Consider the following 71,542-nt stretch of genomic DNA (forward strand, 5'->3'; position numbering starts at 1 on the left):
CCCCAGCATAGACTCATTTTTTCTTTTCTTTTTTCTTTTTTTAAAATAACTTTTCTTTTCAAAATACAAAGATCATTTCCAACTTTTCTCTTTGCAAAACTCTGTGCTCCAAATTTTTCTCCTCCTCCCACAACAATCAAGGCAATATATTAAATATGTGCAATTCTACATATTTTTTTTTGAGACTGGGTCTCTTTTTAAAAATTATTACTGTAGTTTTTTATTGACAGAACAATAGCCGGGGAATTTTTCAGCAGTGACCCTTGCAAAACCTTCTGTTTCAACTTTTCCCTTCCTTCCCCCACCCCTTCCCCCAGATGGCAGGTAGTTTCATACATGTTAAATATGTTAAATCCAATGTATCTACAAATCTTTTCAAGAAAATTCTACCTCCCCTCCCCCATCTCCCTCCACCCCAGCCAGCCCAGACTCGTCTCAGAAAGCCCACAGTGCGAGGAGTTAGATTAAGGAACCGACTGGACCCGCGGGGAGGCCGTTTTAAGGCGCCCACTACGTGTCAGGAGCCGCACTGAGCCCTTTGAATGCGGGGCTGGCTCCGCAGCGCTCGGAATTACCAAGGACTGGAACGGGAGCCCAGGAAGGAGGCCGATCAAGCCTGCAGGCCGCAGCGCCAAACCCACCCCGGGAGGGAGCAGTGACTCGGCGGACACGGGAGAGTCGGGACTCGAAAAGGCCTCCATGCGGGGCAGCCGCCGCCGCCCCAGAACTGAACCGCTCGGGGATGAATGGCGAGGCGGGCGTCGGGATCCGAAGCCCCAACACGGCGGGAGGTGCGGAGGGGGCCTTCATCCGCAGGAGCTCGCTGCTGATGGAAGGACAGGTGAGTCCCCAGGTGAGGGAGGGGAGGAGGGGCTGGGCAGCTGTGGGGGACGCTGGGTCCCTCGGGCCTCCGCAGGGCTCGGGTCAGTTCTGGCAATGTCTTGGGAAGGGCGCGGAGCAGCCGGAGGCTGTCAGGGAGGCGTGAACCTGACCCAGGGATGGTGGGGGCGCTGGTGGGGATGTGAGGGTGGATAAGACAGGGAGCACTGCGGCCGGAGGTAGCCAGCCCCCTGTCCCCGGAGTCTCTGGCAAAGGCCGGACGGCCACGCGAGCTTGCGGAAGAGCCAGGTCTTCGGGGCCTGCCCCGACCCTTCCTTCGGCAGCCGGGGGTCTCCTTTCCAGCCTCAGGGGAGTAGTAACGTGCTTAGGTGGGGGGGAGGGGAGTTCTTGAGCCCATGAGACTGCAGGTCCTAGGTCACTGCCTGCTGCCAGAATGTTGGGGGGCAGGAGGGAGGAGCCTGCGGAGGGAACGAGGGACTATGGCTCCCTAAGGGGGAAACAAGGGAAATAGACCCAAAGGCAGTGCGGGAACCGACAGGCACAGGATGAACTGGAGCCATCTTCTTGACAGCCATGGCCTGTCGATAACGTGCTCCCACAGGGAGCCTGTAGGCTGGGAGCCTTATGAAGTCCCTTCCTGCACTCAATGGCCTTGAAGGTCTCCGCCAGCTCCGAGCCTAGATCCTGGGAAGGCACCAGCTTCACCCGGCCCAAGCTCGACATCTTCTGGCTCGTCCTTCCCTCCCTTATCTGTAAAATGGGGGGGGCTGGCATTCTGGGGAGCAGTTGGGAACTACGCCCAATGGGCAGACCGTATGCTCCCTGACGCAGTGGTACCCAGGGGGTCTGTACTCCAGAGAGCGTGAAAAAGGGAAAAGGGCTGCCAGGTTCACTGTCCAGCAGCTGTCCGTGGGGTGGCGAAGAGCTGGAGACTGAGGGGCGCCCATGGCAATGGAAGGTTGGGGTGCGGAGGGGAAGGTGACTGTTCTGAAAGCCGTGAGCAGCAGGCAGACTCGAGGGAAGCCCGGAGAGACCGCCACGAACTGATGGCGAGAGAAGGGGGGAGAACCGGGAGCACGGGCCCACGGCCACCGTAATGCGATGATCACTGTTGATACTCTGCTCTTCTCAGCAAGGCAATGACCTAAAACGATTCCAAAGGCTCCTGATGGAAAAATGACATCCTCAGCCCAAGAAAGAACAGAGTGCGGATGGAAGCAGCGAGCCTCACTTTGTTGTTTCTTCTTTCTCTTCTTTTCTCTTTTGTTCTGATTCTTTCACTACAGGACTGATGTGGAAAGGTTTAATGTGATTGTACATGTACCATCTTTACCAGACTGACCGCTGCCTTGGGGAGGGTGAGGGGAAGGAGGGAGAAAATAAAAGACTTACAAAATATCAAAAAACAAATTTTATTTTTTAAAATGGAGTTGGTTGGATAACCTGAAGCCTCTTGCAACCCCTAAATCCCGTGAAAAGATGGAATTTTGCTATTAAATAGGTGCTTGACTTTTCCAGAACACACCCACAGATGATCCAACAAGGCAGAAGGGGCGAGCTCCGGGGCTTCGGGGATGAAGACCTGAGAGGGCAGCTGATGAAAGGATGGGACTGTCCCACCCGGATAGTCTGAGACACACACTGCTGCCCCGCAAGGGAAGGGCCCCCGTGCTCCGGTGCAAACAGAAGGCAGAGCCCGGGGAGGGAGGTCACCCCCATGTGGCACGGCAGCTCCAAGGTTGCCAAGCCAAGCTCCCGGCAGCCGGTCCCACGTGAGCGGCCCGGGTCAGCCGGGGCCACAGAGAAGTGGTGGCCCAGCCTGGGGCAGCCCAGCCGCGCCAAGGGTAGGATCGGAAAGCCGAGAGACACGGCAGGACCCTTTAGCTGCCTCCAGCCTGATGCTGCCTTCGGCATGGTAGCCCGCTGTGGTGTGGCCCAGGGCTCCTTAAACTTCCCTTTTTGCCTGAGAAATTTCTCCGTGACCCCAGATATGTAGGAATATAAACCAAACGTTTACTAATAAATCATCATATAAGGTCATGAAATCAGTGTAAGAAGCTGGGGACCACTCCTGGCACCCGATGGGAAAAGAGCACGAGTTCCCTGGTTTGGCCAAGTAAAACTGGATGGGCGAAAGGGTGCTGGGAGGCGGCAGGAAATCAGGCGGACCAGCTGGCCAGCAGCGGCGGCCAATCGGCCACGGCCTCGGCAATTTTCAGGAAACGGTGGCTCCTGGTTGGAAAAATCCAACAATTACCACAGTTTTAGCAGAGGGAGTGAGGGGATGGCGGATGGACCCCCACCCTCCAGCCAAAGTTCCCCTTACACACCTCCCAAACCCACAAAGCTATCTCAGAATGATGGGCGTCAAGGGGCAGGACAGGGAAGCGCACATGCCCAAATCTGCCTATCAAGCCCGGGCAATCCTTCAGCCTCCATCTGTGTGGATGGGGACAATGGATGGTGGGACCCCGAGTGCCCCCCTCCCCAGAGGGAGCCTGCTCAGCTGCTGCCCGGCCCTGCAAAGCACTCTTAGAAGAAACTACAAGGGTCCTCCAGCCTCCCAGGCCAGTGTCCACCCACACCCTCCATCCCCTTTACCCAGAAAGCCCCGTCTTGGTAAATCCCGGAATACTGACAACGAAACAGAAGGGAAGGGTGGGGAAGGCAGCCCCCCTCACTCCAAAGACGTATAAGTGCCCTGGATAAGGGCCGGACCTCGGGATCTCGCTCCAAATCTCCACCTTTCAGGGTCTTCACCTTTTTCTATCATATACACTAAACACTGGCCAGAATGTTTTCAGTTTTGAATTTATTAAAATGATTAACCTCAATACTGCAAGTCCATGTACAAAATTTCTTTTTGTAAAAAAGTGTTTTTTGTTTTGTTTTTTGCTTTTTTTTTTTTTCCAATGAATTGTAAAGAACTTACCTCAAATGCTGAAAAAGGCCTTTTGGCATTCATTCTTTCAGTACAAGGAATACAGAGTATCTCAAAAGTATTACAGCTCAGTCAAACAATTTCAACAGTCATTTGAAAAGTGATTTAAAATGGGATCTTTACAGAGATTGCTATGATCATCTCCTAAGCTTGCCAGCGTCTGAATCTTTCCCCATCATCGCATGAGCTCAAGCCAAGAGTTTCGTCCTGGTGCGCTAGGTCCCAAAGGAGCCCCCGGCCCGCCACTCGACCCCCACCCGCGGTTCTTCCCAGCAGCTCTGAACTTCCCATCTTAATGAGGGAAGATCAGCCCCTCGAGACGGCATCTCCAATGGCTTCCGAATGCTTGTGCGCACTAACCCCTGAGAGGCAGCAAGCTACGGCAGAGTCTTCCATCGGGAAGTCGATGGCCTGAGACCCAGGGGACAGAAATCTCGAGAGACTGACACAAAATAAATAAGGGAAAAAATAAATCTCAACTTAAAAAGCCAGAAAAATGAGAAATGTAATTAAAGATCTTTTATTACTTTACAACGAAAGCTAGAACCCATGGAAGGGTGGCCCCAAGTAGGCAAAGAACCAGCCAGGATATTCCTCTGCCTCCCTTCCCAACGCCCCCATCCCCAACGTGAAGAACTCTTGATTTAAAGGACGGGCCATGATTTTCAGCCTCGGGGCCTATGGCTTCCCCCTCTGGGATAATCCCGGCCGCCACGGGGGGCTGCTTCTCTCACGTGTGCTGTTGTAAGGACCAGAGGGCGTCCGGAGGAGCTGGAGCCCCTCGCGGACAGACTGCCAAGCTTGGGAGCGGCCCAGGGAATGCACGACCTCCCACGGGAGACGAGGCTGAGGCTTCCCTAGGGAGCGTGGTAGGGGCTGGCCCGCAGGCCTGAAGGAGAGAGCGGGGGGAGAAGGGGCCGCCTCCCGGGACCAGACACCGACCGGAACCGAGGGCGCCACGGGACCCGGGACCGCCGCCCGTCACCCCAGCCATTTGCTGGCCTCCAGGCTCCGAGCTCAAGGACTTACAGAGGAGTCGGCAGGAACCCCCCGCGGTCCGATGTCGGCCCTGGTCGGAATCGGAGCCGCTTGGTTTGTCATGGGCCCCGAGGCCCGGCGCGGCGCTCTTGGCTGGCAGCGACGGGGCGGGAGGTGGGAGCCGCCGGGGCGGCTGGGCCCCCTCGGTGGCCTATGGCATCGGCATGAACGTATGGAAACCTTCCTGGTAAGTTCTTTTAATGTCTCATGACAAAAGTTTCTCACAACACACAAATATTTACAACATGTACAGCGTTTTCAGTCCTTTACATTGAATCTTCAAGACAAACATTTGTATAGGGCACCACAGAACAAAAGCTGTGACTCAGGTTTTTATTTCATAAACTATTATAAGTTAAAGTGAATAGATTTCTTTATATTCCTTGTAGCATTTTACAAGTGCAACAGAAAACGATGAAGAACCGAATGAGGAGCTGTGGGTCGTGGGTAAATGTCGCCTGGGGTCACCACATTGTTTCACAGCAAAGTTTTGAAAAAATAAGCACCAATCATTCTTGCAAAGAACAATTTTATCTAAAAGTATTGAAAAGTGTTAAATACAAGGTGTTTAATTTACATAACAAGCAATAAATACACCATATCCAAACTTCCGTCCTGCACGCTGCCACCCGGTACATATAATGTACTAAAAAGGGAGCAAGCCGTCGACGCCTCTGTCATCGGACTAAAAAAATCAAGAAAGAAAGAAAGAAATCCATGTGACTTCCAACCAACAGTTTGCTACTAGGACCAAGGCCACGAACAGTCCATCGGGGACAGCGTACAGTGTGAAACGGACGAAACTCCGGGGGAAACAGCTACCGAGTAAATCAAAGAGCCACAGGTCATTGCTGGTGATAGTAACACGTACTCGAGAACGTTACTATGCTGCTACGGTGATTTTTTAAATTACGGTTTAGTCAGCTCCCAAAGAGCCGGCGGATGCTCTCCAGGTTAAAAATCAGTGTGTAGCCACGTCATTGCTCCCACTGTCCTCGGGAAGGCGGATCTCTCTGTACAATTGGATTCGAGCATTTATTTTACAAAAGGGCATCCCCTTGACCTCAGAATTGCACATAAGAAGGCTATTTAAAAAGTACGATCAGAAGGCGCGCCCGCGGGCGCCGCTGTCCACGCTCTGCCGGGCCGGGCCGATCCAGGAGTGACGGGCGGGGGCCGCGGGCGCTCAGGCGTTGAGCCGCAGCGACTGGTCTTCGCGCCGACGGGAGGAGATGTCGATATCGATGGAGTCCTTGCCGACGATCAGCCGCAGCCGCTTGGCGGGGGGGAGGGGGATGAAGTCGTCCTCGTAGTCGTCCTCGTAGTCGTCGTCCTCCTCGTCCTCTTCCTCCTCCTCCTCCTCCGAGGACACCTCCTCGGCGCTCTCCTCCGGGTACTGCCCGTAGCCGTCGCCATCCACGCGTGACTCCAGCAGGGAGAGCGTCTCCTGGCAGCAGAGGCCGTTCTCACGCAGCTCCTCGGCGTAGGGCCCGCGGCCCTCCTCGTCGCGCTTCAGCTGGATCTTCAGCTTGGTGGCGCTGCCGCCGCCGGCGCCGGCGCTGAAACCGTTGTTGAGCTTGGCCACGTAGAGGCTGCTGTCCTTGTCGTGGTCCTTGCTGAGCTTGATGCTGATCTTGGAGGCGCCGGCGCTCTCGGCGTCCTGCTCGTGCGCCTTACTGCTGCTGTCGTGGCGGCGCCGCAGAGTCAATTTGGGGATCCCGGAGCTGTTCTCCAGGATCAGCTGCGCATCGTACCTCGTGATGCGCCGTTTTTTTTTGCTTTTGGCAGTTCTAAAGTTGTCTTTCGTTCTGGTATGGTCGGGCGTCCCCATGGAACACCCGCCCGCAGCGGCGGGGGTGCAGTCCTGGCGGCCCATGGACCCCTCTGCTCTGTCCCTGGGCTCCCCGCGGTCGGGCTGTGAGCCGACGAGGGCGGGCGCCGCTTCGTCGCTTTCGGGGACGTCCAGGGCCGGCGTGGGCTCCTCCACTTTGGGAAATGGTTTCAGAAGCTTCCCTGGCCGTGATTTCTTTTTGGCCGTGATGGCGTCCTCCTTTGGAGACCTGCCCTCCCCCTTTGGGGATGCAGTGGACTCATAGGCCTTTTGCTGGTCGTGCACCGCGTGGGCGGTGGGCGGTTCTGTGGCGTCCGTGTCTGTGCCGGAGCCTGGGCCCGTCCAGGTGCCGGGAGGGCTGCCCGGCAGGCTCGGCTCGAGGGCGGGCTCAGAGGTCTCCTTCCACCCGGTTCTCGTCCTCACTGACCTCCGAGTGATGTAGGCGCAGGGGGACTCCCCGTCCTGCTCGGGAGCCCCGTTCAGGGGCCCCTGCCGGTGTTCCCGGGCCGCATGGCGGGTGAGGCAGCCACCAGCCGCGGCGGCACCCCCCGCTCCCTCCGACGCTCTGTCCTTTTTAATGGGCAAGTTTTTGTAGAGAACCACCTTGGGCTCCTTGAGGACCAGGTTCCCCACCTCCAGCTTTCTGGAGGAGCTCTTCTGCTCTGTCCGCCGGCACTGGTTTCTGAGCTTTATCTTGGAGAGCAAAGGCTTGATGACAGGCCTTTTCAGTTTCTTTGGTACCCTGGGATTGTGGAGAGGAGTGAGTTTCGATGAGGTAGAGTTGGAGGCCGCCGGGATCCGCGACACCGATGACGACGGGCGCGTCAGCGATCGGTTCTTGCTGCTCTTCTTTACGCCGACGGACGGTTTCCTGTTAGCAGCTGCAAGAAAAAACCGACAGAGAATGAGAGAGCGGCCTGGCCAGCCCAGGATCACTCAGACTAAAGGTGGAGGGACCTTTGAAGCCAAGCAAGGATGGGGGCGGGATGGCACATCTTTCCCCAAATTCGTTTCCAAATATTTTCATTAAGAGCCACCGATTACTATTTGAGGGTCTCCCAAAGGCCGCACCTTCTCTGAGTCATCAGGGCCCAAGAAGACAGAGAGGTTCCCCGACTCCCTTTTCTATCAATGACCCCAGAAGGCAACCTCCCCAACTGAAAAGAGCTTGGTGCTTATGCTACCAATGTGTCTGCTCTAGATCGAGTCCAGAATGGATGCTCTCCCATGCGTTCTTTTACCGCTATTCCAACAGAAAGAACAAACTGAGGGGAAGCGAGCTACAGTTTGCCGCCCACACCTCTCGGTTCCAATAGCAGCAGCGCCCCGTGAATCCTACGGGACAATGATCTCCACAAAGGGAATAAATGCTCCCAGGAAAAGGAAGAGATGCCGGCTGGCCCGGGGCAGGCCCTCGGCAGAGGCCATCCAGAACCCCAACAGCTACGCTCAAAGGCAACAGTTTTAAAAAATACAGAGAAGCCCATGGCATCTGGAGGGTGAAAAGAGGTCGCCGCCCTTCTGGCCCTGGCATCGGGGCACGAGCAGGCAGCCCACTCTCCTTAGGGGAGAGACCACATGGATGATTTGGCATAAAACATATGAATTAATGAGAGCCTGGATTAAACTCAGATACAAAGTGTTGGGAATACACAGTCCCTGCCCTCAAGGAACTCCCATTCCAAGGGGGGACGACCCCTCCAGGGGGCAGTCCTCACTTTCCATCAGATGGAGGAGTCCCACGGCCCTCAGGAAGCAGCAACCAAGAGGGTACCCGGCCAGATCCTGATGCCATTTCCCCTACAAAATCACCCCAGCTCCTGCTGCTATCAGATGGAGCCCAGGGCTTTGGGGGACACAGCTTTCCCTTCTGTGACCATAGCCCCTGAAGGAGCAGGTCCAAGCTGCACCCCCAGGGTGGGCCCAGGACATGGGCTGGAGGCAGTCCTCTTCTCCAGGCTCTTGGGTTCAGGGCCGGGCTGTCCCCATGGCAGTCTGCCTGATTCGTGCTGCTTCCCATTTCCCTGTGCCTGCGAGGGAGAAGGGGAGAGGGGCAGGGAGAAGCACGCCTGACGATGGCAGAAGGGAAGCAATGTAAGGTCGGGCCCTGCCGGCAACTTCTGAAGGCATCGGCTCAGCAAACAAGAGGAAGTTTCTCGAGAAGAGAAAGCCGGTGAGATCTAGAGGCGGACTCGGGAGAGGGAGACTGGCAGCCGTGCCGAAAAGAAACCTCTGCTTCTCATTTCCCCCAGCTCTTCCCTATAGGGGACAATCTATGCCTCCGTTGGCCATTACAGAAGCATCGAAATCTCTGTCTCTCTCTCTCTCTCTGGCTTTCTATCTCTTGTCTCTCTCTTGTCCCCCTCTTTCACACCCACAATTTATAACAAAAAGAAATGAAACATAAAAGAAATCATGAAAGAATCCCACTGATATTCAGACCATTCAGCGTTGTCTAGAAAACAGATAAACAGAACGCAGCTGCCCAGGAGACCCAGAAAACAAGGGGATCAAGAAGCCGGTTCTTTAAACTGGACGGCACTAGTCACAAGCCAAAATCTGCCGGGCAAACGGGAGAGCGGTCCGGCAGGAAGCAGGGGCAGAACCCCATCTGTGGCTCCTGGCGCAGACTTCAGGAAGGACACTCGGCCTTCTGACCACAGACGCTATCCATAAGGACAGCGCCCCCCTCACCCTCCGAGACAGGAGGACCCTCACCAGGAACAGACCTGATTCCAATGCCCCCCACATCCCAGCATGGCGGTCAGCTCTGCATCGTGGCGCCCCCTAGCGGTCCTCCACCACCCCTAAGTGGAGGAGAAGCCAATGGACTCCTCCCTTCAAAGCCAGAAATGGAAAAGGGGTGGATTCTTAACCCAAGAAAAGATGGAATGTTCAAGGCGACTGTGTGAAACTGAGGCTACTGCAGGCACAAGAGGGAGCCATCCATTGAATGGCAAATGCCTGTGCTCACAGCCCACCATCGAGGCTGGCACCCGGGCGCAGCCCAGGGTCTCCAGGGCCCTCATCCTCCGAAACAGAGGAAAGTCCATGAGCCAAAAATGCCAAGGGCAGCCCCAAGAACTTCACTGAGCATGGCTCACTCACACAAGGGCACCAAGCCGGACCAACAACGAGCCCAGCCCCCACAAAGCACTCAGTGTGGCGCCGTGGGCGATATGCCCAGCCCACTCTGTGGAGCTGCGGGGTCCCCTCAGACAGGGCTGTCTGGCGTGTTTTCCCAACTTTTGCAACATTACTCAAGCTTTGCTGGTTTTCTTCTCCCCTCACCCCCTTTTTTTTTTTTAAAGTGTTATATGATGGATGGGATGAAACTTTGAGAAGGAAAGGAAGTATGCTGGGAAAAATTCTGGTGACATAAAACACCACAAAATAGCAATACAAAGTATTTCAAAACCATGAAGAGTACAGTGAACTCTGGTCAGGGTGGGCTAAGGCCCTCGGGAAGCCCAGGGTTCTCTGCCAGGGTGCTTGGCCCGCTCCAGGCCTAACGATTTGGGGAAGAACAGAACAGTCAGCTGACCGGAACCCAGATTCAGTTTCCCATTACTGCAGCAAGCTGAGACCCCCTCAGTGCTCTGTGTTTAAGCCACGTCCCCATTAGGTCAAACCCTAGTTCTTCAGAGGGTGCTGAGGGCCAGGCCTATGATGGCTCACAGAGGTGGCCCCCATTTCCTGGCCCTGGATCAGCCTCCTCCCGCCCCCCCGCCCCGGACAGGGGCTCCAAAGGCCGCTGTGGCCCTGGACACACAGGGGTGCCCCCAGGCCTGGGAGGGGCCCTTCCCCGGTGCGTGGCGGCCGCCCCGACTCACCCGCGTCGGCTTTTTCCTGAGTGGTATCTGCGTCCGTGTTGGAGCTGACCGACTGGCTGTCCGAGTTCTTGCTGCCGTCACCCAGCTTCTTCAGCCGGTTTAAGCGCTTGTCGGTCTCTCTCAGCCCGTATTTACTGTTGATGACGGGAGCGGGCGTGGGCAGCCCCACTCTCGACTTAAAAGCACCAGTTCCCCGTCTGCAAGAGAGAAGACTGCGTGTGGCAACGGCGGGCTCCCACCCGGAGGAGCCCCACCTCGGACACTCCCCAGCTCTGAGGGCCACAGAACTTGGACACAAGGGAGAAGAGCCAGGGACGCAAGGGCCCCCGTCCCACTAGGAATGTGGTGCGGAGGCCGGGGAGGGGCCTTGGGGTAATGTGCTACCCCATCTTAAAAATGAGGAAGCTTAGGTGTACACAAAGGGGGGCTGGAGGCAGAGCCAGAGCCAGATGGTGAGGGCCCGAAATGCCACGGGAGAGATTGGTTTCTTATGCCCTAGGCCGGGAGTGAGGGGCACTTCTGACAGGCCTCCTGGGTCAGCAACCTCATCCCGAGCTTTGTGTTCTCAGGGTCTGGGGTGAGATCTGGTTGGGCCCAAATTCACAGGCCCGGGCGCCGGTTCCTGCCGATGCCCCCTGTGGGGCCTGTGACCCACACCCTCTTCCCCCAGCCCCTCATCCCACATTTGCTAGAGACAGAGGCGAGTGGAGGTTCTGACCGCTGTTCTTGGCCTAAGGGTCTCCCCTCTTTCCCTGCCCATTTTATGATGATTCTGGCAAGGGTCCACAGTGTGACCGCCCGGAGCCGGAGGAAGCTCTGTCCAGACTGAAGGCGTCACGTCATATGGCCACAAGTGGCCGGGGTTTCTAAGTCCATGGGTAGTCTTCCCCACCCCCAAGGTGGGGAGACCAGGATGGCGGGAGGGCAGAGACAGAGGTGGGGGGAGGGGGTGGTTCCCCAGGGGCCTTCCCAGACCCAGGACGCACCTTTCACAAGTGTAACACTCGCAGTACTCGTTGTTTTCTCCGAAAAACCCGTCTCCGTAATAACAGGAGATTTCCTCCCCGGGCTCGATGTCTCTCAAGGCCTTCACGCAGGCGGTGTCGCGACCCGTCGAGACAAACTGCAACGTAACAAGAAGCCGTCAGCGCGCGGCTCTGTCTGAAGCGGGCCCAGAGCGCAGGGACGGGACGCTTTGCCAGGCGATACCTACCTTACAGTTAGGTCTGCAATCTGAAAAATGTCCAAAAGATAAAGTCAATTAAGTGCTGACAAGATCTGAAACACGAACAATTACAGAAGCCTGAAATAAGCTTTCAGAGCCGCGCTGAAGCGGGCGCCAAGGGACAGCGACGGCCGTGGGTCCCCGGGGGAGTGGAGGAGCTTTCTACACAGGGACGTGGGGGTGATGGGAGCCTTCCCCCGGGGCCCGTCCCACCTCCCCCCCCAGTGATGGGAGCTGGCCTTCGGTCCCTAATGCCCCGGGGGACCGAGCAGGCCTGCCCAGTGTCTAGCTTGGGGCAGCCTTCCCAGACAGCAGAGGGCTGCGCCCCGCCCCCATCCATCTTACCATGGTTTATAAAGGCGGCGGGACCGAGCCAGAGCTGAGCACAGTTTTTCCTGGTGGAGTACATGACACTGAAGTCGTTCTCTCCATGTCGAAGAAGCATGTTCTCCTCTATTTCCGAGAGTTCAGCGATACACCCCACCAGCAACTCGATCTTGTCGTTCCGTTTCCTACGGAAAACACACAAAAAGGAAGCGATCGCGACTTGGGCAGCAGACAGGCTGCTCTGGGCCAGCGGCCTTCCCCTACCCCAACTATGCCCCCCCCTGTGGACCATCCCCTATCCCCTAACCATACCAGGGCTCTGACAGGTGCCTGTCCCCCGTGGGCCATTCCCCAACCCAGAACTTCCTCTCGAGGGAGTCTCATAGTTACCACTCTTTTGTTGCAACGATTTTGGCTCCATTCTGTTCTGAAGAATATCGATTGCACGGCAGGATTTCAAATCCACTGTCAGTCGCAAACATTCGCAAATAAATAAATACCTGAACCGGTGGGAGAAAGGTCTGGGTGTAAGTCGGCCCCAAAGCGCCAGGGCACTAGCTTTCTGGGAGGTCATCAGGCTGTGACCTCGACGGCCACCCCCGGGGCCTGTTCTGGGGGAGATCTCTTCAGGAGAGGGGGCCGGCTCCACTGTTGACCGCCCACTTGACCTGGACTAAGCTGCCCTGCACTCCAAGGCCGTCTCCCATTGCGTGCTCTCCTAGGCCCCTTTTCTGGCCTCGCTGCCCTCGCTGCCTGGTCCCACATCCCACCACAAAGTAACCTGGGGAAGAATCTGAACCAATCCGAGGCTCGCTCACTCCCCGAGACACATACGTGTTCCTTGAACAACCGCTCCTGTGCCTTATTCTTGTTCAGAAAATAGTGCCGCGCCCATTCGCCCGAGGTCAGGCATTTGAAGGCCTTTTCCAAGTGCTCGTCTTTCTTAAAGCGCTCAATCACCTCCTTCAGCTCTTCTTGCCTTCCTTTAATAGGACGAAATCTGAAAGGAAACGTGGAGACCTCAAACTGGGCCGACTCCGAACCCCTCGAGTCACCACCAGCAGCGACACAGCCCAGCCCCAGGACCCGTCCCTGAGGGAGGAGCCAAGAGACTCTTTTTGGGTATTTATTCGCCTTGGTTTCATGTCGCAGAATTTTCCATTTTTCTACATTTCCTTTATTTCATCCAATTTTATTTTCAAAATCTGTGAGTTCCGAATTCTCTCCGTCCCCAACCCTTGAGAAGGCGAGCAATGGGGCATGGACATAACCTTCAATTTCAGAAATGTCCTTTTTTCCTATGCTCAAGATAACAGTAATCCACGGACCAGAGAAGAAGCCTCCCCCCACCCCACCCCACCCCAGCAGGAGGAGCTCTCCCGCCCAGCCCGGGTACTGGGGGGCTCTGAGGGGGGACCTGCCCCAGAAAGCCCAGTCCACCTGTAAAGCCATAAACTGGCCCCCTGAGGAGAGAAGCTGGCTAAGGGGGGGTGGGGGAAGTCCCACAGGAGCCCTGGCAATATGCTCAAGGGCCAAGGTAGAGAAGAAGGGGCCCGCCCTCTAGTGGCCAAACAGGGTGGCTGGCAGTTGGCCTCTGGCCAAGATGGCAGCTTCGGCCTGTAGGCTTCAGGCCCAAGGGGGCCAAGGGCAGGGGGATGAAGTGGGGGACGAGTCTTTGGTTGTGGCCCTCTCCCCAGCTTCTGCGGCTGAAGTTCTGACATTTAAGTGCGGGGACCGAGCCAGATGCTCCTGGATCCTGGAGCCGGTGGAAGGAGCAGCCAGTCCTTCACTTTGGGAGGGACAGCGTGGAGAGAGAAAGGGGCAGAGTCTAGAGGCAGGGAGGCCAAGGAGAGGACAGGTGCCCGCTGGGCTCCAGAGGCCAGAGCGGGTTCGAATGTAATGGCAAGGAGAATGAAAGTAGGTGAATTTGAGGAAAGCTGGCCCCGGAGGGAAGAACCTGGTCTGCTTGGATATAATGAGACAGAGAGGGCCCAGAGGAGGCCCAGTGGGGAGAGGCAGACCGGCTGCCCAAGCCGCAAAGCTGGCATTGGAGGACGAATCCTGGTGCCTCTGATGCCCATGTGTAGGAGCTGTGGCTCTGGGCCTCGGGGGGAGGGGGCAAGGAACTGCTGATCCTATCATCCAGTTCTACTTTCATTTTAGCAGAAAAGGAAACTGAGGCCCCAAAGGCGTGAGTGCAAAGGCAGAGTTGAAGTCAGAAACTTCCTCTCCCAGGTCCTAGCCGCGCCCTCCTCCAGCCTCCAAACTATCAAAAGTACCTCTACAAATGGGGGTGACTGACTTGGCCATCTGACGGCATCGGATGGGCCCATCTCTGAGGGGGAAGGCCCAAAGCAGAGACCTGGGGCAGCCCCCTGGGGAAGCAGGGAACACCCTGCAGACACAGGAGGGTCAGGGAGGCAAGGCCGGGAACCCAGAAGCAGAGCGATGTCAGAGGGCGCCCGTCACAGGCCTGAGGGCAAAGACCACCAGGAAATGCCCAGAAAACCTCTTCATCTGGGAGAATTGTGAGACCCAAACCCTGTGAGCGTCCTGAGGCCAGGCCCACCTACTCTCCCCACCCCAACTTGCCAAGCCTGTGTCTTCCCTCTCCTTACAGGACCCAATCCTGTCCAAACCCTGTGCATAAAAGCTCATCTCTGCCCATATCTGGGGCTCCAAGTGCAAGGGACACTGCCACAAGCCCTTCCCTAAACTCATCTGCTTGGGAGCCCCAGGCAGCACTCTGAATCCGGGATGGACCCAGAGAGGAGATGCCCTTGTCTCCCCTGCGGCAGAAGAGACGCACCTTTATAGCAGCACTGGGCCTGGGAACTGAGAGACGTTCTCTCACGGGGAAATGCCCAAGGATGCCACCTGGGAGAAGAGCCACGGGACTGGGGCTGACCCCCAAGGGCAGCTCCTACCAGCCTGCAACTTCCTCCCAGCAGGGAGGGAAGGATGGAAAGAGAGCCCCTCAAATAATGCTACAAAAATACCAACGGGTCTCAAGCCCACGAGCAAATCGAGGTCTTGAAAAGAGACGTTCAATAGGATAGTTTACCTGTCAGACCTGCGGAGGAGGAAGGAACCAAAGAAGAACTAGAGATCACTATTGACCACAAAATAGAAAATTTTGATTCTATCAAATGAAAAAGCTTTTGTACAAACAAAACTAATGCAGACAAGGTTAGAAGGGAAGCAACAAACTGGGAAAACATTTTTATAGTCAAGGGTTCTGCTAAAGGCCTCATTTCCAAATATATAGAGAATTGACTCTAATTTATAAGAAATCAAACCATTCTCTAATGGATAAATGGTCAAAGGATATGAACAGATAATTCTCAGACGAAGAAATTGAAATGATTACTAGCCATATGAAAAGATGCTCCAAGTCATTACTAATCAGAGAAATGCAAATTAAGACAACTCTGAGATACCACTACACACCTGTCAGATTGGCTAGAGTGACAGGGAAAGATAATGCGGAATGTTGGAGGGGATGTGGGAAAACTGGGACACTGATGCATTGTTGGTGGAATTGTGAACACATTCAAACATTCTGGAGAGCAATCTGGAATTATGCCCCAAAAATTATCAAATTGTGCATCCCCTTTGATCCAGCAGTGTTTCTATTGGGCTTATACTCCAAAGAGATACTAAAGAAGGGAAAGGGACCTGTATGTGCACGAATGTTTGTGGCAGGTTTCTTTGTAGTGGCTGAAACTGGAAAATGAATGGATGGCCATCCATTGGAGAATGGCTGAATAAATTGTGGTATATGAATATTATGGAATATTATTGCTCAGTAAGAAATGACCAACAGGATGATTTCAGAAAGGCCTGGAGAGACTTACATGAACTGATGCTGAGGGAAGTGAACAGAACCAGGGATCATTATATACTTCAACAACAAGACTATATGATGATCAATTCTGATGGACGTGGCCCTCTTCAGCAATGAGAGGATCCAAATCAATTCCAATTGATCAGTAATGAACAGAACCAGTTACACCCAGCAAAAGAACACTGGGAAATGAGTGTGGACCATAACAGAGCATTTCCACTCTTTCTGTTGTTGTCCACCTACATTTTTGTTTTCCTTCTCAGGTTCTTTTTACCTTATTTCTAAGTCCAATTTTTCTTGTGCAACAAAATAACTGTATGGATATGAATGCATTTATTGTGTTTAACATATTTACCATGTATGGGACTACCTGTCATCTAGGGGAGGAGAGGGGATGGGGGCAGGAGGAGAAGAGTTGGAACAGAAGGTTTTGCAAGGGTCAATGCTAAAAAATTACCCAGGCATATATTTTGTAAATAAAAAGCTATAATTAAAAAAAGAAAAAGAAAAAGAAAAGAGACATTCAGGGAAGCTAGGGAGGCTTGTCCGTGTCACTGAGTTATCTGTTTTTGTTTCTTTGTAAAATGGAGGAAAATCCCTGTCTTATGTTTGTAGCCGGCTTGAAAATTTCTAAGGGGAAAATGCAGCCAGCCAGAAGGACGGTGGAAAAACTGCAGCTAAAGAGCCTCGTGCTGGGGACGACTGAGAAGTGTCGTACTTGAAGCCGTTCTAGCTTTCTGGACTCTGTCCTAGGAAGCAGGACCGATTCTTGTTTCAACTTTCAGGTGGGCGATTAAACCCGCAAGATACTTTTTCAGTCATTTCACCATCGGCCACACAGAAACTTCAGAAGAAAGATCAAATAATCAAAGAAAGGAAAACAACTTCTTGGTTCGTAGGAATTTCTGCCACTATAAATAAATCAAAGATCCCAAATTATGGTAATCACTAAAAAAAAATGTATTCCTAGATTTTTGAACTTGTGATTGTTAATCCTCTCCAGTTTCAAAAATTTATTGGCTGTGTTTTCTTATTTCTTATCTTAAAAGCAAGTTTTCTTATCTCTGTTTACCCAGTTTCCTGATCTGTAAAGAGGAAAATAAAGGCACCTTCCTCCCAGGATTGTTGTACATATAAGTGATACAGTGATTGTGAAACCCACAACACAATGACTGGCATATGGTCAGCACTAGAGAAGTGTTAACTTTTTGTTATTGCCTTTGATTTTATACTGTGATAACTTGCTATCAGATGGAATGCTTCAATATGAAGCAATTCCATTTCTTTTCATTAAAGTAGTTGCCCCCATGATAAATTATTCTGTATTGGGATTTATGTAAGACAATCTGGAAATGCATTAGGCTGAATTGATGTCATCCGACTGGTAATAAAGCTTGTTTCATATTTTAAAATATGATTTTGTATGTTTCTAAATTTACACGTGAAATTTGAGAAATCATTGTATTAGAAATGCTGTTAGTAGACAGAGCACCAAGAATGTTTGTGGCAGCCCTCTTTGTAGTGGCCAGAAACTGGAGACTGAGTGGATGCCCATCAATGGGAGAATGGAGAATAAATTGTGGTATATGAATATTATGGAATATTATTATTCTGTAAGAAACGATCAGCAGGAGGATTTCAGAGAGGCCTGGAGAGACTGACAGGAACTGATGCTGAGGGAAATGAGCAGGACCAGGAGATCATTATTTACTTCAACAACAATATTATATGAGGATCAATACTGATGGACGTGGCCCTCTTCAACAATGAGATGAACCAAACCAGTTCCAATAGAGCAGGAATGAATTGAACCAGCTACACCCAGCGAAAGAACTCTGGGAGATGAGTGTGAACCACTACATAGAATTCCCAATCCCTCTGTTTTTGATTTCCTTCACAGGCTAATTGTACACTATTTCAAAGTCTGATTTTTTTTTGTACAGCAAAATAACTGTTTGGATATGTATACTTATATTGTATTTAACTTATACTTTAACATATTTAACATGTATTGGTCAACCTGCCATCTGGGGGAAGGGGTGGGGGGGAAAGAGGGGAAAAGTTGGAACAGGTTTTGCAATTGTCAATGCCGAAAAATTACCCATGCATATATCTTGTAAATAAAAAGCTATAATAAAAAAAATAAAAATAAAAAAGATCATCCTAAAGGAAAAAAAAAAGAAGATAGAGCACCAGCCCTGAAGTCAGGAGGACCTGAGTTCGAATCTGGTTTCAGACACTACTTTGTGGCTATGTAATCCTGGGCAAGTCACTCAACTCCAATTGCCTCAGCAAAAAAAAAAAAAAAAAAAAAAAAAAAAAGAAAGAAAGAAAGAAAGAAAAACAACTGTTTTAAAAATCTAAAGACAGATTACAATTTGAGCGGTTAAAGAATGTAATTTTTAAAAAATTGAAAACTCAGTGAATAAAGTATCAGGTCTGGAATCAAGAGGACCTGAGTTCAAATTCAGTCTCTAACATGTAGCCCTGGACAAATCACTTAACCCTGATTGCCTTAGTTTCCTTCCTTGTAAGATGAGCTGGAGAAGGAAATGATAAACTGCTCCAGTATCTTTGTCAAGAAAACTCTAAATGCAGTCACAGAGTTGGATAAGACTAAAACGGATGAACAAAAATATTAAAGAGGATATATATAATAATTTTCTGTTTGGGGGAAAAAAGTTAAACAGACCCTAAAAATTATCCCGGCATGGGTTCCGTCAATAAAAAGTTATTAAAAACAACAACAACAACAACAAAAGTTAAACAGACCCATTAAGAAATCTTTGTCTGTGAGATTACGCGAGAGTTTGCATTTAGGCAGGATCGTAAGATTTTATTAGCTCTTTACATGTTATAAAATATGAAGTATTGAATCTTGAGAATTTAGAACAGAATTTTAAAAATGGTCCCCTCTCCCACTCCTTGTCAAGGGGGGGGGGCGGAGATTTATTAGTTTACTATAATAAAGAGTAAATTTCATTTGACAATTTTTTGCTATCACTTATAAACATTATGAAACTATGGTTTAAGGTGGTTTAAAAATGTAACTACAAATGGAGGTCTGTTGCTGGGAAAAGTTGGGGGGGTTGACCTTGATGTGGTAAAAAGATCAGTTTCTCCATAGTGTTATTTACTCTCTGAAGAGGAAATTTCCTCACCTGGTTAATCCTGAGCCTGACTTTTTATACCCTGTGAATAACGTGGACCTTTACCAGATCCGACTAGCTGTCGGATATGACTTTTGCCTGGAATTAAATAGAACTAAGGGAGGCTTTTCCCCCTGGAATGTCATGTCAGGTTCAGTCACATGTCATGTGGTCTTGAGAGAACGACTCTTGTCATTGTTAGAACTATGTCCCTCCTTTTCTTTTCATAGTCAGTTTCTATAATCAGAGTGAGTGTGCAATAGAAGTTCCGAAAGTACAATATTAACTTATTAATTAATAGATACTGTAACATCTGAGTCACTATAAAAGGATACAAAAGCATGAGAAATCTCACAATTGTAATCTGTATTTGTGGTCATATGATAATACAGGGATGGTATCCTCCTACGAAGGAATTCAAAATATAAAAGTTTTCTAATTAAGTAGAATAACAGGATTAGTCTTTTTTTAGGTTTTATATTGGTATGATTGGCTTCCAAATGATTCTAATGGAAGATTTAGGCTTTGAGTCTATTTTAATAATAAGATCTCAAAATTGGAATAAAGATTTTGCACATAAAATTACACTGATAATTGTAAAAAAAATAAAATTTTATCATTTTAAAGTATTTGTTTGATAATTTTTAAAATGGAATCACTTTATAAATTAGGCCCTCATGAATTTTTGAATATATGGATATGACTGTATGCTGCGCAATCCTTAAAATGTAATATGAGTTAGCTGTTATTTTTGTTTCTAGAAAGACAAGGTAATTACAATCAGAACAGCAGACAGGATGTGACTGTCTCTTACTAGTACAGTAAGGCCATGGGGACAAGAAGCCACATGACGTGGAGCTAAGAAAAAAGTAGAGGGCCATCCTGACTTTATCTTACTCTTTTCCTGTGACTAGCCAAGTGCCATCTTTCCCAGGCTACGGCCTCAAGAGCGTCACACATATTGCTATGTCATATACAGCAGTGTCAAGGGCCACAGTACATACAGAGCACTGCAGAAATTGAAGCACAGAGGGCTGTGAAAGGCAAAGGTTTGTTCTTCAAGCAAGCCAGATGCGGCTGTGAGTGTCGGGACGGAAGAGAAGGATCCCTCGGGAAATGAAGCCGTGGGACTCAAAGCCGAGGTCACCAAGGCCCCTGAGCTGAGGGTCTCCACAGGACCATCATCAAGCTCATGGTTTTACTCAGTGACCCGAGCTGGAGGGTCCGGCTACAAAACTCAGACAACCCCCCAATCCGTTTCCATTTCTGGCTGACGTGGCCTGACTAGTACAAGGATGAACCATCTGCAGCTCCTGAAGGTCCTCTGGTGGGCTGGCCCTGCCAAGTCAGGGAGCTAGAGGGCCAGGGGCGTCCCGCGTCTCACTGATGCTCCCAACCTGGGCTTGGACCCCACTGAGGCAGACGGCAGCAGTCTCCTACAAACTCCGTCTCACGCCATGGCCGAGGCCGAGACTGAGGGTCAGACCCATGGCCGACAAGGCTGTCAGGTGAGGCCGCAGGATTGCCCAGAGCGAAAGCAGGATGGGGATTCACAGACACCAAACCAGGTGAGCCAGCTAGAGGATGCTGGGAAACAAGGGGGACCCGCCTAGCATCCTCCGTGAGCACAGGCACCTTCCGGAAGTCCCAAAGCGGGCAGGCTGGACATCTTTATTGGAGCCACAGCCCAGGCAGACCCTGACTCAGTCCCTCATGCTGAGTAGCCAATAATAGCGGCAGCTCTCCCATAAGAAATCACAGGCAGAGGGAAGGGGGCCGGACCAAGGAACGAGTTCAGATGTAAATTCTCTTCTCTAAAAACACCTTGGTCTCAATCCCAACCATCAGCAGTGGCTGTCGGAGAGACCTGTGTTTCTCGATTCCTATTACTGGTGGGCGTGGAAAGGGATCTCTCCCCCATCCCCATTGTGCCCCGGGCCTACTAAATCGAGGCCACAGGCCGAAAAATTCTCTGTTCCAACTATTTTAAGGCAAATTTAAATTGCAATGAGAAAGCTCCACCTCTCCTTCTAAAGTCACTCCCCGGGGCAGGGGAACGTCTTCCTCCTAGTGCTCTCAACATTATGCCGATCTTGTGCCTGAATTTTCTGACAGAGACCCGACATTGAGCTCGGTCACCGAGCAGCTTTGGAAACGTGGCCAGGAGCACACACAGACAGGCGCCCCTGGATTTGTTTCCCTATAAATACAGAGCAAGATCTTCAAGCAGCGGTGACTGGAAGCGGGGGCAGGCTTTGGACAATGGTCTCAAACCACTGAGTCCTCCCTTCCTCCCCGCAGGGCGAGATGCTCTCATGTCACAAACTCAGCAGACGGCCCAAGCTTTCCAGTCCTGACGTGTGTCTGCTACGGGCAGCAGCAACTAAAAAGCTGCCATCCATCCACAAGGCAGCTCAACGTGGGCACGGGCATAGACGCGTGCACGCACTCACACACACTCTCCCTTTCCCCCTTCTCTCTGCCTGCCCCTCATTTCCTCTTCTATCCCTCCCCTGGCTCTCTTGCCCATGAGGTGCAGCCATGGTACTGAGCCCTCCCTGCACTGCCAGGAGTGGAAAGAAGTGACACAGGAGTTGGGAGAGAAGAGAGGGCAGAAAATGCCCAGAAAGGCCATGCCCAGAGGGACCATGCCCGGGAAGGCTGTGCCCAGAAAGCCTATGTCCAGGAAGGCCGCCTGGCAGCTCCTGTAGCTGCCCCCGTGGGGCTCTCCATCTCCGGTCCCTGACCAAGGCCGCGGCGTGTTTCCAAGGGGACCCTCACCAGGACTACTAGAGCCGGGCACCCTGGGGGCGGGTGCTGGTCACCTACCTCACTGGGTGCGTGTGAGGGCAGCTGTCCGATTTGGTGAAGTGCCTGGAGCTCCTCCAAGGAAAGGCGCTGCAGATGCAAAAACAAACGGGTGTGAGAAGCTGTGAGCCGGGCTGAGCAGGAAGCCTGGGGAGCCCAGGGCCCAGGCAGGGGCCCGAGATGGCGCTAAGAGTGGGCACCTTTTGAGCCCCTTCCCTGACCTCACTCCAAACCAATGAGTGGGGCCCGCCGCCAGGATCTGACCACCCGGTGCCCAAGCAGAGTCCAAGGGAAGACGCAGGACCCCCAGGAATGGACCCAGCCCTCCATCCTAGAAATGGTGCAGACAGAAGCAGCCCCAGGACACGAGCCACGGGCAAAATAAGGCCGTGGCTGACCCCAGCCCTGCCCCAGCCCTGCAGGGATCCCAGTCTAAGGCCCTCATCTTCAGATGACAAAGCACGATGAGGTTTCTCGTGCTGTCCAAGGTCAAACAGCAAGTACTGGAAGGAGGAGGATTCGGGTTCAAATCTTGCCTCCAAAGTCAGTGCCCACCCCAGCCCTTCCCAAGGGCTCTGGGTTCTTGGGCTGCGGGTCTGGGGCAGCTCGCCTAAATGCCAATCGGGCATGTGTCTGTGAATGACCAGAACCTCCTGGAAATGACCTGTGACCCTCAAGGACGTCTCCCCTCTTCCTTTCTCAAGGCCCTCCTGCCATAGACTTCAGATGGACAGTGACTCCAGGTCTTGTTCTCATAGCATCCTTAATGGGGCTCCGTGGGAAGAGTTGTTCCTCCTCCTGCCCCCTGTGGTCCCTGGGAGTCCCTCCAGTGCAGTGGGGGCTTCTGGGCTCCTTCCAGCTTTCCATCTATTGCCCGTATTCCACCTCAGAGATGATTTCCCAGACCTTTGCTAACTGCCCCGTCCTCCTCCCAGGATGCCACGGCAGAAAGTACCTCTGGCCCAAGGTCAAAGCATCACCGGCCATCTCTGGCCCCGAGAGCCGTCTCTCCCAGGACCCCAGGCTGCCAACCATGAGTCACTCGAGTCTGCTGCAGGCTCCACATCTACTGACTCAGCCAAGTGGCTGAGAACAGGAGGCGACTCCATGAGCCCCAAAGACCCAAAGTCAATGGGGCAGGTCTGCCCGCTGGCCTGGCCAGGGGCTCCAGAAGTCGGACGCGGTCCCCGAGCAGGAACGTGGGCTTTTGTGCTTCCTGCACGCTCCGGCCACACACAGGCCACCCGGTTTGCGGCCTGCCCAACATCACAGCGCATCAATGGCGTGGGAGACTCCGCTCCTGACCAAGACCCAGTTGTGGCCAGAAGCTGCCGGTTGGAGCTGAGCGCCTTCCTCTGGCGAGCAGACCCGGCCACTCCGGAGAGCTGCTGTAGCCCCAGCGTTTCAGCCACATCCTGTCTGGGTTTTCCTGGCAAAGAGACTGGATCTTTCTCCAGCTCATTTTACCGACGAGGAAACCGAGGCAAGCAGGGTAAAGGGGCCACAACGGCCGTGGATGGCCAGGGGCTGAGCCAAGTTACTTGTGATCTGGGATTCGGCCTCTTGGAGACTGTGCAGCCACTCTGACGTCCCCTCCTCTGCTCCCCAAGGCCCTCAGAGGCCACTTGGACCCTTTTATTTCTCCTTCTGCTTGTTCTCTTCACCACTCAGTTCAGCAGACTCTGAGGGGTCTCGAGGCAGGTCCATCAGTGGAGCCAAAGTTCTACAGGATGTGCAGAGGGACTTCTGGACCCAGTCCTTTACAGCCCCCAGTGACCACGGCCTCGCCTCCCTTCCTTTCACCAACAATCATCTCCACAGGCTTTTCTGCACCTGCAGCACGGGCACCTGCACCTCCTGGGACTACCTCCGCCTTCTCTGAGCCCTCCTGGGCAGTTGGCTACTACTGACGACATTTCCCTTCTGAACAATTTTTCCAGACACTGTGATGTCCTTGAGGAGCTGCAACACACCCATTTCCAGACTTCCGCCATCATTATCCTATCTCTCCAGCCCTGACCTCTCTCTCCCCATTGCCTGCGGGACAGAGAGAATTCGTCCTCCCTAATTCAACTAATCCAACATCCATTTCATCATCTCTCCCCACCCATGGCTGTGAGGAGCACCGTCCCCTAAGGCTTCATGCTCCTCCCAGCGCCCAGGAACAAAGCTGGCTCACACCCGGCACGCTCATCTTTGCCCCTTGATCTGCTGCTGGGCTGCATCTTTTTTCCCCTTTTTTCTAGTAAGTTTATTTGTTTTTAACACACATTGCTTTATGAATCGTTGGGAGAGAAAAATCAGAGCAAAAGGGAAGAACCATGGGAGAGAGAAAAAATCCCAGAAAAGAGAAGTGAGCCGAGCGTGTGCTGATCAGTCTCCTTAGATCTCCTGGGAGTGAAAGGCCTTTTCTGCCCAGAGGCTGTTGGGATTGTTTTGGGGCTATGTCGCATCTTTAGAAACATTCACCTGACACGGATGCAAGGGATTTGTACTTCCTAAGGTTCCAAACGGACACTGAACACCAGTGACGGGCTAAGCTACAGGTCAGTGGATCAAGTACTGGGCCATCTTAACACCACTGGCCTGCAGGCAAACAGACAGAGCTCTCCCGTATCCCCAGAGATCTCTTCAGGGGAATTCTAATTAAAAGGCCAAGGACAACAAGAGCCAAGCCTCCTGACCGCTTCCCCCGAGTGAACGTCCAGCAGGCCCCCACTGGTACAAGGAGCCGCAAGCCGACCTTCTGTGCGGCTGGACACGGGGGGAGTGAGATCCAGAGCCCAGCCCCACCCCGGGAGACTTCCCTGCCTTCCCGTCCCTTGTGACTGCTCAGACAGCTCCAGGATCACCTTCTGGTTTCTGAAAATGAGGTTTCTTTGTTTGCTTTGGGTGTAAAGACAAGATTACCTCGTGTTCATCTTGTGGGTCTGAAAGCCTAGGTAGGGGTCAAGCACCAGACTGGTGGCTAGGTCATCATTTTCACACAGCTCCTTGGCAGACATCCCCGAAGAAGGAACATAGCGACTCTGGCCCTCGAACCCTGAAGCACCGCTACCTGGGAAAGGCAAGAAGCACACAAGTTACTCCCTGGGGCCCTCAGTGACGCCCCCGGGCCGGCCTGTGTTCCAGAGGGTCAACAGGGAATCCGTTTGAGGCTCCAGCCAGAAGAAACTGATCTTGGCCCAAACCTAGGAAGTGCAACCGCCCACCGTCTTGCCCGCTCCCCCAGGAACAAGGAAGCCTTGGAACAGCCTCCACACTACTCTGGTGTTTATCCCAAGTGACAGACTAGGTCTTGCTGAAGCAGCGTTGGTGGAGAGGCTCTTGGGGAGGACAAGGACACCGGGGCAGGTTGGCACCTGCTCTGCAACAGCCTTGGAGAGGGCCCTGAGAAAGGAAGTGAGCTGCCTGGGGACGGGCAGTGCCAGGACAGAAGCTCGGGCCTTCCTGGCTCCAAGACCACTGCTAAGGGCTCCACCATTCTGCCCCTTTCCCTTAAAATGGACACCAAGAATAATGTACCACATCCACAAGTTCTTGGGGGAAAAAAATGAGGGAAGGGAGGGAAAGGGAAAAGAAGGATAGAGTTGGAAATTCAAAATTTTAATTAAAAATATTAATTTTAAAAAAGTTTCCTTTCTAACTGAGAGGCACATGGCAAATCTAGTCAGTGTTTTATTATGCATTACTTAGTTACTATATACCAAGGTAAACTGTGGGACAGGTAAAATCGCTTCTTTGACCAGCAGGCAGCTCTTGGCCCCCGTCCCTTCGTTTCTCACGTGCCCTCAGTCCTATTTCAGAGAGGGAGACTGGATTCTGCTCCTCCTCACTACTTATAAAAAGCTCCAAGAACCGGTTATCAGAAACAGATGTCAACAATCCCTTCCGAACACACAGATGTGAGGCTGACGGGTGATTAAGTAGCAGCGCTCCGGTTGGACAGAAGTCACCCATCATTCTCGAGAACAGGGGGTGGGGGGTGGGGGCCTTCCAGCGGCTGAGCCCAGCCAGACCAGGCACCCGGCCCGCCGCTGGTCACTCATCACAACAGGAGCCGAACGATGGCACTTTCAAAGTAGGAACACATGGCTCTTTTAACTCACCCAGAATGAAAATTGTCAGACAACAAAATAAAACCGTTTTTATCACTAGAGAATCTCCCCCTCCCCCATAACCTCCCAAATACCCAGAAGTTAATTGTGTACCTACATCTGCTTGACCTTCTCTCAACTGCATTTCTGCCAGCTTTCAGGGCGTCCTTTCCCGCGTGCTGAAATTTGGATTGACTCGGCTGGTGTTCGTTAGACAACTTGCCTCCATTTCTCCTGCCATTCACGACCATGTTCTTGGAGTCTCCCAACCACTTCATACCCACAGACAGCCCGACCCAGTGGCATTTAGTCACTCTCTTCAAATAGCTTAGAGAATAATTTCAAGTTTCTCTCCTAATGGAAACAAAACATGGGAAAAAAAACAATAACTGGGGGGGAAATACAAGCATGCCATTAAACAGCCACCGAGAACGACCCCATGTGCACTCACGGCGACGGGAGGGTTGTCTCTGCTATTGGCGCGCTAGTCTGGGTGCTTCTCGAATACCCCAATGATCCCGCATCGGGAATGTGCCCTAAAAGCTCCGCCGCCCTCCACTCCTGGAAGGGATGCCCGGAGCCTTCACAGTTAGTAAGCGATACCCACGTGACTTAATTCCTTGTCATAGTGACCTCGGAGGTACAGACCCTAACAGCCGCCATCCACTCAGCTAAGTCATCTGTTAATAAACAATTCCGTATCACTCCAACATTCTCACAGCCCTTTACGTTCATTATCTTCAGCCGATTCTCACCCCCACCCTTGAAAGTGTTCCCCCCAATTTATGGGATACCCAGGCTGGAGAAGGCACCTTATCCACCCGAAAGAAGTTCTGAACTCGGCTCCGTCGGCCTCCAAGCCCATCACCCCGGCCCCTTCATCATGTGGCTCGCTCTGCTGACCAGCAGGCAGCTGCAAACACCCGGCCACCTCCCAAGGCCCACCTCGGTTCTGCTCGAATCAAAGCGGGCAAAGCATCTATAATCTTAGGCCGATAGCTCCACGGACCCTGCCATCTATCATCGTGATGCTGATTAACGGTTAGAAGCTAGGTTGCCAGGAGACGAGATGGGAGAGAGACGCCTTCGCTCTGGGTTTCGTCATTTGAAGGTGACGTTCCAGACAGAACAGGCGCACACTCGCACTCTGTGACAACCAGCACGCGCCTGTTGTTAAGGACCGATGTGTGAACACCAGACTGTCTGGAGCAGAGGGGGAGGGGGACCGCCACAGGCTAGCCTTCGAGAAGCTTACATGCTATTGGCCAGGAAGAGAGAGAAGGAGGGTACAGACACACACTCGATGTCAGGAGAAGAACATCAAAAACCAGGGTAACGAGCAACGGCCCCTTAAAGACAGGAGCAAACGAACCTTAATGAGAGGTTGCAGGCGGAGAGGCCCCCGTGCAAAGCAAGGGAGGGTCCCCTGGGGCACACAGGGAGCAGCGCAGGGGGAAGCCGCAGGAGTCTGACCTGGCGTCTCTGCGGACACGAGGAGACCAACCAAGAAGTGATTCTGGTAGTTCAGACCAACGGTTAGGACGCAGGCCGGGGCCAGAGATCCTGAAGTGCTAGGACTGACAAGAATGAGGACGCCCGGTGGGGGGCCGTGCTGAGTGGGAGCTGGGAACGGCCCCAAGGAGGGGAGGGGAGGGGGAACATCGTACTTCCCTCTGAGCACGTGCAATCCGAAAGGCTCAAGGGACCCCCAGGCTGAGAGTTCTGGCCAGCAGGAGAGACAAAGGTCACACACAGAGATCTGAGGAATCTACAGAGAGACAGCTGAATTCATGGGAAGGAAGCGGGGAGAGAGATGGGAAAAGTAGGAGGGAGAGGGAAAAGGAAAATTAGAAGGAGGGAGGAAGGGAGAGACAGAAATAGAGACAGAGAAAGGAGAGAGAACGACAGAGAGACAGATACAGACAGAGACAGGGCTTAGAAATAAGGAGACTGTTGTGACCACAGAGAGACCTCCTTCAGTGGCGTGGGGGAATGGAATCAAGCAGCAGACGTAGAGCCCCAAACCCAGGGAGGAAGAGGAGCAACAGGTCAAGGACTCCGAGAGAGAAGGCTGATGGGGCAGCTTCTTTATCACCTGCTGGACACTTGGAAAGAGGCATGTCACTTCAAAGGGAGGCTGGGAGTCTAGCAGGGGACCAAGCCATCCCTAGCTGCTTGAAGCCTCACCTTCCTGCTTTATGGAAGGGGCAGCTGAGGCCCAGGGAAGGGAGGCTCCTCGGGAGGGGGACTCTCAAGGGCCGAACGACAGCCAGAACGCTGGGCTTCAAACCCCCCCCCCCCCCCCCCCTCCCCGGAGAAGTCGGCCTTCTCCATCCTGGACCATGCCCAGGGGACCCTGCAGCTGCCTCGGGAAATCCCTCCCCCTCCTTCTCCCCTGGGCTGCCCAGGTCCCACAGAGTCTGCGGCTGCCACAGGCCCCAGCCAGGCCGGCCCCGGCTCACCCAATACGTCTGCTCCTTCTCAATGGAAACCTCCTGCTTGGCCCGGCTTCCAGGTATTTCTAAACCATCACTAAGACCCAGAGCCACGCTAGCTGCTTTCCAACAGAGAAGAGCACAAGAGGGTAGCTTGGAAGTCACCACAGCATCTACAGAGATTTTCCTTTTATTCCACTTTCTTGCCAAACATAAGGCGATGTCTCTATTTGAATTAATACGGAAACCAGGAACAAAGGTTTAACTTGAAATCATAAGAACATAACGTATTTCAGAAAGACTTAGAAGATTCAACAGGTGCCACATAATCTAAATTTTCCTTACTGAATAGATGACAACTTCTCCGCTTCCACAATAACCCACGACTTCCAAGTTACCTCTTCTTCCAGACCGAGTGTCACAAGCAATAGCGTGAGGGACCACAGCGTCCAGAGCCACAAAACGAGATCGTCCTGAGCAGCAACAGCCCGACGACCATGTCCTGTTAATGCCCCCAATCTGTTCTTTATTAAAGATGGGAGACGTGAGGGAAAGTGTCAGCGACCAGGGAAGAGAGCAGCCCCAGGTCTTCCCACAGGCCCTAAGTCATCCTTGAAGAGCCAGGACAAAGATGGCCTCAGGGGGGAGCTCTGGAGGGCAACGACGAAAAACAAGCTGGAAGCAACTGCAAAACCCTGACTTCTAATCTTGGGGCGCTGGCTACAGGAGGAGGCCGTCCACCGACCCAGGGAGACACCAAGGGAGCTTTCTCCGATCCCTAAAGGCCTCACAACAAAAACAACTAGATAGGGAATAAATGGCATAATCTATCTGCTAATGACAGTGATGCATTAGTTTATGGGCTTGATGCACAGAAGTTTCAGGCCATTATTTCTAAGTCACACTGCTGACACATTCGATTTCATCACTTTTTAAGGAGTCTATCCCCTTTGAGAGCAAGTCAACAGAGCAGATAAACCCAAAGACCCCTTCGTGGAACATTTCTGGGAAAACTGGAAAGCAGTGTGGCAGAAGAGTTAGACCATGTGCCAAGAAAAACTCCAAAATGAGTATGAGTTAAAAAGAAAGGGCCCCCCCAAACAGAGGAACAGGCAAGGAGGCCCCTGTACGATTACGGGGAGGAAAAGTCTTGAACAGAACAGAGGTGATTGATGACAAAATGAACAATTTTGATTACAAAACATAAGATGGTTTTTACATGACAAAGCCAAGGCAGCCAGCAGTAGGCAGGGAAAACATTACTGTTGATTAAAGGTTGCTATCTGTATTTCTACAAATGTTCAACAAAAGCCCCAAATAGCTAAATGATATGCAGACAGATTTCTTAAGAAACATCAACAAATCACATGAAAAAATATTCCAAAACACTAATCAAAGTAATACAAATTCTAATGTTACAATTCATACTTATCAAATTTAAAAAGATGACATACTGAGGGGGGAACTATGGGAAAATAGGCACACTAATATTCTCTTGATGGAACTATAAACTAATCTAACTGTTCTGAAGAATTAGAAATTATACTAAAAAGTCACTAAACCACAGATAGCCTTTGACTCAGGGATACGACCGCCAGGCCTAGGTATAATCATGTGTATGTGTGTGTGTGTGTGTGTGTGTGTGTGTGTGTGTACATACACACACACACACACATATATAGGCCCCTAGGGAGTTCAAGGACAGAAAGGAAGGTCCCGTAAGGACAAATGTTAAAAGCTGGTGTTTGCTGATTGGGAGAATGTGATGGTTCCAGAAAAAACAACTGTGAGTTCAAAGGAACCTGGGAAGATCTGAATGAGCCCTGGCAGGCGAGGTTACTGGTTACCGGGGAGATTTGGGCAGTGTGGTCTGGGCTGAACCAGGGAAGCAATTTCTGCCACAACCACAATCATGGAAAGGAAAACAACACGGAAAGGCTTCGGAGCACCGCGGTGACCAATTAAGATTCCAGAAGCCTGAGAGGGAAGCCTCCTCTTTCTGCTGGAGTCGGCCAATAAACGTTTATTAAGCACCGTGTGCCCGGCACTGCGCTAAGTCTGGAAATACTTAGGCAAGAGCCAGTTCCTGCCCTCAAGGAGCTGCCAGTCCATTGGGGAAAAGAGCAAATCCACAGATAAGTGCCAACAAGTTACACACAGAATAAGGAGTAAATAACCGGGGAAGAGAAGACGCCACGATTAAACCAGGGGAGCTCCCAGACTGGGAAATTCCATCTGAGGCCGGTCTGCTTCTTTCTCTTTAACTTGTAGTCTTGTATTATGTAAACACGCTCGCATGGGTGTAGGTATTTATTGCAATTCATAATTTTGGTGAGTCACCTAAAGGTGAAGGGACCAGGATTTGAACCCAGGACTTCCTTATTTGGAGGCCAGCTTCCTGCTTACCCTGAAGTTCCCATTCTTTGCTGGAATTTCCCTCTTACAGGAATACGATTCCTTGGGAGAGTTTCACCAGTGGGTCTAAGTGACATTAGCTCCTGACCACTAGAATGCCTCTGCCCAGAGAGAGTCTTAGGCTAACTTAAGAAAGACCTTCAAGGGGCAGCTAGATGGCGCAGTGGATGGAGCACCAGCCCTGAAGTCAGGAGGACCCGAGTTCAAATGTGACCTCAGACACTTAACATTCTTGGCTGTGTGACCCCGGGCAAGCCACTTAACTTCAACTGCCTCAGGGGGAAAAAAGAGACTTTCCGGAAGAACTTCAAAGCTTTTCCCAATTGTTGTCAGGCTTTTTAGAGATGAGGGCTCAAAGGAGCAGAGAAGATGACTGGTTACTGAGCGGCAGCATCAATGACTTCGCTGGCCACAAAACGCCCTACAATATACGCGATGTGTCTGCCCCCATGACAGAGGGTGTAGACGGCTGAGATCACGTGGTAGGCAACCCCTGATTCCTGACCCTGGAAAAAAGAACCTTCTCCTGGGGCCAAGTCCTCCAGACTCGGTCTTTCTCTTTGAACAGAAAAAGGGTGCAGCATCTCTGACGGGCCCAGCCAGCCAGTCACCCAGGGACCGTGGTCGGGATCATCATCATTCCATAACCAGAATCATCTTAGCGATGATTCGCTCTGAGAGCATCAATTCAGTGAAGAACTGTAGCCCCGAGGTGCAAGGAGAGCCCTTGGCCACAGACTGAGGCAGGGGAAATGGTCTCTGAGGCCACAGAAGCCACTTTACGGACACACTGTCCCTCTGACCCCAAAGCGAAGGGACAGGTCAGGAAGTGGGGCCTGCATCTCAGCCACGTGTCCTTTCCTGCCCCAGTTTCCAACAAGGAAACGCAACTTGTTTTTAAGGCCCAGGCCCTGGATGACCTCCTCCTCCCCCCTATGGATTCTGGGTGACTTTTCAGAAAGAAGCGTCTCCATAGGATCTAGAAAGCGAGCTTAGAGAGGCTGGAGGTTCTATAAGCAAAGGCTCAGAAAAGATGGGGAGCGAAGAGCTGCAAGATTTGGACAGAAAGTCCAGGACCCAAGGAGTTCATGGCAAAGCCTTTGCACAAGGTTTTTAAGATTCTGTGAAGGAGTCCTGCAGGTGAGTGGGGAAGCAGTGCTGGAGGACAAGGAAGCCACAATCTTGGGGTCCCCCCTTCCCGAGTGACCTCCTCCTCTGTGAGTGAGAGGTTTGGGCTGGGGGCCTCCAAGTTCTCCTGGGCAGTTATTTCTTGGATTTTCCTCCTCCAACTCAAATAGAAAAGGGCGCCCTTAACCCACAGGGAAGGACCCCTAGCCCACAGGGAAGGACCCCTAACTCACAACTAAGGGCCCCTAACTCATAAGTAAGCAGCACAGATTGACTTCATTGTAAAATGGGATCATCTAGGCTTCGTTGGATTTGTATTTATTTTGGGAACACTTTTGAACTTGGGCCGGCTCAGAGATCTTCAAAGGCTCCCGAAGCCTCGGGACCCTCTAAGACTTTTCTATGCTCCAGGTCCCTGCCCTCGAGCAGCTCCCAATCTAATGAGGGACCTAAGGTGCAAATGAACCAAATATAAGACAAGCTGAAGAGGATCCGAGGAGGGTGAAGATTAAGGCTGAGGAACCAGTATGAGAGGACAGGAACGGGCACTTTGTATTTCTACTGTCCAACATAAATCAAACAATACAACATCAGTAACAGATTTCTGGGGATGCTTGGAATTAGGGGTGGGAGCTAAAAACAGTTTAAAGAACGGACTTCAAGTAATACATGAGACCTCCCTAAAGCGCCCTCAGAGTAAATTCTACTTGTAGACAATTAAGTGCTTCCTTCAGACAGAGACATCCACTTTCTGGAGTATTTCTTTACCAATCCCTCCGAACTGTTACCAGACAGATCTACTTTGTTGATCTCACTCAGGGGATGGAGGTAGGGAAGACCCTTCTGAATGCCAACGGCTTCTCCTGGGATGTTACCCAGTGGCAGTGAAATAATCACAAATGCCCATGGGGAAAAAAGTGACATCCTGCAGGAAGGCAGGGGACTTTGGACAATTTAAAATTTGTTTTATTTAATATTTCCCCCAATTACAGAAAAACAACCACCACCAAATGTTTACATTTGTTTCTAAAATTTTTGAGTCCCAAGTTCACTCCCTTATCCCCATCCACAATTAAGAAACAACTTGTGAAGCAAAACATTTCCATAAAAGTCAAGTTGTGAGGGGGAAACATAAATCTCCCACCTTCAAGAAAAATTCAGTGAGAAAAAAAAAAAAAAAAGAGAATGCTTCAGTTTGTATTCAGACACCATCAAGTCCTTCTCTGGGGATGGATAGGATTTTTTCATCCTAAATCCTTCAGAGTAGCAGAGTAGCAGTAGATGATTATACTATTGGGAATAGCCAAGTCACTCACAGCTGGTCATCGCTCAACATGGCTATTAGTTTGTATAGGACATTTCACTTTGCTTGAGTTCATGGAGGATTTTCCGGGTTATTTTTTCTTCCCGAGAGCATCCTGCTCATCATTTCCCATAGAACAATGATATTCCATCATAAACACACCCTAGTTTATTGAGCCATTATTGATGGACGTCCCCTCAATTTCTACTTTTTGGTTTTGCCTAGAGAAGAGAGCTGTGTCAGGTTATTTTTTCTTCCCAAGAGCATCCTGCTCATCATTTCCCAGAGAACAATGATATTCCATCATAAACACACCCTAGTTTATTGAGCCATTATTGATGGATGTCCCCTCAATTTCTACTTTTTTTTTTGCCTTGAGAAGAGAGCTGTGTGAATATTTTTTGGTATATATAGGTCATTTTCCTTTCTCTCTCCCCACCCTTGAATCATTTTTGGTATCATGCCAAGTAGTGGTGTTATTAGGTCAAAGGATATACATGAGTTTATAGCCCTTTAGGCACAGATCAGATCTTTTGATCATTTATCAATTGGGATACAGCTCCTATGTTTTATAAATTTGACTCGGTTCTCTCTTTGTTGAGAAATGAGGCCTTATCTTTGAAACTTGCTTTGAATTCTTTTTTTTTTTTTTTTTTTTTTACTATTACTATTTGTATTTGTTCCCATTCTCTCCTTTCCCTCTTTCCCTCCTCAAAAGTGTTTTGGTAATGACCACTCCTCTTTTCTATCTCCCTCCCCTTCACTTATCCCATTCCCCTCCTGCTTTTCTGCAGGGAAAGAAAGATTTCTAATTTGGGCAATTTTTACACAGAAAAGTCACGATTTCAAACACTGTAGCCCAAGTTTAGTCAAGGCCAGAGTCCCCATAAGACAGTGACAATTATTTAGTTATTTGAGCTACAGCCTATAGGCAGAGAAAATGAACTCCAAGATATGTTTCTAAAGCTTGGAGCTTTCATCAATACCACAAAAACAGAGATTCCCAAGAGACAGAAAAAGTGCAACAAGATCCACAGAAAGACAATGATAGAGAAACACAACCAAAACACCAACCACTTTCCTCATGCTCTTTGTGACACTGAAAATCCCTGATGGGGCCTTCACTTGAAAATAACTAACAGGAAATCATCAAAGATGGACAGAAGCAGCTACACCCAGAGAAAGAACACTGGAAATGAATATAAACTGCTTGCATTTATGTTTTTCCTCCCGGGTTATTTCTACCTTCTGAATCCAATTCTCCCTGTGCAACAAGAGAACTGTTCGGTTCTGCACACATATATTGTATCTAGGATATACTGCAACCCATTCAACATATAAAGGACTCTTGCCATCTCGGGGAAGGGGTGGAGGGAGGGAGGGGTAAAATCGGAACAGAAATGAATGCAAGGGATAATGCTGTAAAAATTACCCTGGCATGCGTTCTATCAATAAAAAACTATTAAAATAAATAAATAAATAAAATAAAATAAATAAAAAATAAAAATAAATAAATAAATAAAAAATAATAATAAAATAAAATAACTAACAGGAAATCAAATCTGAGGAAAAAGAGGTTCAATGGGATCCAACCAGTGTCCAGTCCTTCTTATTTCTTGCGCCAGTGTTCGATCTCAAGGCCGACAATGCGAAGGAAGCTTGTTTGGCACTGAAGTCACCGACGGGAGGTTCCTTCAGGCTAATCAAGAGCCAGGGATAAGATTATGGGCCAGCTGTGTGGATCACAGTCCGCTCTTCCAAATGTTCACGGTTCTAAGCTCTGGGTCTCCTGGAGGCAGGTGAGAAAGCTCCGTCGCCTGGCCTCCCGCAAATCCACCCAGCTCACCGGGCTCCCACGGCCTTGGTCTGCTGGTTTCCACCCCACTTGGGGAAGTGATGAGAACCTTGTCAGAGATGAGGGAGCCAAGCCCCAACAGTCCCTACTATCCTTTCTCATTAGATTCCTTTGCTGTGTGTCCAGGGATGGCGGAGCACTTCATGCAAGAGAAGGAACGAGAAAGTGGCTGAGAGGGAAGGAGTCCGAGCATTTACCTGGAGTCGGTCTCCACATTTTACAAGAAACAATGATCCAAGAAGGGAGTCCTGGATGATGACAAGAAAACAGATGAAGTGACCGAGGCCTTCAAAGGTTCTCTCAAGATCCATTTTATTTCTTCTACAGAGGAACAAAGTGACATCAGCCCATGGTCCAGACATCCTAACCACCGTCCTGAGGACAAGGTCACCCAAGTCCAGTCCTTAAGAGCCGACCCCGCGGGGGCCCTGTCTCCTGACTTACGACAGAAGGCAGACGAGAACCACCACGGCACAAGCACTGGAGTGTATGAAAACTAAACCAATCATTTCCTTCAAATACTCTCAAAATCTAAGTAATCATTATACTTAATGATGCTCATTACTTGCTGGCTCTCTTTAACTGTACTAGATTCCAAAACTATACATTTCTATAGGGCAGGGCAGCTTTTCTTCTCTTTACTACAAAACATCAGGATCCTCTTTACATTTTTTAAATTCAAAAATATTATATTTCTTCCTAGCTGCCTCAGCAAAATAAATAAAAAATATATTTACATGTAACCTTTATTCATAAAAATTTTCAATTCCAAATTCTCTCCTTCTCTTTAGATCCTCCCCTGCCCTTTAAGAAGGCAAGCAATTTGATATCAATTACCCATGTGAAACCATGTAAAACTTACTTCCATATTAGTCAGATTAAATAGAAAAAGAAAAAAATAAATAAAATAAAATAAAGCGAAAAAAGCATGCTTCACTCTGCAATCAGTTCATCAGTCTCTCTCTGCAGTGGGACAGCATTTTTCATTATGAGTTCTTTGGATCTATCTTAATCAGAGTAGCTAAGTCTTACACGGTAGATCACTGTTACAATGCTGCTGTTACTGTATGCAATGTTCTCCTACTTCTCTGCTCACTTCGCTTTGCATTAGTTCCTACAAGTCTTTCCAGGACTTTCTGAAGCCCCCCTCCTCCTCCTTCTCCTTTCTTAGAATACAATAATATTCCAAAACAATCATATACCACCACTTGCTCAGCAAATCCCAACTCAGAAGCATTTCCTTAAATTCCATCACTCCAAAAAGAACTGCTAGAAATATTTTTATACCTATAGTTTTTTTTTTTTCCTTTGATCTCTTCAGAATATAGACCCAGTAGCAGCGATATTACTACGTCAAAGGGAAGGCATAGTTTTATAGTTATTTGGGTAGTTCCAAATTGTCCTTCAGAATGGTTTGGACCAGTTTGTGACTCTATGATGCATTAGTGTTCCTATTTTTCCACATCTTTCCTAGCATTTGTCATTTTCCTTTTGTCATATCAGTCCATCTGTGAGGTAGCACCTCAGAATTATTTTAATTTTCATTTCCCTAATCAATGGCGAATTAGAGCATTTTTCATATGACTTTCTTCTCCTCAAAACTATCTGTTCATATCTTTTGGCCAATTTATCAATCAGGAATTATCTCTTATTTTTATAAATTTGGCTTTATTCCCTATGTATTTGAGAAATAAAGCATTATCAGAGAAACTTGCTGTGAAAAAAATTCCTGCCAGTCTCCTCCTTTCCTTCTAATTTTGGTTGCTTTTTTTTTGCTTTTGGTGTGTGTCTAAAAATTTGGATGTGCTGCCATTTGGTGCACATATGCTTCATAGTAATATTATTGCCTAGTGTAGTTTCTGGTAAAGTTAGTTTTCCTAATTATCTCTTTTAATTAGGTCCATCTTGGCTTCTGCTTTTCCTGAGATCATGATTGCTACCCCTACCTTTTTTTTTTTTTTTTTTAATCTCAACTGATGCATAACAAGTTCAATCCCTTATTTTAACTCTATGTGGGTCTTTCTGTTTCAATTGTGTTCCTTGTGGTTTCTATCCCATTCCCATTCATAGCTATTACTATATATTATCCTCCTTCCCACTTCTTCCCATTTATCTCTTTTGACTCATTCTTTTCTCAAAAATTTTGCTTATGACCACCCTCTCCCTTTCTTTTACTACTTTTCCTTCTCCCTGCCAAATAAGACAAATTCCTAATTAAGTATGTATATATTCTTCCCTCTGAACCAATCCCAAAGAAAGTGATATAAGCATTACCCACTACCACTCTTGTTCTCCCCTCTAATGTAAAAGTTTTTCCTCGATCTCTTTTACATAAGACGATTTTCTCCGTTCTACCTCTCCCTTCCCCTTCTTCCAACACATCTCAATATAATCAGGTCACTTCCATGTCCTTTCTCTATGTAGACTCCTTTTCACTGTCCTAATAACATCAAAGTTCTTGAGTTACAGTTATCACCTCCCATATAGAAATATGAACAATTTAATCTTATCAATCCCCTTACGATTTCTTTTTCATATTTACTTCTTTATACTTAAGTCCATCTGAATGTCAGAAATTCAATTCAGCTAGTCTTTTCATCAGGAATGCTTCAAACTATTCTATTTCTTTAAAAGTTTTATTTGCCCCCTGAAGGATTAAACCAGTTTTGCTGAGTACCAAGTTATTCTTGGTTATAAACCTAGTTCTTTTGCCTTCTGAAATACCACATTCTAAACCCTACACCAGGGGTCCTCAAACTTTTTAAATAGGGGGCCAGTTTACTGTCCCTCAGACTGTTGGAGGGCCGGACTATAGTAAAAACACAAACTTTGTTTTGTGGGTCTTTAAATAAAGAAACTTCATAGCCCTGAGCGAAGGGGATAATCGTCCTCAGCTGCCGCATCTGGCCCACGGGCCATAGTTTGAGGACCCCTGTCCTACACTCATTATTTTAACATAGAAGCTGCTAAATTTTCTGTGGTCCTGCCTGTGGCTCCGTAATATTTGAATGATTTCTTTCTGACAGTTTGAAGCTCCCTCCTTGAGCGAGGAGCTCTAGAATTTGGCTAAATATTCTCGGGAGTTTCATTTTGGGATCTTTTTAAGGAAGCTATTGGCAGATTCTTTCTCTTTCTATTTTACACTCTCTCTGGTTCTAACATAATCATGGCAATTTTCCTTTAGAATTTCTTCAAATACGATGTCTAGGCTCTTTTCTTAATCATGGATTTCACAAATTCCAGTAATTCTTAAATTATCTATCTTCAATCTATTTTTCAGGTTGTTTTTTCAACAAATCATTTCAATTTTTCTTCTATTTTTTTCATTTTGACTTTATTTCTTGACACTTGTGGAATCAATGGTTTCCACAAGACTAATTCTAACTTTTAAGGATTTCTATTCCTCGGTGAGTTTTTGCACCTCCTTTTCCACTCAGCTAATTCTGCTTTTTAAGGAGTTCTTTTCTTTCATGAATTTTTTGTGTGCCTCTTTTACTAAGCTGTTAATTTGTTTTTCATAATTTTCTTGCCTCACTCATTTCTTTTCTGAATTTTTTATCACTCTTAACTCTTTAGCACTTTCAGGAATTCTTACTGGGCCTGTATTCAACAAGCATTTTTCTTTGAGGCTTTGCTTTTCACTGTTTTCACAATGGTGTCATCTTTCGAATTTGTCTTGGATCTTCCCAGTCTCTATGGTAAAGTGTTTTTTTTTTAAATGTCAGAGTTTTGCTCTGTTTTGTTTTTTGGGCAGATGTTGCTTGCTCATTTTTTCATCCTATTTCTTAACTTTGAACTCTATAAACTTGGTGCCTGCTGCCCTGAGGGCTGGGAGGCACTGCCCTAAGCTTTGGCTTTTCCTACAAGGCTGTTCTCCAGTGAGACCAGGCGTCCTGACCCTGACAATCAGAAGTAGGCCGAGTCTCAGAAGCTGCTGCAGCCAGAACCTGCCATGCCGGCCTCAACCCGGACGTCACAGACCTCTCCTTCCAGCCTCCCAAGGTGTCCTGGGCTGTAAAACATCCCTATCCCCACCTTGCGTTGGCTACAGAAGCACAGAATTCAATCTGAGACATTACTTCCATTGTATGAGGGGGGTATCAGGCGAGCTCGGCTCATTGCTGCTTCTGCTCTGCCATCTTGGCTCTACCTGCTTCCTCTTGATGGTGGTAAAACAACAATTACTCTCAAAAGAGAAAGACTGAGCCGGCGCCGAAAGTCCGCAAGCCCCAACTTCCCTGCAGAGATGGCACTCGCCCACACAGCGGCGCTCTTTTTGTTCCAAGGGGATAAACTGCCCGCCAGGACAGAAGGCAGGGACAGACAGCTCTCCACATCGGGAAATTCACATTGTATCAAGAAAAACCCACCTTATTAACTTGGCACAATGCCAAGCTTGCTCTGTCCTCCCCCGCCCTACCCTCGCCCCCCAAATAAAACCGCCCCCAAGTGGAACACCGCTCTCCGGTGCCAACAATGCACTTCCCACCCCCTGCCCCCTCAACAATGCACCTCAAAAACAGATGCCCGGCCGGATCGTGCCATCCCCCACTAACTCACCGCCTCACCCTCTGGGTGTCATTATGCTGATCGGAGTTCTCACACCCCTCAAAGCTTTTCCCCACGCATGCCCCCCATTCTTGGCAGAGGGTGACAGATTCTGGGTTCAAAATGATACACTTTGGAGAGCTGACGGGATTCCCCAAGGAGTGAAGGTGGGGAGAATGCAGCCACTCAAAGGGAGACGGCCGGGAGAGAGTGGGGGTGAGGGGGACAAAGAGCAGGGTTTGGGGGCCACAAGGCAGACAGAGGGCGCAAGCGGGGGAGCGGGTGGTGGGAGGCTGGGCTGTCTCAGAGAGAGCCCCTTAGTATGAAGGCAGCAGCTAAGGAGAGAAAGAGAGTGTCCTGAAGATCGGGACCCGTATGAACCTCAGAGACAAAGGTGGTTACAAAGGTAACAGAAAACCCGGGGGGGGGGGGGGGGAGGCCAAAAGGGTTCAAGCCCCCCCTGGAGAGCAGGGCCCAGAAAGAAGTAGAGAAAATAGGATCACTGAGGGAAAGGGGGTGGGGTCACTAAGAGGAAGCCAGGGAAGAAGACCCCAGACATGGGCCAAGCTTCTAGCTCCAGAGCGGCATCCGGGGGCACAGCAGGGGGGAAATAATTTGGGACAAGGATTTCCAGGACGCTCTGCTGGGTTCTACGTCCCCTGCAATGGGGAGGGCCGACAGCCCACCGCTACAGAAGCCTGCCTTGTGCCCCTCGGGCCTGGCACCGGCCTGAAGCCTGGCTGGGCTTCAACCCTAGAATTCCACGGAACACTTCTGGACCAAGAAGTTCCACAGCCAAGTCATGACCCCGACCTGTGACCTAAAGGTCCTGGCCTCCAACCCAAAAGTCCTGGGCTCCTCCGCAGGGCTCTGCCGGAGTCACCCAGGAGTGCCGCCCGTAGAAAAGCCCAACTCCCTGAGCCTGGGCTGGCACTGGCTCCACACTCTGGCCCACGAGTCTGCGAAGGAGACCCCGTGGCCAGACGCCGTGGGCGAGGCTGGAAGGTCTCCTTTGGTGGCTTCCCTACCAAAAGTAGCCCGGCAATGGCCCTGGAGGAACCTCTTCTTTTCTAAGGTATTATGACCTTACTGAGCAAACCTGGGCCAACCAGCTTTACTTAAGGCCCCATGAAGGCGGTAGGCTCTGGGCCCAGTGGTGCATTCGAGCAGCAATCACCTACGGCACTGCCAACCTCCTCCTGGCAAGGCCTCCAGCCCCTCTCCCTAAGCCCTGGCCTTGTCCCATACTCCAACCAGGCCGCCAAGACTAGAGGCAGAGGCCCCGGCAGCATCCCCACCCACAGCTAGGGGTCTCCACCATCCCCTGCCCGTTTTCTCTGATGGCGGGAGAAAGAAGGGACGTATAAGAGGAAATGACCAATGGGTGTCCACAGCCCTTGGCTGCCGGGAAAACTCCTCGTCTGCCCAAACAAACCCGGGGAAAAACAACTTTCGAAACAGTCCTGACCCCATTTTAAATACAATCTGTCTGGGGAAAGTTAGGAGCGGCCCCCCATTTCCTATTCCACCATCTTTTGCAAACTAACTCAATAAACTAAACAAACAAATAAACAAACAAAAGTGCTTCTGGATAAAAAGCTTGAAGGATGAGCCTATATTAAGAATATATTAAGCCTATATTAAGAAACGTGGAAAAAACCAAGTCGAAGAAATGAAATCCAGATGATTTCCAAACCCATTTTGGCCAGTAGTTCCCACTCTTTCGCTCATTTAAATGCGTGTGATTTTCATAATCTTTGAAAAATGAAATTCCAAGGGATAAAAACAGGTCAAGAATGGCCAGAAACTTGGCACCCACAAAGTGGAAAAACTGGCAGTGAGACACTGGGCAGATTATTCTTGAAGATCAAACTATACTATGAATTATCCCTGAAGATTTCCACTGAATCACATACCAAATTAATAAAAACGCAAATTGGAACTATCTTTAAAATGACGTAAATTTGGGCCCTTGAATTTGAGTTATTTGAATTTTTTTTATTAGTGCCTTTCAAAAACTGTTTTTAATTTAAATATTAAAGAACAGACTCAGCTTCCTCATCTTTCTTATTTTCTAAACGGGGACAATAAAAGTGTCTGAGCCACGGAGGGGCTGCTGACGGAATCACTAATGGTTGCTTCTCAAACACCTGAGCTTTATAAAGTATATCAGGTCTTCTCTCCCGTGACTTCACACCAAACCTGGGAAGCAGACAACAAAAACATTAGTCCCTCAGTTACCTGGAGCCAAGACTCTCACCTAGCCTCCTGCCCAAGCTCCTGGGCACTCTGCTCCACACCAAGGTGCCTTCTGGGAGGCCCGATCCCACGGCGTGCCGACATCTGGTTCAGAAACCTTTGCCTTCCTTGGGGAGGGGCAGGCTGGGGCCCCCACTTCCTCCCTGTACCACACCAGGGCTGGATTAATGCGCCGACCCTGTAACGGCTTCAACTTGACCTGCCAGCCTCAGTTGTCCCTTTCATGGGGGTCAGAAGCCAACATTTCCTGCTCCCAGTGACTGGCCCTCCCCGGAGGACCCTGATTCAAATTGTGCTGTTGAGTCATTTTCACCAGGGTGACTCTCCATGGCCCCATCTGGGGTTTTCTTGGCAAAGACACCGGAGTGGTTGGCCATTTCACAGATGAAGAAGCCGAGGCCGACCGGGCTGACCCAGCTGGTGTCGGAGGCCAGATCACGACACTGCCTCTGCCGTCCCTGTCTGATTCACACTGACTGCTGAATGCACCCTTACCAGAACACCCCTCTGGCTAGAATCCAGCCTCAAAGTACATCGGGGCAGGGGAAGGAAGAGTCCAGCGGGCCCGGGTTCTGGGCCCCAGCCTCCCGCTGGTCTCTTCTGGAGGAGAGGAGCAAAGGAAACGTCCTCTGACAAGGGAAGGCCGCTGGCTGCAGGGAGGCCAGAGTCTGCACACAGGGGATAGATCGCCCTCCACCAGGTGCTCAGCGCGCCCACAAAGAGCCGCCATCGGGCTCTGGCCCCTCACAAGGGGCAGAAGACGCACCCACAAAGAGCGCTCTCCTGCACCAAACCTCTGCATACATGTGTACACACTGGAAGGTGCTTCTTTTTCTCTCGTTTATTTTCCTCCTCGATGTTTTAAATGTTGTTTTGAGCTCTAATTTTCTCCCTTTCTCCTCTCCCCCCTCCTTTAGAGGTGAGCAATCAGACCTAGGTCACACCCGTGCACGGAGGCACAAGAAGAGGTGAATAAAAGGGCAGTGGACGAGCGCTCGCTCCAGCTGTCTTCACACGCTCCCGTTCTTCCTCTGGAGGCGGACGTCAGGCTTGACCACGGGTCCGTTGGGACCTCTTGGACCATCTTGGACCGCTGCGTGGGCGTCATTCACAGTTCTTCGCCAAAGGCGCACACGGCCTTCCCCTCGTTCTGCCCCCTTCACTTTGCGTCAGCTCACGCCGTCCTCCCGGGCTTTCTGAAATCATCCTGCCGGTCATCTCTTGCGGCACAAGCTTCTCTGGCCATTCGCCAACCATGGGCGTCCCTCGGATTCCCAGCTCCCGCCTCCTGGAGCTGCTCCCCCCCGCTTATCTCTGACCCCTCCCAAGCAGGCCAGGCGCCTTTCCAAACTTTCCTGTATCTACTTTGTCAGTGTAGCCCCGACCACACAGGAAGCTCCTTGAGAACAGACTTTCTCCTTTTTCTATTTGTCTCTCCTGGCTCCAGCACAGCGGCCGACACACAGCAGGCACTTAATAAATGCTTGTTGATTCAAATTAGTAACCGCTACGGGGTCCTCTGTTTAGCTCCCAACACTGGCCAATAAGCATCGCCTCTCTGACGAACAAGGGCCGCAAACAAAGCAGTGACTGGAACTGCCTGCCTTCCAGAAGGAACCCATGACCTCCGGCTAAGGGACACATCATTTCACAAAGTACTTTTCCTGCATCCCTCAAATTCTGTCCTTTCGCCCAAACCCAGAGCCCGAGGGAAGTGGCGGCCCAATGAAGCTCCGTCCGGCTGAGCGGGGGCCTCTCTCACTACTTGTTTCTCCTTTCCGTTGAGGACCCATTCGGTCAGGAGTTCCATTTGATGGGGACGGGGAGGACCGTTGGTTCCCCACACCTGCAGCCTTCTGAGGCACACAGCCCCTAAGCGGGCTCTGCCTGAACACTAAGGGCCGGGCCACATGAATCTGAACATCAGATTTTGTGTTCTGTCATCAAGAAGCAATCTCTCAGCAACCCCTAACCTCATTCTCCTCCTCAAAAGTCCCCACAAATTCTCCTTCTAAATTCAGCAACCTGAGAAAACCAGGTCCTACAGCTATATATGGGATAGATATTCCGGCCATTACAACCTCAGAGAAGCAGAGGGAAGAAAAGCCCCTCCTGGAGGCAGTGACTTCCTCTGGGGGAGGGGAGCCGGAGCCATAGGGAAGTGGGCTTCGGGGGCTGCAGTTTATTATTGGTGCCCTGGGTGAAGAAGTTGATTCCCAACAACCTGTCAGGATGACATTTTCTCACACGTCATCGTGATGGATGCATTTTATGTAGAAGTGCCGGGGACCTCTCTGACAAGGCTTTAGGAAAGGCCCGTGGGCTCCACGGGGCTGGCCGGACTCTGCGAGGGCTCCCGGTACACCCTCCCGGGCCACGGCCCGCCGGACGCCGGACGCCACCTCGCAGAGTCCCGGCTGCCGAGGGAGCCGAACCGGAGCACCGGTACCGCGTGGTGCCTAATAAAGGCTTCTGAGTGACTCTCCATTCAGAAGCTGGCAGGACCCCAAATGGGTGAAGCATAAAAATCAAAACAAAACAGCAAAGGGCAGAAAAAAGACTGGGGCCCAGAGGAAGAGCAAGCTTTTCTCATGCGCCAACTGCAGCATTAAAAACATGAGCTCATTGAGCCTCACAACAACCCTTTAAGAAAGGGCTACCATTATTCCCATTTAACAGCAGGGGGAACTGAGGCAGACAAGGTTGAGGTAACGCCCAGAGAGCCAGAGCGGGCCTAGGGCACAAAAAGGGAGGGGGAGAGGACTGTGGACTGGGGCACTGGAGAAGGGAGGGGAAGACCCTCCCCCCTTGCCCCAGCCCATTTAAGAGTCACAGGGTCACTCTGTGCTCTGTCAGATCATCTATGATACACAAAGATTCTCAAACAAAAACTAACAAAGGTTTATTAAGCAAGGCCTCCAGCGGGCCCGGCCCTCCGTATGGGCTCGGGGCTGGGAGCACTGGCCACACAGCGAGCCCGTGACGCTCCTGGCACAAGGGAGAAAGGGGAAGAGCCGGCTTTGGGGATGATTCCCAGAGTCCGGATCATAAGCAGCCAAAGAGCAAGGGCGAAGGTCAATGACAGAGGGAAGGGACAGCGCCCGGGGCTCTGCGTGCAGGCAACAAGACTCTCAATCCAAAGTGCGGGCAGGAGAAACAGAAACTAGAAACTTTAGACAAGACTCTGGGCCGACTCCATGAGGGCAGGACCTCAGGGCCTTGAAGGGGCTGCCCTAGGAGGTGTTGGGGTCCCTCCCTGGAGGCCTGCAAGCGAAAACTGGACGGTAGCCAGTGAGCCACCAGGACTGGCCGCTGTGGAGGGACTGGCCCAGAGGGGGCTCAGGACTGTCATACCCAGGCCCAGATCTGTTATACCATGAGATTCCGAGGGTCTTGGGACAGGAGCCAGTGAAAGAGAAAGGGAAGGAAGGGGATCTCAGCCAGGTGTGGGCTCAGGTGGGCAACGGGGCCAAATGCACCTGCAGGAGATGCCATGGGGGCCAAGGAGACCAAACAAGGCCATTCAATCCCTAGCAGAACACCTGGTTTCTATGTGGATGAAGGAGTGTTTTGTGGCTTTGTTTTTTTTTTTTTGTTTGTTTTTGTTTTTTTTAAAGAAAGACTTATCCAATTTCTCCCCTAATGGCAAGTCCACCTTAACCAAGATAATCCCAGGGTTCCCTGTAAACTTCTGGTCATTCAATGGGATGGAAGTCACGAGATCCCATGCTAGGATTCCTTACATCAGTCAGGTTTCTTAAGAGAAAGTCCGGGTTTTCAAGTTGGCGGAGATTAATTTCCCAAACTCCAGTTTCCAGCATTCCCTAAATACGTCAAATCTCAAATTCATAGTGGTTGGGTTTTTAATTAAATGGGGGCTGTTGCTTTCTGACTAATTAAAATCAGTTTTACATGAAGACAGATGTCGGGGACACGTCCAACTCACAGGTTCGGATAAAGCTCTGTGACTGCAAAGTGAGAGATTCCCACTCAGAGCTGCCTTTCCACACCATGGAGCTCCTTCCCTTCCCACCTCCTCCATCAGAGGAAGGGAGAAAGGAGCCTTCCACCCTCTCCAGGCTCCGCTGGCCAGCAAAATGCCGCCCGGACTCTTTCTATAAAAATAATCTTCATTCTGAAGGACTCCTCCTGCCAGCCACCACATCAGGAAACACAGCTGGCACAACACACACCGGGGGCACAAAACCCAGCCAGACGGAGCAGGAGGGGGCTCGTCCCCCTCCTCAACACGAGCCCTTCCTGGCCACAGAAACACGTCCAAGAGAAGCCCAGATCGCTTTCCACGTCCACAGAGAATTAAAGGCATCTTGTGCCCCCTTCCCAGCCCCCATATCCCTGGTCATCCCATCTCCGAACCCGAGACCATTTTATCCAATCCGGATCGTCCCCAACCAGAGCTGGGCTTTGCTTCCAGTCCTCCGGGGCTGCCAACAAGCGGAGGAAGCAGGTTCCTCTCTAGCTCTAATGGTCTCTAACTTTTACCCCGAAGCAAACCCAGCTGCCTCTGCACTTTGCACACCGAACAACTCCAGCCAGACACACAAGCCTGTCTCCTCCCCACTCCCACCAAAGTTCAGAGCAGCCCCTTTCTCTAGGCACGTCGGAGCCTTCCACCCCCTCTAGCCACCCTCTCCTCCCACATACAGACCCCAACACACGAAGAGACCCACTTACAGGCTGTAGGAGGACGCGATTTAAGACACAGCTAGTTTGCTGGATGAAAGAGAATGATCGAACATAAATAGGTAAGTAGGTGGTGAGAACTCAAATTAGATCGGAGAGAATAGTAGCCAGGTGGATTCAATCAGCAAGTGCGGGGTGGGGAGTGAGAGGAGGGCTCTGGATTTGTTTCCTCCTGAATACCATGACTCCCTGTATTCTGTGCCGGGTTTTACAGCTGAAGATTCCCTGCTGAAACGATACAATTTGACTTTATAAAAACTAAATCCCTCATCCCACATTTGCTTTCCTGGAAGTAAAATCCAAGTGCCCACCATCCTCACGCAGAGCTAGCTTGGCAAATGAGGGACATCCTCCTTCAGCCTCAGTTTTATCATCGTCTTACCCCAGGACGGTGGTCACTCCTTTCTCCCAGGCTGGCCGAGGTTAAGCCATTTTATAAGCTTGACGTTCAGAGTTTATTTAACAGGCATTTCTCAACATACACCCAAAGAAACTTCCCTCAAAGGTTAAGCCAAACTGCTTCCTGGAGGAATCAAATATTTTATTTTAACAGGATGAATCTGAAAGCTTCCATTTTTTTTCTCAGAATGGTAATCTAGTAGTTGCTAATAGGGAAAAAAAAAAATCACATCCTCATCCCTCCTCTGCATTCTAAGAACAAAGTGAAAAGCTTCTTGTGAAGCTGGGACAGAGTGTTCGCACAGCCCAAGGCCACCGACAGTTACATTATGGTCTCTCGGTGAAACAAAACCAAATAACTCGATACACCGGCAACCTGGGGGAGAGAAATGGGACTATTCCATCTCCCAAGTAGCTTTCCAAACTGCTCCCCCCGGAGGCCGCCGGGCCCCGGGGAGTAACCGGGGGCCCGACGAGGCGGAAAGCGCTTTCAGGAGCGCTGACCACTGGTTCTCTCTGTAAATCACTTAACCTGCGAGCACCTGGATCGGGGAAAAGAGATCTTTAACACCCCTCCCCCCAAACGTTTCCTTCTCACTAAGTCACGCCATCACCGATCCACCCCTCAAAAAGCCAAGTCCCTCAGAACCGCTACGCCCTCCGGCAGCCCGAGAAGGCTAAGGGGGGAGGGGTACAGGAGCCGGCTCCCCGGACCGGACCAGCTGTCCGAGGGGGCGAGCCGGGCCAAGGCTAGAAACAGCCCGGATATTCGCAGAAAGGCAGAAGCAAAGTTGGTCGCCCGGACAGCCAGGTGGCCTGCCCCGGGGGTGGGGGCGGGGCCGTCACGGACCGTCTCCTGCCCCCGGAGCACTGGGCGCCCCGGCTCTGAAATTCCGGGGACGTCGGGGGATGGAACAACACTTTGTTTCCAAACAAAGGACCCCAGGCTTGGAACTGGAAGGCCTTGGAGAGGTGGGGTCCAGCCCACCCCACCCCCTCCTGTACATAGGGACTTGGCCAGTGGGAAAGTTAGCACCTGAACCCAGAGCCCCGGCCCAGGAAGCCTCCAGGAGCCCTCCGCCCCTCCCCTCCCTTTCCCCTCCCCCCGGCTTCCCAGGACCAGGAAGGCCACGGAGGGAGGGGGAGGAGGGAAAGGCAGGTGGAGGCCTCGCGCAGGCGCAGAGCTCGAAGCGGCCGGCTAAGCCAAGGGGGCGGCGGCCAAGGAAACCGACCAGGGGGTGGGGCTTGGGCACCACGGCGGCTGCCGATTGGGCGAGGCCACCCGGCGCTGCCCATTGGAGCAGAGGAGGGCCCGGCCCCCCAATCCAGGGAGACCCGGCGCGGGCGCCTCCCCCGCACGCCCCGTGCTCCGGCTCCCACCGCTCCCTTCCGGCGGCCGGCCCCCACGACACGGCCCGGCCCGGCCCTGCCTCCCCCGGCACCGGCTACCCCCCCCCCCCGTCGGCCGGTCGGAGGCTGTGGGGGCACTTATTTGTCCCCGCCTCCTCCGCCCCCCGCGGGGCGCACGGTGTCCTCCTACCCAGATGTTAGGCCCCCGCCCAGATGTGCTCCCTCTGCTGCCGGGCCCAGATGTTTGCCCCTCACCGCCCCCCCCCACCCCGGCTCCTAGCCCGGCTCCCTCCCCGGCGTTACTCACCGCCCGAGCGCCGCCCGCTCCCCCTCGGGAGGAGGACGGGGCCGGGGTCGGAGGCCCGGCTGCCCCGCGGCTCCGTGCGGGGCACGCGCTGCCCGCGGCCCTTTCCGCCCCCAAAGAAAATTAATCACCAAAAAATAATTCCAGAGAAAAAATGGAGAGTAAAATCCAAGATGGCGGCGGCGTCGCCGCAGCACCGCCCGCTCCCTCCGCCGCCGCCGGCAGAGAAAGGAGTCCCAGCTGCGGGCCCGGCTCCCGCCCCCTCCCTCCGCCCGCCCCGCGCGCTCCCGGCACCCTCCCTCCCTCCGCGCGCCCCCGGCAGGCCGTCCTCCTCTGAGCGCGTGCGCGCCCCCGGCCCACGCCTCCTCGGTCCCGGACGTGGGGGGCAGCGCGCGCGCACCCGGACCTGGCCGTGAGGGCCGGCGCGCGCGCTCCCGGGGCCTCGACGTCGTGCGCGCGTCGCCCCCCCTCCTTTCACCACCCCCCACCCTCGGGGCCGCGGCCGTGGCTCGGCCCCCGGCCTCGGCCCTCGGGCCCGGGCCTCCGCGCTCACCTCCGCCTCCGGAGCGGCCGCAGGGCCGGAGAGGCATGGGCCGGGCGGCGCTCCGTGTCCCGGGGCTGGCGCCTCGCCTCGCCTCGCCTCGCCGTGCGCGGCCGCTCACCTCATAGCCCCGGCCCGGACCCACCCGGGGCGGCGGCGGCGGCGGCGGCGGAGGGGCACGGAAAGGAGTCCCGAAGCCCGGCCCGGCGCCCGCGGCGGAAGGAGAAAAGTTATGTTTTAAAAAACGAGAGCCGGCCCCCGCTGTCCCTGCACGCCGACCTCGCGGCGGAGGGATCCCGGGGAAGTTCTCCCACACGGGAGGGTGGGGGTGCGGAAGCAAGGGATCCCTCCGCCCTGACGGCTGCCCTTTAAATGGCGGGCGGAGGCTCCACGGCGCCGCCCCCCCGTAGGGCGTCTCCCCCCCCTTCCAGGGAGCGCGCGTCGGATGGGAGGACAGTCCCGCTGCGCCCCCTGGCGCTGACGGCCGGCGCTTCCTTGAGACGAGCTAGGATCTGCTAGCCTGGGAAACGGGGAGCCACAATGCCCCCGAGTCCCCGGAATAGGGGAGACCCACAACCCTCTAGTAAGGAGCTCCTATAGCGCCCCCTGGTGCCCCGGGGTGAGGGGTCCCACAGCACCCCCTGCTGTCCTGGCGAACGGCCCCCAGTAACGAGCCCCACAGCGCCCCCTGGAGCCCCGGATGCCCTGAGACTTGCGCGGTTCCATCCCTGAGGGGAGCAGGCAGGACTTGCATCATCTCCTTTGCTCTTGGAATGCCCAGGAAAGGGACACCCTCAGAAGTGACTGAGCCCCAGAATCCTGGACTCCTGGTGGATAAGCCACTTCATCCGTTTGCCTTCACTTCCTCATCTGCAAAATGGGGATAATCAATCCAGTGAGATCACTTCTTCCTGCTCCTTCCCTCTGGGGGTCCCCCACCCCCATTTACCCCTCCTGCCACTTGCTTTTCCATATGTCTGGCTTTGTATCCCAGGGCAGGGCCTTGCACACAGTAGGTGCTTAATTCACGAATAGACTGATAACCACCCAATCCCAGGCAGATCCCCGGGGCCAGACGGGCGTTACAAGATGAGCTCGGACACCAATCGCGGGAAGCCCAAGCGGAGCGGGGCGTCCTGGATACGGGCCGTTTTACAGCCTGGGAGCTTCCCGATGTCTCATCCCCTCGTTTTTGGAAGGCAGTGGGAGGCCCAGAAGGAGGAAGGAGCTTCAGTGAGCACCGACGGGAGCTTACCAGAGGTCAGGCACAAATACAAAAACCAAGGGAAAGAACACTGGCACAGGAGAATTACCAACTGGGAGGGGGGGGGGGAGAGTCATTGCGGAAAGGGGAGGGCTCAGGAAAAGTCCTGAACTTGAAGACCACCTTGATGGAAACAAGGAGCCGGTGAGAAAAGCATCCCTGACTTGAGGCACAACCTGTGCATTTTGCATCAGCCCACAAAAGTCTTTCCAGGTTTTCCTGACTGCATCTCCCTCATCATTTCTTTAGCACTGCCACAGTCCTACGTCGAGGCTCGTTCAGCCTTTCCCCAATGGAGGGGCATCCCTTCAGTTTCCGGTTCTTTGCCGCCACAAAAAAAAAAAAAAAAAAAAAAAAAACCCACACAAAACTGTTCTACATATTTTGGGCCCTTTCTTCTTTTTATGATCTTGTAGTCCTGTCTCTTACCTTCTTAGCCAGTTTGGTGGGTGTGAAGTCAAATCTCTGTTTTGGTTTGCATTTCTTTTCCCTTTAAAAAATTGATATTTTTATTTTTTATATCACCCACATTTCCCAAAGTTTTCTTTACCCCCTCCAAGAAGTCCATACGTTATAAAGAAGAATAAAATAGAAAAAAAAAAACCTACAAACTTAACAACTTAACATATTAAGTCTTCCTACATTACAAAGTGTTCCACTCATACTCCTCCACCTTCTGCCAAGAAGAGAGAAAGGTAGATTCTCATCTCTTCTTTGGGACCAAACTTAGTCATTATAATTTCATAGTATTTTGATTGCTTTGTGGTTGTTGCTCTTCATCCTGGAAATTATCAATCATTGTATATATTATTGTCCTGGTTCTGTTTACTTCACTTGGCTTTATTTTCTGTGTATGTCCATACTTCTTCATTTCTTATGGCATAAATTGTTCTTCAAACAGGGTTATCCTTTGTTTCTAGTTTTTTATTATAAAAAGTGCTGCTAAAATGATTAAACTTGTGGTACATCAATCTTATGGAATATCACTGTGCTGTAAGAAAGCACTGAATGGGACGGAAAGGAAGAAAGACAAGAATGGAAAGCTCTCTGTGAACTGTTGAAGAGTGGAGTCTTCAGAACTGGGAAACAGACAACAATCATGGCAACTGGACCATGAAACAATCGAAATGAAATAGTTGTGTTGAAAAATAATAAAGAACAAGCTTTATTTCAGAAAAATATGAGAAATAATGTTCCCCTATCAATTGGAGAATGGTTGGGTAAATTGTGGTATATGAATGGTATGGAATATTATTGTTCTGTATAGAATGACCAGCAGGATGAATACAGAGAGGTTTGGAGAGACTTACAGGAACTGATACTGAGTGAAATGAGCAGAACCAAGAGATCATTATATACTTCAACAATGATACTGTATGAGGATGTATTCTGATGGAAATGAATATCTTCAACAAAGAGAAGATTTAATTCAGTTCCAATTGATCAATGATGGACAGAAGCAGCTACACCCAAAGAAAGAATACTGGGAAATGAATGTAAACTGTATGCATTTTTGTTTTTTCTCTTGGGTTATTTTTACCTTCTGAATCCAATTCTTCCTGTGCAACAAGAGACCTGTTCAGTTCTGCACACATATATTGTATCTAGGATATACTGTGACATATTTAACATGTATAAGACTGCTTGCCATCTATGGGAGGGGATGGAGGGAGAGAGGGGAAAAATCGGAACAGAAGTGAGTGCAAGGGATAATGTTGTAAAAAATTACCCTGGCATGGGTTCTGTCAATAAAAAGTTATAATTATTTTTAAAAAAGAGAGAGAGAAATAATGTTCCTATCTACTCTGTGCTTGTGGTAACTCCACAAATGTTGCCCATTGTATATATTTTGAGACTCAACACTTATGCACTTCTTTTTTTTTTTTTTTTTTTTTTGGTCTTAAAAATGATGTTTTACAATAGTCAATGACTAGTCATCTAATGCTTGATAAACCCAAAGATTCCAACTTCTGGGATAAAAATTCAATATTTCTCAAAAATTGCCAGGGAAATTGGAAACTAGTATGGCAGAAACTAGGCACTGATCAACACTTAACAACCTACAAAGATATGATTGAAATGAGTTAATAATTTAGACATAAAGAGTGATGTTATAAGCAAATTAAAAGAACAAGGTATAGTCTACCTCTAAGATGGTGGAGAAGGAAAGAATTTATGGTCAAAGTAGAACTAGAGAATATTATAAAATACAAAATAGACAATTTTGATTATATTAAACTAAAAAGGTTTTGTACAAACAAAATCAGTGCAGCCAAGATTAGAAGGGAAGCAGGAAAACTGGGGTGGGGGGAATTTGTTTACATTCAGGATTCAGATAAAGGCCTCATTTCTAAAATATATAGAAAATTAACTCAAATTTATAAAAATACAAGCCATTCTCCAACTGATAAATGATTGAAGGGTATGAATAATTTTCAGATGAAGAAATTAAAGCCGTTTCTAGTCATATGAATACTCTAAATCACTATTAATTAGAGAAATGCAAATTAGGACAACTCTAAGGTACCACTACACACCTCTCAGATTGGCTAAGATGACAGAAAATGATAATAAATGTGAAGACCGAATTAACACCCTGGATGCCCCAGAATCAGCTGGAGTCAGGATAAGCAAAAGTCCTTGTTCTTTATTCTTGGTCTTTAGGGGTAGAAGTGAAAGGAATGGACACAGGATCTCCTCGACCTCCCTTCTTCTCTATCACCAAAGGTGACTCTGGCTTATGTTATGATACTTACAAGGTGCTAAGTCACTGGAATTGATAGAGACAATGATTATATACTTAGTACTTATTAGAGTTCACACCTTTAAGAGAGCATATATAAGGAGAAGCCCACAAGCCCACTCTCTCGGAGGTGGAGTCAGATTCATTCCAACTTCTACCTTTGTGCTGGCTGGAGAGATTCAGAAGAAGAGAGGCTGAAGCTGGAGGAGACAAAGGACTAATGGCAAGAACTCTTGGAACCAAGGAAAAAGATAGGCCTTGAAGAAAGCTAACTGGGCCCAAGGAAAGGGACAAGACTTGGAAGGAGAAAATAAAGGATTTGGACTTTAATCTCTGGCTGCATTTAATCCCTGGTGATTATTACTCAGAACTGAAACTAAGGCCACCTCCAGAAGCTCCCCAAGAAATCTGCTCCCAGAGAAAATTATATTTTTAGAGAAGAACATTACAGTCTTACTCCACCACCTAGTCCCTCCTACAATTCTCTGTATACACCAAACAATTGAGCCAGCACAGAATAGTGGGAAGGGCCATTTTCCAAGCATATTCTAATAGAGTATTGTCCAATAAATAATTAGCTTTAAGTGTTTGGTTGTCCATCCCCAGTGCATCAACTCAGAGTTTCAGACCTTTACATCTCCCACTTTCTTTTGTTTTAGAACACAGGTGGTCACACCTTCCCTTACTTCTCAGGAAGGAAGGTGAAAGCACTAAAAAGGAGATGCTAGCAGGTTTCTGGGCTGAAGGGTCTTATTAGAAACAGCTATGAACAAATCCATCAGCATGGGAGGTATTATACAAGCATATAGCAATAACGGACAGGCTATTAGTGATGACTCTCCCCACAGCCAGTGCAGGTTCAATGTGGTGTAACAAACATGAATTGTACATGCAAGTAGTGATATAACAATATAAATCAACATGGTGTTGTAAAAGATTTCCAGAAGTCCTAGAAGGAGGGTATGTCCACGGGTAACCCTAGACAACTAAATTTAGAAGTTCTCTAGAGTTACCCATGGCACTAGCCTGTGTTATATTGCTATGTGCTTATATAAATTATGTGTAATGCCTCCTATATTGATGGATTTATGTATACCATGTATATCTGTTTCAGGTTCTGGCCCAAAACTTCTCCTTTTAAGATTTGATCAAGGATACTGAACCATGCTAAATTAGATAATTATTGTCTCTATCAACTCTAATGACTTAACTTTGTAAAGATCCCAACAGTATGTAAGTAACAATCACACACATGCCTTCTTCAACAGACAAGAGATAGTCCAAAACCAATCTATTGTCCATTGCTTCATGTGTCAGGGAATCCAATGATCCCTGGAAGTTTTTGAAGTCCTGGAACAGTCTTTTTATATGTTAGGGAATCTAATGATTCCTGCAGATTTTGAAGTCCTGCAACAATCTTATCATTTCTCAGAAAATCCAATGATTCCTGAGGGTTTTGAAGTCCTACAACAATCTTATCATGTCTCAGAGAATCCAGTGATTCCTGAGAGTCTTGAAGTCCAACAATTTTTGATGACTATGAGTCATACGTCATAACTGCCAGGCTTTCAGTGTGGGCACAGTCAGCAATGGAACCACCTGATGTTTCTTGGGTCTTCTTCATTTCAAGGGTCTGCTCCATCTCTCTCTGAAGGACAAGGCAAATATGACTTGTTGGCACTCATCTGATTCCTTCTCCATCTGTGAAGATACAAACAAACCCTCTCCCCCAAGCAGTTAACTTATCTGGTCCCTTCCATTCACCACTTTCTGGGTCTCTCCACATCACCTGGCAATTCTCTAAAGATAGCGGAGCTGCTCGCATTGTACACTGCCCTTCTGGTGGGTTATAAAACCTGTCTGCTGGAGCCAGGGCATCATTGTCAAAAATCAAGAAGTTAATAGTATAAAGAGCTAGATTTAGAAGTTCTCAGGTTACTTGTGGATCCCCCTTTCTTTTGTTTTTGGAGGAGCATCTTAATGTCTCTGTTTCTCCTCTCTACTATTACCTGTCTTTGAGGATCAAAAGGTATGCCAGTGGTGTGTAAAATCTTATAGTGTGCACAAAATTATGCAAAATGTTTAGAAGTATATGCAGGTCCATTGTCTGTTTTTATTGCTTGTGGCACACCCATAATTGCAAATGCTTGGATAAGAAATTCAGTGACCACTCAGGCTGTCTCTTTTGTTGCTGGTATCGCAAAACTGAATCCTGAAAAGGTGTCAACCACAACATGGATAAAAGACAGACGACCAAAAGATTTATAATGGGTCAACCCATTTGCCAAATTTCATTGGGTCTGAAACCACAAGGGTTTTTCCCTGGAGGGAACGTAGGAGAATGGAAAGGAAGGCAAGCTGTATATGCTCCTAGCTTCCTCTCTTGTCATTCCAAATTATAAATATAAAGCTTGAGCAGCCTGATGATATTTAAAATGAGATTCTTGGGCTTCTTGAAATAAAGGAGTATTGGCCAACATGATTAGAAGGCTATCTACCTTTAAATTACTATAAAAATAGGACCTGGAACTCCACTATGAGAGTGGACATGCAAGATATAAATCTTACCTGGATGTTTTCTCACTTGCTTCTAAAGTTCCTTAAAGAACTGATATACATTTGAGGTTACAAATTTTATTTGGGCTGGGACAACTCTTTGTACCACACCTACTGAATAGGCCGAATCAGATATTATATCTCCTGAATAATAAGAGCTAAAATACAATTCATTCTGCTGAGTGGATTGAAAAGGAGTTCTGACTACTCTCTTTATAGTTAAGTCATGAGAGTATACAGCACAAATATTATGTTTTGATGCATCTGTAAAGATAGTTGGTCCTTTCAGAGGAACTTTAGAAACTTTTTCTTCAAGAATCCATCTCCAATTATGTAATAGTCTGGTTATCTTTAATGGGGACCATATGTAAAATTTGGAGCTGTGGTCAATAAAATTTGCCACTCTGGGATGGTTTCATAGCATACGTTAATTTGTGCATTAGTATAAAAGGTGTATATCTTGTCAGGTCTTATCCCAGATAATTGTACTGCTCGCTTAATAGCCTTTAACAAAATTCTAGCCACAAGCACTGGGTAAGGAGTAAGACTTTGTTCTGGTTGTGCTGGGAGGTTCACCCACTCAATCACACTGTCTCCTTGAGGAAGGACTGCTGTGGGTGCCTCTTGTGTAACAAAAACTGATATTTCCAAGGGTTTATCAACTACATTGAATAAAGCCAGTTCAACTTCTCTCAAAGCCTCTTGAGCTTCTTTTGTAAGCTGGCATGGTGAGTTTAAAGCACGGTCTCCCCTTAAAATGTCATATAATGGTTGCAATTGATAGGTAGTCAAGCCTAACACTGGATGCATCCATTGGATATCTCCTATCAATTTCTGAAAGTCATTTAAGGTGTTTAGCTTCTCTGTTCTTAAGGAAAGGTTTTTTTGTTTTTTTGTTTTTTTCTTTTTTTTTTACTGTAAGAACCTTAGGATATACTTCACATCCTAAATATTGAAAAGGAGCATGTCTTTGAATTTTTTCTGGAGCTATGTGCAATTTGTAGTTCCTTAGTGTTTCCATGGTCTCTTTTATTTATTTATTTTTTAAAATGGATTTTGACCATTACTTTATTTTTAATTAATTAATTAATTAAAATAACTTTTTATTGATAGAACTCATGCCAGGGTAATTTTTTACAACATTATCCCTTGCATTCACTTCTGTTCCGATTTTTCCCCTCCCTCCCTCCCTCCACCCCCTCCCCCAGATGACAAGCAATCCTTTACATATTGAATAGGTTATAGTATATCCTGGATACAATATACATGTGCAGAACCGAACAGTTTTCTTGTTGCACAGGGAGAATTGAATTCAGAAGGTATAAATAATCCGGGAAGAAAAACAAAAATGCAAGTAGTTTATATTCATCTCCCAGTGTTCTTTTTTTGGGTGTAGCTGCTTCTGCCCATCTTTGATCAATTGAAACTGAATTAACTCTCTTTATCGAAGAGATCCACTCCCATCAAAATACATCCTCAAACAATTGTTGAGGTATATAATGATCTCCTGGTTCTGCTCATTTCACTTAGCATCAGTTCTTCCATGGTCTTTTGTAGACATGCTTCTAACATTCATTCTTCAGGTACACATCCCAATATATCATCCATGTAATGTAATAACATTACTTTTGGAAATGCTTTTCTTATGGAGTAAAAGCAGCAGCAACATACATTTGACACATAGTAGGGCTGTTTTTCATTCCATATGGCAAACCTGTCCATTCATATTTTTTATAAGGCTCAGCTAAGTTAATACTGGGCACTGAAAAGGGAAATCTTTTCATATCTTCCTTATCTAGAGGGATAGAATAGAAACAATCCTTAATGTCTATAACCCAAAAAGGCCATTCTCTAGGCAAATGAGTAAGAGATGGAAGTCCAGGCTGAAGAGTTCCCATAGTTTCCATCTGTTCATTTACCTTTCTTAAATCAATCAACATCCTCCATTTTCCAGATTTCTTTCTTACAACAAATACTGGGGAATTCCAAAGACTTTGAGAAGGTTGTAAGTGTCCTTGGTCAAGTTACTCCTGTACTATATCTAATAAGGCCTGAATTTTATCACTACCTAAGGGCCACTGTTCTATCCACTGGGAATCCAGTTTTCCATTGGATAGGAACAGGTGAAAGTGTTGGCAGGCCTTCAACAGTAACCCTGCCTAAAAAACTGAAGTACTCATTTTTAATCCTAATTGTTGTAAAATGTCTCTTCCCCACAGATTGATGGGGATTTTTCAACTATAAAAGGAGTAAAAACTCCTGTTTCGCCTTCAAAAGTCCATCTCAAAGGGGTAGCACTAACTTCAGCTGCTATTGATCCTCCTACACCAGACATGTAAATGTCTGCCTTAATCTTTGGGCAGTGACTGCACTAGTTGTTAGCACCTCTAATGACTGTATGATTTGCACCAGTGTCTATTAATCTTTCTAATGGTATGCCATTTATATAAATAGTGAGCATAAGTCAGTCAGCTGTCACAGTTGCTGTCTAGTATATTCCTGGATTTTGTTGCTTGGAGTCAGAATCTGGGTGACTATCACCAGATTGCTTATTAGGAGTCTGTATCAGTAAATCTGATGCTATTACTTCTCCTGCGTAATAAGTCACATATTGTCTACCTATATTAGTGATTGCGATATTATCTACACATTCCCCAGTTTCCTACATCAGTGTATGGATGGACATTGTTTTGTACGTACTCTCAGGAGGTGAAATGGTCAAGCCTACTGTATCTGGAGGAAAGGGATGCATGGGCTGGAGAGGAACAGATTTCACCTCTCCAGGGGGTATCTCAATTGTCCCAGCTGCATACAACTCTATTCTCCCTAATTGTAATCCCTTTCTCCCATCAGGTTGCTTCCTGGCTGATTGATTGTATAATCCCTTTCTCCCATCAGATTGCTTCCTGGCTGATTATTGAGCTCCTTGGCTGAGTATTGAACTTCTAGGCACTCTCTGGGTGTAGCATCGGCTGCCATCACGCCTCAACTGTTTTTTGCCTTGGGCCCTGGAACTGGGCCCCTCATCCCGCTTCCCTAAATCAGCCTACATTCTGATGCCCAATGGAAGCCTCAGTTGCATTTTGGATATGGAGTATTGGGTCTTGTTCTCCCATCCTGTTTTCTCACTCTGTCTCTATGCCAACATTGAGCTTTCAGATGCCCTACTATACCACATTGAAAGCATTGATGAGTCTCTCTGGAAGTTGTTATGATTCTTACAAGGTACTAAGACAGTGGAATTGGTAGAGACAATAATTATCTAATTTAACATGGTTCAGTATGATTGATCTGATCCTATGAGGAGATGTTATGGGCCAGAACGTGACATGAGGTACTAAGTAGAATTGAGGAAACAATAGTTAAATCTAATTTAGCATTAATTTAATCCTACAACAAATAATGGTTTCCTAGTAATGTAATGATTGGAGTATACTCAGTGTGCAGCATATAAGCAAGAAGCTCTCAGGGCCAGACACAGAAGCCCACAAGCCCATTCTCAGAGGTAGAGTCAGATTCATTCCAACTTGCAGCTTTGTGCTAGCTGGAGGCTGAAGCTAGCAGAGGCAAGAATTAGAGGTAGGAGCTCTTGGAACCAAGGTGAGAGATAGGCCTCTAAGAAAGCTAACCAGGTCCAAGGAAGGTCAAGACTTGGAAAGAGAAAATAAAGGATCTGGACTCTAACTCCTGACTGAATTTGAGGTAATTATTACTCTGAACTGAAACTAAGGCTGCTCCCAGAAGCCCCCCAGTGAATATTATATTTTAGAGAAGAACATTACAGGAAGTCCCTTGCCAAAAGGGACCATCTTCCCATGTTCAGATCTTGGGAAGTCTGCATCATAACCTGGTTATAAAAGATATTTGTGCCCACTGTGGCACAGCATCTTATGATCTCCTCTAAAGTCTAAAGGAGCATCCTTGCGTAGTCCTAGTATAATTCTTCTACAAACCTCATTAGCATTTTCTTTAGCAAATTGCCTTATCATAATTTCTGTTACTGCATTTTTACCATTAGTTCATATGACAGCTGTCTGAAAATGTCCCACAAAATCAGCAAAGGGTTCATTTGGCCCTTATGCTATTTTTGTGAAGGCCTCTCCCTTGTCCTTTTTACTGGGGATAAAAGCCCATGCTTTTATAGCAGCAGCAGCAATTTGCTCATATGCTGCTATGGGGTAATTAATCTGTACTGAAATGTCTACATAAGAACCTATACTTGTTAGCTGGTCATAGGTGATTGGAGTATTAACTCCACTTTGACTATTTATTGGATTTGTATCCTACAGAGCTCACTATATTCACAAAGCCACAACAAGTTTTGTCCAGGTTCAAAGCATGTCCTTGCTATTGATTTCCAGTTCCTAGGGGTTAAGGCTTCATAAACCAAATGCTGTAATAACATCTTGACATAAGCTGATGTAGCCCCATAAAGATTGCAAGCCTTTTTCAGATCTTTGAGGATTTCTAGATCAAAAGGAGTGTATCTTCTACTTTCTTGACCTGAAGAGTTAAACTGTTCAATCACAGGATACATTCCCATTTTCAAATCACCTATAGCCTGCCATTCTTTTGTGGCTTTAAGTAGTGCCTTTTGCAATCTAGTCATAGGAGAGGGTGAGTGCTGGGGGAGAGGTGCTGGGTGTATCATTGTCCCTCCCACTACTCCTCCCCCCTCCATCCTGGAAGGTGGAGTTGAGGGGAGCATGTCAAGGATCTGTTCTGCAGGTGGAGTTGAAGCTGCCTTGTGAGAGCCAGAATCATCGCCCTTGAACCTCACTTAATTCCTCATACCCTCTAGTGATAATGTCATTAATTTGTCCTTTGTCTTCCTCTTTTTCCTCACATTTCCTCATCTGGCTGTTCTGAAAAGTATTTTTTTTTCCCTATAACTTGCAGGATTCTTTAAGGCCAATTGTATTATGTTGTATATATATAGAATGTTTCCTTGGAAATTGAACCAGGACCTTTATCATTGTAGTATTCACATAGTTGATCTCCTACTAGTTTTCAATTATCTGACCCTATTTCTTCTTCCTTTAAGAATGAAGGGTACATGTGTTCTAATGTACCCAAGAGTATAGCAATCTGTTCCCAAGTTACAATTAAGCCTTGTCCCTTGATCAAGTCAAGTATGCTTTCTATAGCATCCCTTTGGAGAGGGGTTGGGGCTGGGAGAGAATCTTTTCCTAACCTCTGCCCCATTTCAATTAGAAAAGGTTACTAGTTTAGCCCTTAACAAACTAAGTTCCCTGTTTGTCTATTAAAATACTCACCTCATTTCCTGGTTACCAGGGACTTCTTCAGTGAAATTAGGGTCCTTGGTCCACACATTGGGCACCAAATGTGAAGACCAAGTTAGCACCTGGGATGCCCCAGAATCAGCCGGAGTCAGGATAAGCAAAAGTCGTTGGTCTTTATTCTTGGTCTTTAGTGGTAGAAGTGAAAGGAATGGACACAGGATCTCCCTGACCTCCCTTCTTCTCCTTTACTGCCAAAAGTGACTCTGGCTTGTCTTACTCCACCCCCTAGTCCCTCCTACAATTCTCTGTATATACCAAAAGATTGAGCCAGCATACAAAAGTGGAAAAGGCCATTTTCCAAGCTTATTCTAATAGAGTATTGTCCAATAAGTAATTAGCCTTAAGTGATCAGTTGTCCGACCCCAGTGCATCAACTCAGTGTTTCAACCCTTTCCAAATAAATGTTAGAGGGGATGTGGGAAAACTGGGACACTAATATATTGTTGGTGGAGTTGTGAACTGACCCACCCATTCAGGAAAGCAATTTGGAATTATGCCCAAAGAACTATAAAACTGTGTATACCCTTTGATCTCTACTGGATCTATATCCCAGAGAGATCATAAAAAAAAAAAGGAAAAGGACCTGTATGTGCAAAAAATGTTTGTGGCAGCCCTTTTTGTAGTGACAAGGAGCTGGAAACTGAATGGATGCCCATCAATTGGAGAATGGCTGAATAAGTTATGTTATATGAATGTTATGGAATATTATTATTCTCTAAGAAACGATCACGAGGATGATTTCAGAGAAGCCTGGAGAGACTTACATGAACTGATGCTGAGTGAAATGAGCAGAACCAGGAGATCATTGTACACGGCAACAGCAGGATTATGTAATAATCAATGGTGATGCACTTGATAGAGCATATTTTTGGCTCTTTTCAACAATGAGATGATTCAGTTCAATTTCAATAGATTTGTGATGGAGAGAGCCATCTACATACAGAAAGAGGATTGTGGGGACTGAATATGGATCACAATGTAGTATTTTCACCTTTTTGTTGTTTCCTTGCCTTTTTTCCTTTCTCATTTTTCCTCTTTTTGATCTATTTTTTTTGTGCAGCATGATAAGTGTGGAAATATGTTTAGAAGAATTACACATGTTTAATCTGCATTGGATAATTTGCTGTCTGGGGGGAGGGGAATGGAGGAAGAAAAGGAGAAATATTTGAAACATAAGGTTTTGCAAGGGTGAATGTTAAAAACTATATTTGCATGTATTTTGAAAATAAAAAAAAACTATTAAAATTTATTTTTAAATATAGAAAAGCTGTATGGAATGGCTTTTTGGAATGGGGCAAATACTGTGGGAAACTATGGGAATGTGAAAAACTAAGAGACTAATTAAAAACTTAATTTTCTTAAAGTACTACACTATTTATTGCAATGTAAAGTTATCCTGGGCATGGGAAGGGAGAGTTTAATACATATTATTATTGTAACTTAAAAAAAAGAAAGAGACTGGATTCATATCTAGATCTTCCCGAATCCATTTCTCTATGCATTGTGCCTCCTCAGTACGGCTTCATATTATTTGTGAATTTGTGAAGATTCTTATTTACTCAGCTGTGTACACATTATGTTATTTGCCCCCAATCCTAGCATAATATCAACTCCTGGAGGACATAGGATGTCTCATTTTTCTGTGTTCTTGGGGCTCAGCATAGTGCTAGGCACATGGAAAGGAAGGAAGGAAACAAGCATTTGTTAAGTGCCTACTAGGTGCCAAGCACTCTGCTGTGCTCTTTACAGACAGGATCTCATTTGATTCCTGCCCCAGCCGTTGAGGGAGGAGCTGTAATTATCCTCATTTTGAGATCCTCAGATGAGGATCTGTATTGCATATATTTTGAAAATAAAAAAAAAACTATTAAAATTTATTTTTTTAAATATAGAAAAGCTGAGGCAGAGGGCCACCTAGCTAGTGAATACTTGAGGCCAGATTTGAAATTGGTCCTGACTCCAAATCTGATGCAATGGATTCTCCCCCAAATAGGGTGCTCTGTCTGTGTTGATAAAAGGAGATCTTGCAGCTTTTGTCCCCTCATTCACACCCCATATAAAGCTTCTCTCTCTCAGAAACCCTTCCTGAGTAAAAGGGACTAGGAAAATGGGCAGGCAGGTCTGAAGCAAGTAATTATGATACTTCCTCCATCCCATCATTCCAACTCACTGCTCACCTTTCATGCTCATCTGTTGCTGCTGGGGAGCAAAAAGCCCACTGCACACACAGACAAGTAAATAAGTATTTGAGGAAAACCTCAAGAAGGGGAGAGGAGGAGGGGGATGTGCCCTGGGAATGCCAGGGGGATTTTCCTAGTCATGGAGACATGATTGCTGGGAGTGAACACATAGGAGTTGAGGAAAATGCAGAATTAAATCCAGAAAGTTATTCAACAGTCCAGTTCAACTGCCCTGGACTTTATGGAGTGTGTATTTGCTTAGAGGCAAAAGGGGATAAGAACAACTAAGAGAAACTGGAAGGAGAGTTGGGCAATTAGGAAGCTCTTCTAGCAATCTGAGAAAAATGGGATGGGATGGCAAAACGGGGAGGTCAATGAAGAGGACATTTATGAAAGATGCCATGGGGTTAGAATGGGCAAGACTTGGTTTTTTGGCTTTTTTTAGTTGAAGCTTTTTAGCTTCAAAACATGCAAGGATAATTTTTCAACATTGAGCCTAGGCAAGACTCATTATATGATTAAATATGGAAGGTGAGAAATAACAAAGGCAGGCATACCTTTAAGGTGTCGAGTGTGCAAAACACAGAATAAGTCGAGGTTGGCAAGGAAAATTAAGCAAAAAAAAAAAAAGTGGGGGGAGAGGGGAAAAAAGCTATAGTTGGTGAAAGTGAGTCAGAGAAAAGGTCAGCCCTTTCTAGCTGCTCAGGACAAATGGAAAGTGATAGTGAATGGGAGAGAACAGGGGAGGAAACTGCTCATCTCTTCATGGATTCCCATTTTCTCTGCCAAGAAGAATGACCTTTGGACTAGAAGGACAGAACAAAAATGATTAATACCCCAGATAAGGAGCTTGTTACCCTTGATGACTCCACATCACTCACCTGGCCCAACTGAACCATACAAAGTCCTGGCCATTCTCTCTTGAAGAACAGGAGAAGTACAAGACTGGAGAAGGTGTGTCTGGATTTAAAAAGGAAGAAGGGACAGAGAATGAAGACTGCAGTCTCGAAGCCAGGAACTTGGCTTTGATTCCCTGGGAGAATGTTTTAAAGTATTATTTCTGGAATGGTTAATGAATATTCAGAAACAGATTCATCATAAAAAATTACTGGGGGGGGGGAGAGTGGAGAATAACGGACAAAATGTGCACCACCTGCTAAGGAGCAGCTGTAGATTCAGGACTTTGAGACAATTTCCCAATTTGGGACATCTTTGAACTTGGTTTTCTGGGACTATTTTTGGGAGAGAGGAGCTGGACTTTGTTCTTTCTTTTGAGAGCTTCGGGGAGAGGGAGAGATGTTAAGGGGGCTAGTCTTTACCATGGTCCTTTGGTAAGCACAAGCTGAGAAGTGATATGCTGCATTGTTATAGTCCAGTTCCTATAGTGAATTAAGGGTGTGAATTTGCTGGGGACAGGCGGAAATAGTCTCCAATATGAACCCTTCAAAGTTTATTGATCAGAGAGACAAATATATATACTTCAAATGTTCACAGACTTGATACAAAGTACACTCTTTGAAGTTCCTATAGTTTTCTCTAATAAATAAGATCTATTGAGATGTGAATGATTAAGCCCCAGACCTTGGTCAATTAGACAGAGATGCAAATAGCTGAGAGGCACAAAAGGGTAAAGTTTATCATACTGTTGTCTCAATTATCTTTCTCCCACATGCCTTTAGTCTTTATTGTGGGCTCTTTTTCCTGTCCTAAGTTCAAAGTCCTTAATTCAAAAAGTTGTGTTTGCATTTTGCTTCAGTCCCTAGATTATTAATGTATTATATTGACAAGCAGTCTCTGCTATTTCAATAAGAAAAGAGAGTTTTGCTGAGACAAGTTACTGTAAGATTCAAGACCTGAAATGGATTCTTACCTCCGGCCCTCTACACTACATGAGGGTGCTCACCCCTTAAACCAACTCTAAAGAAAACAAAAGCAAAAGCAAGAATCCTCTAAAACAAATCTTTTTTGGGAATGGGGGCATTATAATGGTTACACAGGGGAAAGCTTTGCAAAGATTTTTGTAACAAACTTTTTTTCATTATCAAGAACAGTAGAATTTTGTCATTTGAATTGTAGCTTCCAAGCCCTGGCTGTGCTTCTAGAGGGAGCAGATACGGAACTGAAGAAAACAAATTTGGAAAATACAACTACATTAGATAGAGTTTGAGCTGAAGGTGACATAGCTTTGAGGGTATTAAGAGATTCATTTTCAAAATATCTGAAGAAAGAAAAGATCAAATTGGGGAAGATTTGTATGAACTGATGCAAGGTGAAGTGAACAGAACCAGGAGAACATTGTGTGCAATAACGACAATATTGTCTAGTAATGATCTAGTAATACCAGATCTCAAACTATATTATAAACAAATAATCATCAAAATTATCTTTTACTGACTAAGAAACAAAATGATGGATCAGTGGGACAGATTAAATACATAAGACAGTAGTAAATGACCATAGTAACCTAGTGTTTGGGGAAAAAAAAGCTATTGAGCTAATAAGTAAAACTAGGACCTGATTATATGAAAAGGAGACAATAAGAGATAAGCCATTGGCTAATTTGATTTAAAAAAAAAGAAAATCAAATATCCAGAATCAAAAATGAACAAGAATTTCCACCAATGAAGAAGAAATTAAAGCAAGCACTAGAAAATATTTTGTTCAGTTATATACCAATAAATCTGACAATCTGAAGAAAATTGATGGATATTTGTGAAAATATAAATTACCTAGATTAACAGACCAGGAAATAGAATGCTTAAATAAACCCATCTGGAACCAGGTTTTGGAAAGAGCCACAGATGGAAGGTTTTGGAGAAAAAAAGATTTAGGGTGAAGGGAATGGGCATTCCAGAGGACATGGGGGAAGGGCTGGGTGGAGTTCAAATATAATTTTGGGGTGAGAAGGTTGAGATTGAATGTTCATTCAATGAATGTTCAGAAATTTAATAAGTCAGAAATGAATTCTCTAAGGAAAAAAATCCCCAAGGCCAGAGAGGTTCACAAGTGAATCTGCCAAATATTTAAAAAAACAATTCAAGTGCTATAGAAATTACTTGGAAAAATAAATGAAGAAGGACTATTACCAAACTCCTTTTATGACACAAATATGGTGCTGACACTGAAACCTTTTTGGAAGAGCTAAAACAGAGAAAGAAAATTACAGACCAATTTCCCTAATAAATATTGATGTAAAATTTTAAACAGAATATTAGCTAGGCAATTATAGCAATATAGCACAAGGAGTATACACGATGATCAGGTGGGATTTATAGTATGAATGCAGAATTGGTTCAGTATTAGGAAAGCCACCAACATAATTGATCATATCAACAATAAAACCAACAGAAACCATATGACGATCTCAATAGATGTTGAAAATGCTTTTGACAAAATACAGCTTTCATTCCTATTAAAACACTAGAGACCATAGGATTGAAGGAAGTATTCCTTAAAATGATAAGCAGGACATAAGATAAACCCCATATTTCACTAGCATTTCTTTATGTGACCCACAAAACCCAGCATCAAGAGATAGAGAAATTCCATTTAAAATAACTGTAAACAATATAAAATACCTACCTGCCAAGATAAACTCAGGAACTATATGAACACAGTTACAAAATACTTTTCACACAGATAAAGTCAGGTCTAAAGAATTGGAAAAATATCAACTACTTAGGAGTTGGTCAAGACAATATAATAAAAATGACAATTCTGCCTAAGTTAATCTACTTATTCAGTGCCATATCAAACTACCAAAAATTATTTTACAGAGCTAGAAAAAACTATAATAAAATTCATCAGAAAGAACAAAAAGTCAAAAATATCAAGGGATTTAATGGAAAAAAATTACAAAGGAAGGTGGTCTAGCAATACCAAATCTCAATCTATATTACAAAGTAATAATTATCAAAACTATCTGGCACTGGCTAAGAAATAGAGTGGTGGATCAGTGGAATAAATTAGGTATACAAGACATAGCAATAAATGATCTTAACTTAGTTTTTGAAAAAATAATTTGAACTAATATGTTGCACAATGATGAACTATGAAACACTTAGCTACTCTGATCAATATAGTGATCCTCCCCCCCCAAAAAAAGAGAGTACTGACAATCTCTGAGTAAATATTGAAGCAGATTTTCTTTTGTTTTCTTTATGTTTCTTATTTTCCCCTTCTGCAACATGGTTAATGTGGAAATATGTTTTGCATCACTTCATATATATAATGGATATTGTTTTTCTTGCCTTCTTAATGGGTAGGGGAGGTGTGGAATAAAGGGAGAAAATTTGGAAATAAAAGAAAAAAATTTAAATATTTTAAATAAAATATTTTATTAAAACTATATTTGATTATAATATATTTAGAAATATTTTTATAAAATAAACTTTATAAAAATAATAAAGAGAAGACAGCAAAGACTGGGAAAATGTTGAATTTTATTAGAAAAGAAAGGGAGAGAGAGAAGGAGGGAAAAAGAAAAGAAAAAGAGAAGAAGAGAAGGAAAAGAGGGAGAAGGAGGAGGAGTAAAGAAAAAGAAAGGAAGGAGGGAAGGCAAGAGGGAAAAAAGAAAGCAAGGAAGGGAAGGTGGGTGGGAAGAAGGAAGTGACCAAGAGAATATACTCAATACCAAATCATGTTACCTTTCCATCTTCATAACTTTTTATTAATTTTTTTATATCTTCTATTTTTTACATCATTATAGTTATCTTCAGTATCCTTCCTCCTCCCAGAAGGTCATCCCATGTAACAAATGCTATTCTTTCGAGAGAAAAACAGTCAATTGATAGGCTGAAAAAAAATCTGAAAATATGTACTTTGTGGAACATCTGTGGACCTCCCACCTCCACTAAAGGCAGGTTGAGATTGTCTTTTCATCTCTGTTCATCTGAGTCCTGTTTAATTGTTAAATTTTCTCACATTTACTTTTGGGGTTTTTTGGTTTCTGTTTCCATCGTGGTAATCATTGTATATATTGTTTTCTTGACTCTCTTACTTTACTCCGTATCTGTTCATACGGACATTTCCAGTTTCTCTATATTTATCACATGTATAATTTCTTATAGCACAGAAATATTGCATTAGGTTCGGTATTCCTGAATTTGTTTAGCCACTCTCCAGTTGATGGGTATCTCCTTTGTGTCCAATTCTTTGCTGTCACAAAAAATGCTACTTTAAACATTTTTTGATGTATAAAGGGACTTTCTTTTCTGGCTTACTTGGGGTATAAGTCTAGGAAAAAAATCTCTGGTACAAAGAGTATGAGCATCTTAATTGCTTTATTTGCTTCATTCCAAGCTGCTTTTCAGAATGATTGTACCACCAGTAATGTACCAGTGTGCCTCTCATTTCACGGCTCCTTTACACTGGCTATTGCCATAGTTTGCCAGTGAGGATGCAGAGGGGCTAGGCTGAGTGGGAGCACCCCCCCTCAACCCCATAGACTGAAAAACAAAGGACAGATGATCACTTAGGGAGATGGGCAGCCTTCTGAAAGCAAGGTTTCCACAGGGAATGGAGGGCTCACATCCTTGGGGTGCAGAATTCCATGCTCCTCCCTTCCTCTTCTCTCCTCCAAAGTCAGATACTGGAGAACAAGTAGACTAGAGCTCTGTCCTCCCGGCTGGGATGGTGGGGGGCTTGGTGGCTGTCCCAAAACAATCAGGCCACAGGAGGCAACTGGGTAGAGCTCGGCCCCTCAGAACTCCCAGCCAGGAAATCCAAAGTTGATTTTCTTTTTTTTTTTTTTTTTTTATTGTGATGGAGTATTTTATTGTACTATAAGAAATGACAAGCAGGATGATTTTAGGAAATTCTAGAAAGACTTATATAAACTGATGCAAAGTCAAGCAAGCGCAATCCAGAGAACATTATACCTAATAACACCAACCTAAAAAAAAAAAATCAATTATTTAATTAATTTTGTTTACAAAGCATATGCATGGGTAATTTTTTCCAACATTGACCCTTGCAAAACCTTTTGTTTCAAATTTTCCCTTTCTTCCCCCACTCCCTCCCCTAGCTGGCGGATAGTCCTACATGTTAAATATGTTGAAATGCATGTTAAGTCCAATATATGTATACATATTTATAGAGTTATCTTGTTGCACAAGAAAAATCAGATCAAAAAGTAAGGAAAAGAAAAAAACTGCGAAAGAAAACAAAATGCAAGCAAATAACAGAGAGAGTGAGAATGCTATGTTGTGTTCCACACTGTTCCCATGGTTCTCTCTCTGGATGTAGATGGCTCTCTTCATCACTGAATAAGTGGAACTGGTTTGAATCCTCTCATTGTTGAAGAGACCCACGTCCATCAGAATTGATTGTCATATAGTCTTGTTGCCATGTATAATGATCTCCTGGTTCTGCTCATTTCACTTAGCGTCAGTTCATGTAAGTTTCTCCAGGCCTCTCTGAAATCCTCCTGCTAGTCATTTCTTTTTTTTTTTTAAATAACTTTTTATTGCCAGAATCCATGCCTGGTAATTTTTTACAGCATTATCCCTTGTACTCACTTCTGTTCCAATTTCCCTCACCCCCATCCCCTCCCCCAGATGGCAAGCAGTCCTTTACATGTTGAATAGGTTACAGTATATCCTACAATGTATGTGTGCAGAACCGAACAGTTTTCTTGTTGCACAGGGAGAGTTGGATTCAGAAGGTAGAAATAACCCGGGAAGAAAAACAAAAATGCAAGCAGTTTATATTCATTTCCCAGTGTTCTTTCTTTGGGTGTAGCTGTTTCTGTCCATCCTTGATCAATTGAAACTGAAGTAGCTCTCTTTAACAAAGAGATCCACTTCCATCAGAATACATCCTCAAACAGTATCGTTGTTGAGGTATATAATGATCTCCTGGTTCTGCTCATTTCACTTAGCATCAGTTCATGTAAGTCTCGCCAATCCTCTCTGTATTCATCCCGCTGGTCATTCCTTACAGAACAATAATATTCCATAACATTCATATACCACGATTTACTCAACCATTCTCCAATGGATGGGCATCCATTCATTTTCCAGCTTCTTGCCACTACAAGTAGGGCTGCCACAAACATTTTGGCACATACAGGTCCCTTTCCCTTCTTTAGTATCTCTTTGGGGTATAAGCCCAGTAGAGACACTGCTGGATCAAAAGGTATGCACAGTTTGATAACTTTTTGAGCATAGTTCCAAATTGCTTTCCAGAATGGCTGGATGTGTTCACAATTCCACCAACAATGTATCAGTGTCCCAGTTTTCCCACATCCCCTCCAACATTCCACATTATCTTTCCCTGTCACTCTAGCCAATCTGACAGGTGTATAGTGGTATCTCAGAGTTGTCTTAATTTGCATTTCTCTGATTAATAATGATTTGGAGCATATTTTCATATGTCTATAAATAGTTTCAATTTCTTTGTCTGAGAATTGTCTGTTCATATCCTTTGACCATTTATCAATTGGAGAATGGTTTGATTTCTTATAAATTAGAATCAATTCTCTATATATTTTGGAAATGAGGCCTTTATCAGAACCTTTGATTGTAAAAATGTTTTCCCAGTTTATTGTTTCCCTTCTAATCTTGTCTGCATTTGTCTTGTTTGTACGAAAACTTTTCAATTTGATATAATCAAAATTTTCAATTTTGTGGTCAATAGTGATCTCTAGTTCTTCTTTGGTCATAAATTCCTCCCTCTTCCACAGGTCCGAGAGGTAAACTATCCTATGCTCTTCCAATTTATTTATCATCTCATTCTTTATGCCTAGGTCATGAACCCATTTTGACCTTATCTTGGTGTATAGTGTTAAGTGTGGGTCACTGCCTAGTTTATTTCCATACGAATTTCCAATTTTCCCAGCAATTTTTGTCAAATAATGCGTTCTTATCCCAAAAACTGGGGTCTTTGGGTTTGTCAAACACTATATTATTAAAGTTATTGGCTATTTTGTCCTTTGAACCTAACCTATTCCATTGATCAACTAGTCTATTTCTTAGCCAATACCAGATGGTTTTAGTAACTGCTGCTTTATAATATAATTTGAGATCTGGTACAGCTAGGCCACCTTCATTTGATTTTTTTTCATTAATTTCCTTGAAATTCTTGACCTTTTGTTTTTCCATATGAACTTTGTTATTATTTTTTTCTAGGTCATCAAAGTCTGATTGGTATAGTGCTAAATAAATAGATTAATTTAGGTAGTATTGTCATCTTTATTATATTTGCTCGCCCAACCCAAGAGCATTTAATATTTTTCCAGTTGGTTAGATCAGACTTAATTTGTGTGGAAAGTGTTTTGTAATTTTGCTTATAAAGTTTCTGATTTTCCCTTGAGATAGA

At 47.4% G+C, this 71,542-nt stretch overlaps 1 protein-coding gene across 2 annotated transcripts; it reads right to left on the minus strand.

Annotated features, from left to right (window-relative positions):
- Positions 1-4,285: 4,285 nt before the first annotated feature.
- On the minus strand, positions 4,286-49,307 carry KMT5B (lysine methyltransferase 5B). Of its 2 annotated transcripts, none has more exons than XM_051964805.1 (11): positions 49,190-49,307; positions 26,051-26,290; positions 24,750-24,893; positions 21,861-21,929; positions 12,870-13,035; positions 12,426-12,535; positions 12,054-12,220; positions 11,697-11,716; positions 11,470-11,606; positions 10,484-10,680; positions 4,286-7,531 (listed from the first exon to the last, which is right to left on the minus strand). In XM_051964805.1, exons 2-11 carry the CDS (start codon positions 26,212-26,214, stop codon positions 6,006-6,008), a joined length of 2,700 nt encoding a protein of 899 aa, XP_051820765.1. In that variant the 5' UTR covers positions 26,215-26,290; positions 49,190-49,307; the 3' UTR covers positions 4,286-6,005. The 2 variants fall into 2 exon arrangements, with proteins under 2 accessions (XP_051820765.1, XP_051820764.1); XM_051964804.1 differs by lacking the exon at positions 49,190-49,307 and adding an exon at positions 48,640-48,914.
- Between the last annotated feature and the right edge of the window lie 22,235 nt (positions 49,308-71,542).

The sequence above is a fragment of the Antechinus flavipes genome, chromosome 6 (assembly GCF_016432865.1).
Source record: "Antechinus flavipes isolate AdamAnt ecotype Samford, QLD, Australia chromosome 6, AdamAnt_v2, whole genome shotgun sequence".
In the NCBI taxonomy this organism is placed as follows: domain Eukaryota; kingdom Metazoa; phylum Chordata; class Mammalia; order Dasyuromorphia; family Dasyuridae; genus Antechinus; species Antechinus flavipes.

Coding starts and splice junctions, on each gene's coding strand:
- KMT5B (XM_051964805.1), bottom strand. CDS start 26,214: ATGAAGTGGTTGGGAGACTCCAAGAACATGGTCGTGAATGGCAGGAGA. Junction 24,894..26,050: donor AGAAGGTCAAGCAGATGTAG/GTACACAATTAA, acceptor TTTCCCAGGTAG/CGGTGCTTCAGGGTTCGAGG. Junction 13,036..21,860: donor CCTCACACGCACCCAGTGAG/GTAGGTGACCAG, acceptor GTTTCCTTTCAG/ATTTCGTCCTATTAAAGGAA.